At 37.5% G+C, this 68,321-nt stretch overlaps 1 protein-coding gene across 1 annotated transcript; it reads right to left on the bottom strand.

Moving 5' to 3' along the window:
* Nucleotides 1–5,958: 5,958 nt before the first annotated feature.
* On the bottom strand, nucleotides 5,959–60,184 carry LOC117407343 (forkhead box protein O1-A). Its single transcript, XM_034012269.3, has 3 exons — nucleotides 59,312–60,184; nucleotides 10,485–11,877; nucleotides 5,959–8,706 (listed from the first exon to the last, which is right to left on the bottom strand). Exons 1-2 carry the CDS (start codon nucleotides 59,879–59,881, stop codon nucleotides 10,495–10,497), a joined length of 1,953 nt encoding a protein of 650 aa, XP_033868160.3. The 5' UTR covers nucleotides 59,882–60,184; the 3' UTR covers nucleotides 5,959–8,706; nucleotides 10,485–10,494.
* Between the last annotated feature and the right edge of the window lie 8,137 nt (nucleotides 60,185–68,321).

Consider the following 68,321-nt stretch of genomic DNA (forward strand, 5'->3'; position numbering starts at 1 on the left):
CAAGGGTACAGCAGCAGTGTCCCCCACCTGGGATTGAACCCACGACCCTCCAGTCAAGAGTCCAGAGCCCTAACCACTACTCCACACTGCTGCCCTGATGCATTGCTTATTGGCCAGATTCTCCTTCCGGAAATACAACCAAGTTTGCAATTCCCAATCACTTCTTGTTTAAACTCCTTCGAGTGGTCCAGCTGCTATCAGATGCACAGAACAGGTACCAGGGTCATTCTATGTGAAATATTTGCATATCCTGAATAGCATTAAAAAACAAATGAAGAACTCAGCATTTGTATTAATAATACTGATAAAGCCAATGAGTGGTAAGAAAACTGATTTTAAAACCTCGGGTTAGATGTTTCAGCTAATCCTTTCATAAATAGATCGTCTGTGGAACATTGAGGAATGTCTGTTCATTCCAAAAATATTAACAAAACCCTTAAAATCAATTTCTAAAATAAATAATAAATACAGTAAAGCTTCAGTAAATTTCAGGATGAAGTTGGGTCAATCAAAAACGAAATCCATAACCACAACTGAAAAGTAGACTGACATGTTTCAAACCAATATTTGTAAAATCAATACAGCTCAGTAGTCCCATTGATAATCTACTCATAATGAATACATTCTCAAAAACACCCTGGGGCCATGAATAGGATTTTGGTTCAAATTAGGGAGGAATGAGGGTATTAGTGCCAATGTGATAAATACAACTGAAATGACTTCCAATCTAAAATGGTGGTTGGCTTTGATAGGAAGGGGGCGTTACAATGTGCTTACTATATATAAAGTATCACTTGCTTGAGGCAACAAACCATTTTAAAACAGGCATACAAAAGCAGACATGAGAAGGCATGAAGTTAAAAATCTGTTTGACTGACTGTATGCAAATCATAAACATTTACAGTTAAAAAGGAAATGGCAGTTTTAAGAGAGATATACTCCCAGTTCAGAGCTGGCTGGGGGAGGGAAGGACGTGGTGTATTTTTAACTATTCTTCTGATGTAATCTTAGTAAAGGTAATTACACTTTTGTCTAAATTATTATTCCACATTCTAGGCCCCTTTATATTTTTTTATTTACTGCATATGTCAGATCTTTAAAATCATTACAACCAAACAGCTCTGTTTCAACAGGGCCCTTGCCAACTATAGGGCTAGAAAATGAGCCTTGTTGCATTTCTGCTCAACAAAAGAGCTGTGATTCCAACAGTCATGTTCCGCATGTTCAAGTAAGAATTGCCCACAGTCATATGACTGGTTTGAAGTACTGAAAATGACGGCAATACTTTAGGGATATTGAGGTTTTTGTTTTTAGACACAAGCATCTTTCGAAGCCAAAGAGCTGGGGCCAGCATGCACATTAGGCCTGGTTATGTTTTGGTAGTTTTATATTCAGGTATTACCTGATATCACTGCAGACAGACTGGGCTTCAGCGTTACACCATCAGCGGGACTTTTTAACCACAAAGAGAACAGCAGGAACATGCCTCAGCTTTGTCTTCCAATTCCTTTGTGTTAGACAGACATGCTGTTGAATGGTCATTGTTGACAAAGTAGTTACTGTTGGAAATGCATGTCTTATATGGATGGTTTTGATTTAGTTTTCTCCTAGGCAGTGCACATAATTATGAAATTTGTAGGAGAATGTGTACAAACTTGTTTTTCATTTGGGCCTAACAATGCAGCCATGGTCCTATTTATCAATGGTTTGCAAATAAAGGGATTTTTTGGGGGGTTAGAAAATTGTCAACGCACAAGTACTAGAGCAGCACTGTTTAGTAGACCTTTCATCGACTTCATCTACTCATCTACTAGCGAGAGGTATTCAATGGGGGAATGCATGCAAGACAATTCTGGTGACCTTGAATGAAGCACAGCTAACCAAATGACGGAACGTAAAAGAGGTCCATGGGTGCAAAGTGCTACACACCCCAGTATGTGCCCAGCACTTTTTGGGTTGCCATGGTGATGGCATTTTAAAATGTCATAGATAAGTTAGGCCACTGGAGTATATGGCACCAAAATTACAAAACATTTGCCTGAAGTGTATTATCTAGGGAGGCTGTGTGGTCCAGTGGTTAAAGAAAAGGGTTTGTAACCAGGAGGTCCCCGGTTCAAATCCCACCTCAGCCACTGACTCATTGTGTGACCCTGAGCAAGTCACTTAACCTCCTTGTGCTCTGTCTTTCAGGTGAGACGTAATTGTAAGTGACTCTGCAGCTGATGCATCGTTCATGCACCCTTGTCTCTGTAAGTCACCTTGGATAAAGGCATCTGCTAAATAAACAAATAAAAATAATAATAATAATCTACCTCACAGGGGCCAGTCTCGTACCAACTTCTTCTGAACTGACCCACCCCAACAAATCAACTACAAATACACACAATACAAAGTACATTTTCCTCTTCATATTAGTGTATATAATCAAATATATCTATAAAGAAACATATACAGTGGCTCTCAAAAGTATTCACCCCCTTGGACTTTTCCACATTTTATTGTGTTACAACATGGAATCAAAATGGATTTAATTATGAGTTTTTGCCACTGATCAACACAAAAAAGTCCATAATGTCAAAGTGAAAAATAAAATCTACAAATTGTTCTAAATTAATTACAAATACAAAACAGAAAATAATTGATTGCATAAGTATTCGCCCCCTTGAGTCAATATTTGGTAGAGACACCTTTGGCAGCAATTACAGTGATCAGAGTTCCCTGGACGGCTGGCCTGACAGTTCTTTCCCAGGGTTCAGGGGAAGTCAGCCAGCTAGGAAGGGAAACGATGTGGCAGCCGCAGATTGGAGAGGCGGTTGCACTCGTTTACCAAGGGGTCATGTGTGATGGCATAAAAGGGGATGGAGAATCGCAATCTGTTCCTTCGCATTGGTTTGAAATACTAAGAACCGAGAAGGACTGTGAGACACCCTTGAACTAAAAAGTGTTGTGTTGTTGTGGGTGTTGTGTTTTGTTTGTTTGTAATTGTTTTGTCTTGTACATTACTAGACAGCTAACACAGTTCCGGAGCTGTCGCCAAGTGCCACCACTAACCCGGAACAGCACTCCAACATTGTCATAAATATAAACTTGTATCACCCACCACGAGTACTACTGCACGCACCCAGGACTGGTGACCGTGTCTGTATTATTGCGGGGCGGATTTTGTTTATTATTTGTGTTTCCTGTGTTATTTACCCTGTGCAGTACACATTGGTGTGTATTGCTGGGGTATTATTGTTTGGTCGCCAGACCTGGAATATAAATAAAAAGCACTTTCCAAACCGGATTACAAGGCTCTATCTGTTTCATTAACGCACTGCATCACTCCTGCACCTGTTTCCACTCAGCCACTTTGCCACAAGTTGTCAATACTTTTGTCATGAACAGATATTTGAAATTGCAGTGCTTTTGTTTGCTTATAAATGATTGTTTAACCTCCAGAAATTGTGTATTTGGGTCTTTGTCATATTAATTAGTGGCTAATGATCACTAAATGCTTGTATTTAACATGTTTTCTTGAATGATAGTATATTAAGTGTAGGGTGCCAATACTTTTGTCTGCGACTGTACCTGTCATGTCTTACATTATTCCTATAACACAGGCTTCTTTCAAAGCTGCGTATTGGAGATCTACATAGCAAATGAAAGTGCACAAAAGTAAAGATTTATGGAATAATTGTATTTGCTGCACAGCCACTTTGGCTAAAATTAAGTATTTCCAGTACCTGTTCCTTTTTCATTTCCAGATAACACATGGTTTCTATGTTTCCATCTCTATTGGATTACCATTTTTTATTTTCTGTTCATTCATTTTTGAGAATGTACACCTATGGCCAAAGGTTTTGCATCACCCTATAAAATTAACTCATTTTGCTTCAAAAAGGTATCTGCTGAATAATGTTACGTTAACATATTGAATTACATACTGCGTTTTAGTTTTACATTTACATAAGAAAAACTGACAAACATTGCAAATGTGACATTTTGAAATCTAACATGAAATACTGTACTAGTGTTATGTCTTCCGTTAGGCTTATGCAATATCATTGTGTAGTTTCTTTGATTACATCATGTTAAATAAAATATCTAAATTATGTTCATATAGTTGTTTTTTTTTTATTATTATTTTTCAATTCTAAAATTCTAGGAGATTCAAAACTTATGGCCATAGCTGTAGGTGCAGTGGAACCTGGGAAGCTTCATTTCATACCTGTTTTGAGTACATTCTACATTTTCTGAGGAAATGTATCATAATCTTGGTAATCTTTAATTCCTGTAGGCGTTTAAAAAGTGAACGTGCTTTCACCTAGAGTACGCTTATCAAGCAGTTACAAATGAATTACCAGTGAAACCAGAATCTGTTTGGGGTTTCGTTTTACCAGAGAACTTTCATTTTTTTAATTTAAAGTACTTAACAGACACAAAAATAGGTAATAGGAAGAAGTGAGTGTATAAAAAAAACTTAACAAGAAGAGCAATGTTATGTAAGGTTTTAACCAGCCCACATCCTGTTCTTTGAACTGCAAAGGAATTAGTACAAATATTCCCTTTGGTTTCCTTTTACTTGACCTTTTCTATAGAAGTTACTGTTTAAATAAATGACAGGAGGCAAAAAAGAATGTTTTCAACCTGTAAATTGTGTATGCTTGTGTCTGACACCTTTACTTAACTGTTGTTACGAGTACACAACCCACCCTGAAATGTGTTGCTCAGCTGCCTAAAAAACAACTATGCCAAGAAACTTCAAGAAACTAAATCAAGAGAATTGTTTTGGCTGATGCTTTCTGCATAGTTTTACCGTTACCATGACTGCTTAGCAAATGATGACTTGCTCCAGTTAGTTTGCAACATTAATTTCGGCAGACCATTTCATCTGGAAATTAACTGGTATTCATCCATTTAGGCCCACTCGAACCAAGTGGTAGAGAACCCATATAATGATAATTGGATATCCATATGCCTTAGTGAATTATGTGAAAAAAAAGAAAAATTATCACTTTTTCCCTGAACCCAATTTGTTTTGACATTCCATTTGTATTTCACATTACTTTTAGGATTTTACATTAGCTTGCTTTCTAAACCTTTTCTGTTTTCAACAGTCTTGCATACTTTAGCAAGCGAGATCTTAATCTGTGGCTGTGATCCATCACATTGAGTACTCTGTAACATCAAATAAGTTTAGTTTACAAAAACTAAAAATCTGACACAATAGTAGCACTGGACTGGAGAAAGAAAAATGTTTAATCAGCCTACACCAAGACTATCTACCCAGGGCCCTGCATCTGAAAAAGCTTCATGAACGTACTTGTAATTGCAGTTATGTCCGCCAACTCCAAGATTGGTATTCATTTTAAACAATATGACATTAAATTAAAAATATAGGCAAAGGGGAAACTTTTTTTGTTAAACTATCAGACCTATTAATATTCCCTTTCACCTCTAAATCAAAAAGAGCCATACTGTGTAGCTTATTGAGCCATATGTGGATCCCTCCGTTGGATTGTCCTGCTGTCTAGGTTTACATAGTGCTGATATGAAGGAAATAGCAGATGTAGTGTGGCATGCAGTGTGGGATGATTAAACTGGCCCAGGATCTCACCTTCTGGTCTAGCAGGAGCCACCTTCAACTGAGGTCCAATCTCCGACAGTCAGAGTTCATCCAAGGCTGGGCAATGGAGGACCATCGACCCCCCAAAAGAGAGATACAGTTGCAAAGGAGGAAAGACTTGCAGAACATTTAGTGAAAGGTGGGCTTGGTCTATATAGTATTAGTAGCTAATAGGTTTAGAGTAGCAGGCTGAGCCTCACACCTAGAATTATGGCAAGCCTCCAATTACTTTTTATCACCACTATTGTGTGTAATACAAGTGTATATGCAATGCCTAAAGAAAAACAGACTAAAGTTTGAAGAAGAACAGACTAAAGTTGTCAAATAAATAAAAAAACAGAAGCAAAATGTTTCTGTAACATCATTTATGTACACATATGGCTTCATACAGTGACTGCAAAGATTGTTCTTGTCAATTTATAGTACAATATCACCAGGCACTTGCTTGGAGAGAAGTATCCAAGTACTGCATTTTTCAGTCATCGTTAGTGAAGCAGTGAAGGTGTTGAGATGTCTGGTTTGTGCAAGACAGCCCAGAATATTACAGCAACTAATATTTACACGGCAATTGCAGCCATATTGCTGGTCTGCGGAGCATCCGGCAAAGGAAGGGCCTCTCATTTTTTCAGTTTTGTTTTTTGTTTTTTTTTTTTGTTTTTTTTATAAACCACATTGCAAAAGTTTTTTGGTTTTTTTTTTCACGGATTGCAAATCACATCATAGAAACTCTATTTAAATTATTTATATAAGTTAAGAAATGTAACAGTTTTATAACAACGGTCCATATAAGTAACGTTTCAATCCGTGAATAGTATTGATTAGAAAATGAAGTGTTTTTTTTATTTATTTATTCATTCATCTTTATAAAAATTGGTCCAATGATAAATCCCTCCCTCTTTCTAGGGATGCCCAGCTGACTTCTCAGCCTTTTTAAAATATTAAGCATATATATATATATTCTTATAAACGTCAGCTAAATGTAAGAATAACAGTGTCAGTTTACCAAAATGCAGAGCATTTAAATCATTATATCTATTAACTAAATATACTTCATTTCTCATATAGCTATCTGAAACAATACATCTGTTACTTAAAATATCTCAACAGCTCTATAATACAATATACTTCTTTAATAAGTACAAACCAAAAACAATAATAAAAGTACAAGACTGCATAGGTAAGATCATTTGCACATTCTCATACGAAAGCATCTTAAAACATTCAGTTTTATTAATGTTGGAAAAATGACCCATTTTTAAATGTTGGTGCTGAATCTTTTTTTGTTGCAGAAATAACTGTTAAGTGGATTTTATTTTTAATTGCACTAGCACAGTACAGTATATTCCACTTGCTTGGAGTAAACGTTTAACGGATTAGTTTAAAACAATTAAACTGTCACAAAAAGTCATCAGCCCGTGATAACTATTCAACCACAGAATTGTATTGCTATTTTAAGTTTCTTCGCCAGTAAATGCTTCAGATTTCCTTGTGGTGCCACATGAATGCACTAGATTGAGAACAAATTATTTTTGCTAACCAAAAAAAAAAAAACATGGCACCATTTGCGTTTATAACCTCATAGTTAATTAAAGAGTCAGGGATGGATATGTCCACTAAGATTACAGCTACACAAATTTGTAATCACAAAATGTCCTTTACTTTTGATAGTTATGAATAAATGTTACTGAGTTTTCTTAATTTGCTTATTCTCTTCATATACAGTATATTATACATATAAACATTATGCGTTCTTAAGTAATATAAAATGCACTATACAAGCTTCTATGAGGGGTTACTTAACACTTTTTGGTACTTAACCATGCTTGAATGAAGCTCTTTGAAAACACATGACGCAACTTTAGGTCAGTCTGCAAACTCGATATAAGAACACCTTGCAAAAACATAGGGCCTGAAATTTCAAGTTGCTAAATGAGCTGTAGAAGCAACTAGACATATCATTTTTGTAGATATAGTTGTTAACCCCTTTTTTCTTTAAAACTTTCTAAATAAAATCATTACAAAGACAAGCTTGTAGAGATTGCTGAGAATGCTAGAAGCTGGATTACTAAAGAGGTTATTTGAACATGAAATGCAAAATGCAATGCAGTTGTACAGATTTAAAACATACATTTATGCTATTGAGTATAATTTTAGATAACTTTAGTTTTTTTTTTTCTTTTGAATTTATTTACAAAAAAACACAAAAAGCTATTGAACGGACGACTAAGTAGCACCTAAAATGTGCAAACCAAGTCCTCCCCCCCCCAAAAAAAAAACATAATAAAGCCAGTAAAATCCAGTTAAAACAACCAAAATAATATTGCCATGCTGATTCTGTAAACTTGCTGTACATATATATATATATATATATATATATATATATATATATATATATATATATATATATATATAAACAACCTTCTGTTATAGTACACCTCAATGAATTTCAAGAAAGTGGATCTAGTTTCAAAACTGGACTGGGGAGTCAGCAAATCCCCATGTACTTAGGACTCGTTGGTGTTTTCCCAAGCCTAATTTATTGGCACCCCAAACCCAGATATAGATGTGATTTTTCAATGTTATTAGCAATATAAGGTAGGCAATATGTTTGTGTATGTTGGTGTTGTATAAATAGACTAAGACATTTCTAAATTGCAGTTAATGATATTTCCAATGTTGATTCAAAGGGGGAGGGGGACGACAGGACGGGACACATTACAGAAAAAAACTGTGGTTGCAGCTGTTCACTGGTAAAAAATAAGTTCATAAAAACATATTTTATGCTGTCATAGCTTAAATTGAGAATGCTAACTTTAATAGGCACATCAAGTGTACATATCGGCCATTTATAACGCTGAAAACAACATCATTTAAATAAACTCAGCTATAACATTGTGTAGTGAGTTTGGCACTTGGTTGCTATACAATTTCCAAAGGTAGAGGCCTTATCTGAAGCAGCACATAACCTGCACATACTGGGCAAACATCCTGTACAGGAAAAAGTTCACTGCTGCCAAGTCTGAACATTTTTTCTTTTTTTTTGCCAGAGAAGCAAGAGACTGTGGACTGCTTTTTCCTCTGAGGTGTTTTAGCAGGACCTATTGAAAAACAAAAAAAAACAATGAGAAAGCAAGTCAGAAACAAACAAAAGACTCCAATCACTGAGATGAGAGCCAAGCAAGGCTTTTACATAACAGAAAAATGTAAGGGCTCCCTTTGCAAGTAAGTGCGCTAAAAAGGTTTTACTATACAGAATCAGACATGACGGGGGGGGGGCCTTTTGTCTCGCTGGTAAACTTTATTTCAGTTCCAAGTTATACAAAATATCTGTAACATTATAGTTACTCTGTTTAAACAACGTGAATGTCGATTTTCCGGCTGTTCTGTACACATTTGGATTATTTTTTTTAACTTCAATGCATTTGGTTTTCTTTACCTTTTACAGTCCCTTCAGCTCTTTAGAATGGGTGTTGTCATTCTGTATGGCTCTTACTGCAATTACTCGAACATTGCGTTGTTCTTTTCTTTTGTTCTAGTTGCCTGCCATGAACATATAGAAGTGACAGCCATAACCATATAGTGAACAGGTGTCAAGGATAACATTTTTTTTTAATTGCTGGCAATACACAGCTGTGCACTAGGAGGCGCTGGCTCTCACTTCTATAAAGACACTTTGGCTGGGTAATCTATGACTGGCAGACAACTGGAACAGAAGAGCTTGCTCCTGAACTCAGATTAAATTGCAAACACCATAAAGACAATCTGTAATTTGAAGCTACCTTGTCAAAGAGCATTTTACTATAGCACTAAAAGACATCATTAAGAAAAAACGATTACTCATTGAAAGGATAGTAAAGCCTACCGTTCAACAAATTAAGTTTCGTCTTTGTAAATTTACAGCCAGGCTACATCACAATTATGTGTGTAAAACAAACATATTTCAAAAAAGTGAGAACAATTTATAGGCTACTGGTACATGTTTTCAGGATTTAAATATTCCCACTAGTTCTGGATAAAAACATACTGCAAAACAAAAATCTCTACAAGCTGGTAGTATTAACCCTAACCAATGACACCTATGTCCTGTTAGCAGCAGAAACATCAGCAGGAGATCATTACAATCTAGCCCAAAAAAACATATTTCATAAAAAATATTATGAAAACATACATTAGGTACTAATTAAAACAGTTCCATGACTTCATCCTTTATCCAACCATTCTCCAAGTCTACAATAACAAAAGTCACTAACTGAATCTTTATACAATGAAGGCAGAAGTTACAGATTTTGATCCAATAAAATATTTGTTAAAGATTATCCGTCAAATTAGATTGAAGAATGTGGTCATAAAATGTTAAGTAGCACTTTAAGAATCACTAACTCAAGTTAACCAACAGAATACAGTGTGTCCCCATACATACTCATTTAAAAAATATAAACTCTCAGTAACAAATATTCGTTTCAAAAGGCTTGCTCTGACTCCGCAGATGTGCACAAATACAACACTGTATTCATGACTAAGGAGGTACCATTTCGTAAAAAGCAGACTTTATTATTTCAAGCTAAAAGCGGGGATTATCTTGTTTATTTTACTGCTCAACAAATACTAAACTAAATATGAAATTATCTTCTACGATGAAATATGGAAATTAAAAATGCAGCTGCACTTTTTAGGTCATAGTGATCTTTTTGTGGAAGTATATACTGTACACATTTGCCATTTCCCCCACAGTGTTTTTGTGTTATTCAAGATTTTAAAATGCTTGGTACTTCTTTTATATTGTACAGTATTAACTTTTCTGCTAAATGTTGTCATGCGAGCTGCATACGGGTTTATATTCATAAAATAGCTTTCCTCTTCTACTATGACAGCTTACCTGGCATAATTTATCCTGATACCCAGCTGTGGGTTGTTGTCTTTACACTATGTGAAAAACCTTGGTTGGGCACCATGGGGTCAAAGTTAAAGTCTAAAGAGTCTCCGTCCATCAAGGTGTCATGGAGGACGGACTCCATGTCGCACTCAAGGCGCTCGATCGACATGCCATCCAAGTCACTAGGCAGCTTCTCCTGGTGTGCTGCGATCAGGCCCATCCTGCCGTAGCCATTGCTACTGTTGAGAACGTTGTAGGGGTGCATCATATTCATGTGCAGGGGCAGGTTGTGAGGCACTTGCATGGGAGTCTTTACCGTGGATAGGCGGCTCATCCCAACACTGTGAGCCATGGTCATGGGGTGTGATAAGGCACGGCCGTTCATGACAGACAACGGCTGGTTGTGCACCACATGTGGGTGAGTGCCGCCAGGGCTCATCATCTTGTTGTGGGGCTGCTGGGGAGCGTAGGAGGGCATTGCGGAGTTGGTAGGCATCATGACATTGGGGCCAGGCCCCCCTCTGCTGCTGGATTGGGACACCACAGTGTCTACTGAAGGCATAATGTCATTGTGAGGGTCCGAGTCAGACGTCAGTAGCTCTTTGAGGAGCCCAGTAGGGCAACCATACTGGCCCATGGCAGCTCCATAGACCGGCTTGTTTTCTTGCAGTGCTTGCATAGGCATGGGTGGCAGTGAATTCATGCCGCTCTGGCTATACAGGCATTTCCTGTAATCCTGGGGCTGTGCACCCAGGCTGGCAGTGTTGGGGGAGGAGTAAGAGGGATAGCCAGGGCTCGGCTGCATCATGGAGGAGGGAGAGGATTGGGTGGAACTGGCCGACACTTGGGAGGATTTGGGAGAAAGGAGGTTCAAATTGTCCAGGAGGTCCTCCATGATGTTCTCTGGGTTGTGGTGGCTCATGGAACCGGCCATCTCCGAGAGGCTTGGCAGCGTGGAGGTCATCTTGCTGGAGGCGGTGGAGTAGACCAACGAGTGGACATCAGGGTCCCCTAAGTCATCCTGCTCGGGCATGAAGGGGGAGAGGCGGCCGCTGAGCGTGCTGGCATTGGAGCTGGTGCGGGGTCTGAAAGTGGTCCAGGTGTCAAAGTCATCGTTGCTGTGGGAGTTGGGGCTCCCTGGCCACTTGGAGTACTGGGAGCCAGGGCTGTCGGCACCCCCATCCTGCCCAGCCTGGTGGGCCACCTTTTTCTTGGCTGCTCGCCCGCGGCTCTTGGCAAACTTGCTGTTGTTATCCATGGAGGCGGCCCTCCTCCGCGGAGACTTGCCACTCTTGCCCCCCTCTGGGTTTAGCATCCACCAGGAGCTCTTTCCAGTGCCCTCATTCTGGACCCGGATAAAGCGGCTGTGCAGAGACAGGTTGTGCCGGATGGAATTCTAGATAAAAGTAGAAGGAGAAGATTAAAAAACTGTGCTTGTTATTACATTTCTGTTTTTTTACAGTAAGTGTCTGGAATTCAAAGTAATATTTATTTTGAGGAATTCCATAATTATTCACATGAACAGATGAAAATGAACTGCTATTGTAAATGTTAACTGCATTATATTTCCTATACACTTTGTGTACTCTGTGGCAAGGACTCAACTTTTTTTTTATTTTACACAGAAGCAGTTGAGACACAGATCTACAAATGATGTTGATATTAATCTTGTATTCGTCAGCACTCCAATGCATGTGTATGAAAAAAAAATACAAACAAAGCTGAGCTGCATAACAGAGTAGTAATCTTCTTTAACCATACCTCACTGTATGCTATCAGTCCATGGGTTTACTGTAGGAGCCTGAAGCAGCCAAATGGGAATGTGGTAGGAGCCTTAAGCTGCTAAATGGGAATGTGGTTTAGGGAGGTGTAAATGAAGCCTAATGAGGACCTTCTCTGAAATTTGCTACATTTCATTTTAACTGTGCTTAACCGATCATTAAAAAATAATAAACAATACATCTTCTAAATCAAAAAGTACACTAAAAAATAAGTAAACACACAGTACCTTCCAAAAGTAAGTACTGCATTAATTTCCAGCACTTTTCCACTCCTCCCAAAAGCTATTACTGTACATAGAAATTTATTTTATTTTAACAGAAATGGGGAAATTAAGGTCCCTACACATACAGCTGAAGTACTGTCTACCAGCAATGCCAACAATAAAAGCCATTTCTCCCAAACAGGAAAAGGTCTGCAAGCTTGTTAAATGAATTCCTGTTTTTCACACACACACAAACGACAAAACATTAAATGAAACAGTGATTTAGAAACCTGCAAACAAAACTGTCAAAAGGTAAAGCTTGTTAATAATGTAAAGTACAAACATGTTCACAACACACTGACTGATGAAAGCATATAGGTGATTAAACTTGGCAACAGCAGAGGAGGTGGTGTAGGGTTGGGGCTGTAGTATTAGTAATGCGGTTATCAGTTGTTTTGGGAGATGCTTTTTAATTTTCATCTGTAAGGCATACAGGACTCATTCGACACAATGATGTTCCCGTAGTCATATTCATAAACACAGTTACTTTCCACTACAGTACTGCCGAGTAGTGCCAACAATAATAGTAGACTGTCTAGGCTTGCTGCGTGTACACAGAAATATGGGGTTGTATTGCTGGTTAGACTTCCCTAGTAAATACGTTTAAATGTTGCCTGCACTGTTTACTAACAACGCTGCATGATTTTTAATGCAACCCCTTTCCCTCCAGAGATGCTGAGGAATGATCTTGGCAAACAATACCAAGCTTACAGGACGTAACAAGGGAGACAATGAACTTCCTGATTATTCCATTCCATTAGATTGGGCAGATGAACTCAAAAGGCTGGTTTAAACAGTTGCCAGACCTGATAAGAGTCTTGGTCTTGTATTGCATGGCTAATGCTCCATCACTTAACACTGAAACTGCAAGCCAGACGAGCGATTACACAGTTACAGTAAAAGTATATGCTATGTGACACTGGCACCAATCCTACCACTGAAGCGTGCAATTAAGGATACACTCCTGTAATTTGTTACAATTGCAGAACCCGGTACTGTACAATATGTGTAGTGCTAATAAAAAAATAAAAACAAAAACGCCATACTGAAATGATGAACATAAACAGATTCTCTTTCTTTCGTTTAGGGAACTATATTGTCCTAAAGGTTTTAAAATACAGTTTCCTACAGTATGCCTTAAACTGGAAGCTACCCTCATCATCGTGAAGTTGAACTTTTCATGTCTACGGCATACAAAGTTAACTTTGAAAAGTACAGAATCATGGAGGACCTCTATATTGAGTCTCTTTATTCAGTTACTGTAAAACACCACATGCTGTGCCATCCTGCTTTATTGAAGCATTGGGACAGGTGATTAACACACGGGGTACTGCAGCTGGGGCAGGACAATGAATAAACAGTGTTTATATAAAATCAGGTCTATTCAATTGATCTAAACAGTAGCAGATCTAAATCCCACCTATGCTTACAGTATTTCATTGATATATGGTCTTGGCTATTCACTTCTAACTGTAAGTGTCTTGAGTGTATTTAGATTTTTCTCAGTCCTATTATAAATAATAGGTTTAACAACAGCAGTATTAGATATTGCACTGTTTAGCTCAATTGAATAAACCCAAATGTCTCCTAATACATTTGTTGGTTAAAGTAATGGCTCAGGAAACATTATTTTGCATATTGTGTAACAAATTACAGTAACAGTAACCTTTTTGAACACTATAGGCCATCTGTTACCAAGTCACACAGAACAAGGACCGAGAATTTGGGGGATTATTGGTGTGTCAATCGTTTGGCTTTTTGCCACGCCTGTAGTAAGCATATTTCATCACATGATTTTTTTGGCATACTGTACATTTTTCTTTAACTCTATTCTGGTTAATGAGAATCAAATCAATTATTTACAATAGATGGTAAAAAATAATACTCGCCAATACACTGTAAAATAAAAAAAAGAGACATGCTTTTCAATGGAATGGAAACATTTGAAGAGGTATTGTCAGTTACAAAAATACATTTGCTTAATTATACATTAAGAACGGAACCAATGTTATTGCTTCCAGGCATGTATCGTTTAAAAGCAGGCAATGTTTTGTTACTTTGTAAATTGTGGCAGGTGGATGGTAATTAAAGGTCTAGTGTCCGTAATACAGGCTATAAAATAATATAAAGACAGTAAAGGAGGTATTTTGGTCAAGTTAAAATTAATGTATTTTACTATTCCTTTAAAATATTGTCAGTAAAACAAAAAAACACTATGTAAAAAAAAAAAAAAAGTGAAAGTAGTAGCAAGAGCATGTCTGAGCAATATCGTTTCAATATGTTTCCATAGGAGTGTAAATCTGTGTCCCTACAGTCCATCTAAAACTGCCTTTGAGGAAATATAAACAAACTAGACTGTAAACAGGCTGAACTAGTGTAAGAATGTGGTATCACAGACTTTGATTAGCTTAATCTTGGACTACCCAATGTTACCTTTGGTAAGGTACTGTAGTCCAGATCACTGTAATAGGGGTCTGTGAAACCAGCCAATGCAATATTATATGTAAGTCTAAAAGTTGTCCATGATTGTACAGTGGGACCCAGCAGCTTTCAATAATATTGTTCATTTTAAGCAGGAATCTGAAGGTATTAGGACCTTCTCTTGCATATACTGTGCAAATCACTATAAAACCAAAGCCCTTCTGGTATCATTGCGTAATCTTTCATTTGTTTAATTACACAAGAGAAAAAAAACTGAACAGGAAAGATGCTCTTTTGGGGTTTCCAGAGACATCCCTAAGCTATAACACTGCTCCACCCTCTGATAATGTATGAGTAAAAAACTGAGGTGTGGTTGTTTTTGTTACAACTGGGTCAACCATCAGTTACTATAATCCCGCTCACAATAACATTTCAATGACACACTTCCTGTTTAACTTGCAGCCCCGCTCACCTTCTCTGCCCTTTCATACTCATGCAGTTACACCCTGCGCTGAGATATCAAAAGCTGTGCTGAAAGAAGGTTTAATCGTTTCATCAATTTATATTCAAAGACAAAAGACAAAACTTTGTTCCAAATTACACAACAAAAAAACTGCCAAACAAACTGAAGACTTAACTGTGCTTTTTTAAAAAGGTTATTTTTTAAACACAAATTATACACAAAGGGACCTAATCTCAAAAGTTTCACAGAAATTGATAGAAATGTAGAGTTGCTAAATGATGGAAGTACTGTAAGGAGACACAAACAGTTTCCCATTATATAGCCAGGTCTCTCAAGATAAAGACAGACAGACAGCCTTCTCTTTATATTCCCAAGCAATGATGCTCCAAATAATTTATGGTAAGGAATGTCCTACTGTAGTTTCATTGTTGTAGGTGGTCTCTATTTTATACAGACAGCTGGAATAAAAGGAATTGCCCTCTTACTAGGGTGACCAGATATCCTGGTTTGACCGGGACAGTCCCCTCTCACATTAACTGCCCCTGTGTCCCGAATTGTTTCTCTAAAACTTAAAAAGTTCCAGTTTCTAACGGATAGCAAACAATCAGCAATCATATTAAAATATAGCTCCAGAATATAAGTTACTATACTAAATTAAGTGTGCAAAATGATAGAAATGAAGGGTATAAAACTGCAATACGTGTGATTATAATAGGTAGTTAAACTTGGCCACAAACTGCAAAGGCAAAGCAAAGTGGTTGTTTAAAAACAGTAATAGTGATAAAAGCACTATATTCAAATAAGAAACAAAAAAATTGTAGTTTTAAAACTATTTCAAATATGTGTGTCCCTGTTCTGAGCTTTGGAAATCTGGTGACCCTGCAGTACTTCTCACGAGTGAGGGAACAGTTCAGTCTCCATGCTAATCTGATTCTCTGACCTCTGCCTTTTAAATTACCTGTAACATAGCCCAGTGCCAAATGTTCAGAATTGCATGTTCAACTATAGTACTCTTTTCACAGGTGACAGCAATAAGTGGATTCAAACACAGACGAGGCTTGTGCAATTATCCACTGCACCACCCAACCCCAAAAAAACAAACACCATAGAGTATAGTTAAAAGAGGACCAGTGTTGTCAGTTAAAAATCCCAAACCGCTCACTTTTGAACAATATTAGGCTTAGTAGTTCCTGAATAATCATAAGCCCAGTTAGACATGCTCAATTGGGCAGTGTGAGTAACAGCAACATTTTTGTATTTAATTATATTCTGATGTAACTATCACTGACTCTGTTATCTGCTCCGTTATTGAATGGTATTTTGCTATACTTGTACTTGCTAGAACCAAAGTCACTGTATTTTATCTTGCTCCTAATTGTATTGTACTGTGATTCTTGAAAAGTATTTTTGTTTACGACTGTAAGTCGCCCTGGATAAGGGCGTCTGCTAAGAAAAAAATAATAACATAAGTGAGTCACTTCCCACATGTGGTCCACTATACAGGAGTTTGATCCCTGTGTACACCACATTTCCCTTGTTCCAGCTGTGATGGTACAGTAATACCACTGTTTGGAAAGTAGTGTGACTACAGCACAAGCCGTGCCATCAGGGGAGATACTGATAAAGGCACTTGGTCTGCTTGACTTGTTGCTTAAATACCTATAATTTTGAAGTTACGGATGAAACCCAGATGTAACAACTAAAATAAATAATGAAATTAGAGCCAGGCCCGTACTGCAGTAGATACAAAAAGAGGTGTATCCAGTTGGTCTTAAATGTTTGCCGCTCTTTTGTTGATGCACTTGTATTTAAACATCTGTGAGGTAACACATTTTCTACTTAAACAATTTCATGAACGTTTCTACAGACCCATTGTGGCAATGTGCCCCGTCCCTGTGTGCATTTGTGTGTTGCGTGCGTGTGTTAATGTCGGTGTATAGATTGGTACACGGGATATAAACGGGTCTGTGTTTCACGTGTGAATTAAAAAGGTAGATTTGTATTTAGGCACGAGGAGGGCACAAATCACTTCACGTGCTGGTTAAATGTAATATGTGAGCACGGGGTTGCACAGAATTAATTCACGTGCTGGGATTCAAGTGAATAATTAATTAGTAATTGAATCCCAGCACAACAGTATATATAGATGCACATTTCATTCACTCAGGGTTGGGTGTTCGAGAGTGGAGAACGGAGAGAGAGAGAGAGAGAGAGAGAGAGAGAGAGAGAGAGAGAGAGAGAGAGAGAGAGAGAGAGAGAGAGAGAGAGAGAGAGAGAGAGGAGTTAAAATAAATAAGATCGTAAATATAAGTGTTTGTACTCACCGTGTTTGTTTGTCTCTCCGTGCACCGTTTGTTAAGTGTTTAGTACGTTTTGTTTGTCTATTTATACAAGTGCTGTGTCCTGTTTTGTTTTGTGTTCAAACCTTTTATTTTCTGTGCTGTTAATTATTAAATGCTGAGCGCGATCACGCGCTCAGCTTAACCAAAATCCAAGTCTCTGTGTGTTACTTCCTGGCTCTGGTCTGACACCACCCACTCCGGCCGTCTTTGTGACACCCATATATTATAATATTATCATAATGTTTTTCAAAGACCAATTACTTTATCTTGCTACGTATACCCATGTTTTTTTGTTTTTTTTTGCTTCCACCTTCACATTTAAAGCAGTCCTCAAATTGACACCAACCTTTACGTCATGAGACTAAACCGAGAATGGAAATGGAAAGACTTCCATTTCATAGCTGTTAGATCCAGGAACCTAATTAGCCCAGTTAACCTCTGAAATAAAATGTGGAATGGATCAAACTGCCATACTGGTCATAAAGGTATTTGAAAATAGAAACGGTATGGCACATGGCAACAGACAGATGAACTGAACTGCACACTACTGAGAACACCCAGTAAGAAGTGTCCACTCATTGGCCATTATGTAAGACAGTGGTGCAGCACAGGCTGGACCTTTTAGTGGATCCACCCACCTCACAATTGTACGACCTCTACAAAAACACACACATTCCTTTTGACTTTCCCAGCTGCTTCTGAAGGCCTTCTATGGTTGTGTAGTTTTTTACTAACAGACATAAATTCAGCTCACTTATATATAGGTGGGATAAAACCATTTTATAAGCAGTACATTTTTTGACTATTTCAAAAAAGATTTAACAAAAAACAAACAAACAGCTTCTACTGTAATTACAAAGCCTCAGGCTTCCTCTGGAGTGTGGGCTGAACTGCATTCCACAGGAACCCCCTACATCAGAGGGAAGCTGTCATCCTGTGAAAGGATGGGTAAAACACAGGATTTAGAGAATCTTTACAACAAATAAAGAGAAAACAGCCCATTGCACTGCACATTTAAAGTGGGTCTGGGTGCTCCTGTAATGGCAGATATTCAAAGATGTCACTTTTTGCAACCCTGCTTGCATTGCGAATATTTTGCATATATTCGCGAGTCTGTGAAATTCAAAAGTAAAATATTAATATTGCAAGGCTGCGGAAATTAATATTAAATGAATCTAAACAGGAAATGAATCGCAACTCAGACTACACACAACTGATGAAGTGTATTTGCGTACGAAGTAAGACAATGGCTCAAAGTGTTAAAAAGCATAGAAAGGGCAACTTTATTGAAAATGAGATTATAATAAAATTAATGCAAACTGTTTGGAAAGGGAAAAACTAAAAAACGTATTAAAAACTATACCACGCGATTACTCTGTCACTATAGTATACATACAGGTAGTGGACAAAAATTTGAATTAATGCATGATTATCACTATCCTGGAGTATGCGCTTCCGCCCACTGTTGCCCTTTGCTGATGATGTCTTTCCCTCGGAGTTCCATGCTGACATCACCTTAGACACCGTTGCTCGTGAAACATCAGCAAGTTGAGCTGTCTTGGTCACTGAAGCTCCTGCCAAACACACCCCAACAATCACCCCTCTTTCAAAGTCACTGAGGTCTCCTCTTGCAGTCATGCTAGCCATAATTATAGGCAACCAAGCCTGTCCAGCATTTTTTTTGAATGTGTTAAAATCCTTCCAAAAAAGGTAGGCAGTTTTCTCTTCGCCCAGCTTTCACCCACTCCCCAGATAACATAAATGCTGTTTCAGCTGTTCCATGGGATATAGATAATATTATAATTTGAAATTTGAGCAATAGAAAAAACTTCTCAGATTTGAAAACCTGCCAAATCCTCTTGTGGAGGACCTGCCTCAGAGCAGATCTCTTTAACAGAGAAAGGGCATCCTGAACAATTCCTGTAGAGGTTGTGGGAAGTATTAGAGGCTGTGGGAGCTACTGGGAGCGCTCCAGTACATCTACAGTAAACCATCAGTGCCACCGACATCTGTTTTTACTGTACTAATTTCTGAAACTGTGACGCTACCTGGGACATCAGCATCCTCCGTTGACACTGTTGGGGCTGCATACATCTTAGACGGAATGTGTCGAGACACATGTATTCATTTATTTATATATATTTAAATTGCGACAAAATATCTATCAGTGCGCGAACAACTACAGGTTTTATATATTTTTTTGTTTAAACATTGCATATTTCATAATTTCAGCACGGTGTTCAAAATACAAATCTTAAAATGGCATCTTGACTAATTACATACATTCACACACTCAAATCGTCCTTCAAATAGTATTTTAGCTTGTTTTGCGAATTAGTTAAGTTAAATATGCAACAAATTAGTCCCCAAAGTTGTGTTTTGCAGAAAACATATTTTTTTTCATTTCAATACAGTAGGTGGACTTGTGTAATTATTCACCGCTACTCCTCCAGAGTTTTCCCTGCAACTCCCATTTTAAATTTCACTTGCAGACATCTCTTTTTTCTCAGGGCAGAGCTGAGAGGGAAACAAAATCCCTGCAACTGCCCTTGTGAAATTTGCATCTATTTTGAGTATCAGGCCCTAAGTACTTAGTAGAAGAATGCAGATAAAAAAAAAACTAAAACCTTTTCGAGAATTCTAACCTACTGAGCCAACATTTAACCTACTCCAAAATCCTGTGGGAAATGGGTTTTCACTATGTACGTACAGCACCATGGTTACCACTGTGACATGCTTCCTCCTGAGTGACCCTGTGGTGCATACTGTTGAACTGTATGACAGCAACTACACACACTATCAACAGATAATAGGACATACTGAATAGAGAACTTAGTGCCACTGTACACACTAATGACAACTGCAGTACTTACAATATGGAAACATTTTGATCAATACAGTAACAGTGGAGTGTAAAGTATGTCAAGCATAATTGAAACTTGGGAAATGCTTCTCCAGTAAAATGTCAGTTCAGAAAAAAGGGGAACATATTATGTCTATATGTACAGATAGGCCTTTAATTTTACGCTTATATGCAACACTTAGCAGCCAGGTTTGGAAGGCAAGTTAGGGTGGTAAACCTGAAACTCAGCAGGTATTTTCTCAGTCTTTGGAGTCTGGCTTGTATTTGCAAATGCAGAAATCAAAACTATTCCTTTGGCATACTTAATGAAACACCCCAAAGGCAAGCAAGGACGTGTGCTGGCAGGTAGACAGGCAGACAGAGCCACATGTATCAACCTTACAACTGTCCTGTCATGAAATACAGCTCTCGATATAGACCATCATACAGTAGTATTACTATAGCAACTACTAAAGTGGCGCTACCAAACTTGTTGATCTGAACTGGGTTTAATGAAAACTTTGCGTGTGGGCTCTTTTTCAGCCCAAAGTTAAATGATTTCATTGAACGCATGTCATGTTCTCATAAATGTAATCAATATTAAGATCAACTGTGACCTTTAAAATAAGACAGCAAATATTCTTCTTAATGTATGACACTATTTTCTTGGTAAATTAATTTAAATATAAATTTTAGTCACAGAACAGAACAGTGGCATGGGCCAAATAAAGTGGCGTTTATGACTGCTAATAGGATTGAAGCTAATACAGATACTACCAGGAACTGAAACTAGGACTTTTCAACTCAATCAAAAATGATTATGAGTCAACACTTCCCTTTGGGAAAATCTACAGTTAACCTGTTATCTGCAGTTGGTCAATTAGATCACAACAGTATCAACCGTTTAGCACATCAAACTGCTGAAACGCATCCTTAACTATATTTACACGCCCTGAAACTACATTGTGAATGAAAAAAACAAAGAGTATGTTCAACCACAAATGAAGATACAAGATAAAAAAGAAGATATGTACAGTGACAGTTGTTGTTATGGTGTTCTTTTGTGATAAGAACTAGGCTACTGTCCACTAAACTAGGCTTAGACCACCAGATAAGAAGTCAATACACTTCAGCTCTCCTTTACATTTTAGATCAAGTGCAGAGGAGAACGTGCATATCAGTTAATGAGATTTGTACTGATAATATCATGTTATATCATTCAATATAAGTGTGGTTGTGAAGCAAAAGTACAGTATGATACAATTCAATACAATACACATTGATAGCATGGAAACTGATGCAAGACACTTAAATTAAAAGCAGACTATTATAAAACAGGAATGTCTTAGATTGCGATTTAATAATAGTCTTCAGCAAAAAAATTCCATCAGTAAGGAGCTCTAAAGCTAAAGCTGCCACCTACAGAATTCAAACAGACTTTAATGTCAAAAGACCTGCACATATACAGTAGATCTAATCAGACATTTTGAGAATCTAATCTGTTAATGATTTTGTAAATAAAGATACCTGTTTTAAGTACTGGGGTGATATGCTCAGTAGATTTGGTCCAAGCAAACACTAGGACAACAAAGTTAAAAAAACAACTGTAGTTTAGCTGACTTTGGTTAACCAGTAAGGGAATTGCAATAATCAAGGCAATACCGCTAGCAGATTACAGTATTTCAAATCTGTTGAGTGAATCATTATCATCCATCAATCATAATCTGATAGGATATGTTTAAATACAGTCTGCTGACATTCTCAAAATCTAATTATACGGCTACATTGTGAGTGGCACTGCTAAAGCAATGTTGCCCGAGTGTTTGAATTATCCAGTGGAGTACACAGCATTTTACAGCATTAGGAAACACTACTGTATAATACTTTTATATGAAATAAAAGCATTTGATTTGAAAACCAATCTTTTAAAATCTGAAGCTCTTTCAAAACAGAAGCGCTGACCACAGAACACAGCTATTCATTATAGGTTGCTTGTTTGTGAAGACATTGAGCTGCCCTTAGTATATTTATATTTGTTTCTAATGGTCCCCTCCCTTTACTGAGGGAGGAGAAATAAAAACTCTTTGACCACTTTTCACTACTAATATTGTTATTTAACATTAACAACCACCTGTTATAAAACATGGCATTGATGTACAGCGAGTTGCTAAACGACAAGCCTCTGTGATTTGTATATAAAGCTAGTCAGATTTAGTGTGTAACCTGGAAGTGGTAAAATACAGTAGTGTAGTGAAAAATATGTGGTTTATTGCTATATTGAAGAGTTATGGTTCCATCTTATTTAATGTATTCTTTTAAAAAAGAATGAAAAGGATCCCCAATAAAGGTACTGCCAGGCAGAATGAGTCAGATAAGAAACATAAGAACATAAGAACATTTACAAACGAGAGGAGGCCATTCGGCCCATCTTGCTCGTTTGGTTGTTAGTAGCTTATTGACTGATTATTAAGGGTGATTCAAGTTCTTGTCTGGGACTCACAGCGAGTGCTGCACTGGCATTTTGAGCTACTGCAGGGTTAGGGTTAAAAATTGTATAGGTCTAGTTTTCCTTTTCATACTCCAGCGACCACTGCTGTTCAGGTGCCCACGGAGTTTAGGCAGAAACTTACCAAACTGGGCCTCCAGGGTTTAGTAGCTTGGTAATGTCTGTTGCTTGGACTCTTGTTTGAAAATACAGGGATGGAAATAAGACTCCTGTTGCATAGTGGTTTGATCCATTCCTGGATTTACTGTGAGTTTAATAAGACACACATGAGCTTGTTACCTACAGTGGCTAATCTAGCTCTATTAAAACCTGGAATGGTTGAAACTACTATGCAAGTCTTATTTCCATCCCTGAAATAGGATTGGCTTGACACCAGTAATGGACATTAAAATGTAAAAAACAGAACAAAAAGATTGTTGAATAGTTTGAGTTTCCTATGGTACAAAGTACTGTATAGTTGTGAATAGAGGCAGGGTGCATACTCTTAGTGGCCATTTTTTTTTCTTTTTCTTTTTGCAAGTTTCCAATGGTTAAAATTAGGAGAGCAGCTGCTTGACGTCTAGTCACCTTGTCATCATCAGCATGGCTTTAATTAGTACCCATCTGCATCCTGTTTCATGCTACACATCTTTTCAGCTTTCACCTGTCACAGCAAAACACGACAGCCACAAGACAAGCGCAGGTACAAATGCACAATAAATACTGTACACACCAAAATAGCCCCCCAGATGTCGTAAGCTATTCTAGTAAGGCATCACCCCCGCACGCCACACCACAGAATGTGCCTCACCCAAATCAAGCCTGGACAAAATCCCACTCAGTTACATGCCAACCAACAACAACTCACATTTAGGAACACAGCTGCCCAAGTAAACAGCTAAAAATAGTCTGGTTTGTGTCTTTATGGACTAATGCAGGGTTATGTATACCCTATCCTAGAAATCCCCCCTCCCCTCCATATTATAGAGACCATGGTAAGAAATAAGGTTGTTGTACAAAAATGATATTAGCATGCAACACCTAAAATTTTGAAGATAACTAGTTTCGGTGAACTCTATTTCGACTGGATACATCGTTATCAACACACTATTTTTTTTTTCACACTGTCCATTTGTATCTCCACACATCCCCATGCAGGTAATAACTTGCTGTTGTTGAAACATCGGCAGGCAGAGGACACACTTAAAAAGAAGCTCAGTGTGTAACATCTCTAAAACTTTTTTTTTTTTTTTATTTACTCACTGCTCAAAGTTGGGGCACTTTCCTCAGACCCCCAGGAGGGCTAAGAGACTAACATAACCCAGATCAGTCAACACCAAACACAGAAGAAGGATTAAGAACTTGAGCTAGTACAGACAGGCACAATTTGCACAGAAGTTTGTCATGGCAACAGTACTCCTGCTTTGCCACTTCCTTACCAGACAAGAATATCCCTTTACTTTACATCAGGATTGACAATCCCTCACACTTCCTTTTCTTGTTAATGTGCTGTATTGCCCCAGAATCCAAATACGATCAGGGAATTCCCAACCATGTAGATGAATTTTCAACAAGGAAATCCCTTCTGTACTGAAGGGGTTCCGCACATTCATGTTGCTGATGGTGTAAATAAACAAGCTACTGACAAATATTTGTAGCAGTTTTCTGCTTTTTCTTACACTGATGTGTGCTTACATGAACAGGTATCATAAAACCAGTGCTCTGTGTTTGACTACAACCTTAGGGAGGTTTACGTTGGCTCAGCCGGCTTTCATTTTCTTAAGGCCAGAACACAGCTCCCTGTATCTTGTGATCATATGTGGGATTGCTATAGTATCTTAATTTATTATTATTTGCTTATTTAGCAAACGTCTTTATCCAAGGTGACTTACAGAGACTAGGGTGTGTGAACTATGGCATCAGCTGAAGAGTAACTTACAACATCTCACCCAAAAGACGGAGCACAAGGAGGTTAAGTGACTTGCTCACGGTCACAGTGGCTGAGCCGGGATTTGAACTGGGGAACCTCTTGGTTACAAAATCATTTCTCTAACCACTAGACCACACAGACTCATTGACTGTTGTTTCAAATACATAGTACTGTATATCATTCATATCATTCATTCCTTAAGAGTTGTTAGAATTTGTTAAAGAATGCTAGACCAAAAATTGGTCTATAACTTCTGTCCCCTGTGGCAGAAATTGGCCAATGCCTACATCAATGGCTTGTTGTTGTAACACAGCACCATAGTATCAGGCCACAGATAGCCAAGGAAGCACAGTTTCAACACAATGAGTATGTTTAATTGATGTTAAGAGAAACATCCATGGTGATTACCACTTCTAAACCTCTGCTAGCCTTACTGAATATTAGCGGCAGCCCACTACTGACAGGATCTAACTTCTGGACAATCACGCTACTTACTGTAAGTTTAGAAAAGCAGGTCTGGTTGTTTTTTTTTTATATCTTACAGTACAAAAGGGATAATTTATGTGTAGTGGAAGTTTACTTTATGCCCAATCCACATCTGTGCAATATAAAAGATAAATTAATAAATGATGAATATATGATGCATATAGGCTTGTCCATCAAAGGTGATCAATCACTTGAGATTCATAAATGAATCGATACACTGTCTAACTCTAACTTCCAATAACTATAGAACTGTAATATTGTTATTGTTGATTATGACATTCTAATCCAAGGATCCCCAAGGTAACAATGATCGTTACTTCCCCCGCCTACCAATGGGCTGTCCTACAAGAGATGAAAACAAAAAAAGGGCAAAACACTCTCTCTCTGGGTGATCAAGTGCATCAATGTGTTGAACAGCCGCCATTCCGGGGCAGATGAAAATATTTATCACTTAACGTGCCTCCACAGCTGTTGTGGCACAACATGTTAAGTGAAGCATGTAGCTATACAACTGCCAAGACTGGAGGCCCTAACAAGAGGGAACAAGACTTCAAGCAGGTGTTTCTGTTACTGTGTCAAGTGATGCAAGCGAGAGCACAGTACAACATGCACAGTGGACATTGCCGAGGGAGTTAAATACAGTCAGCTTCCTCTGACCTTTCTGTGCTGTTCAGCTGCATAGAGTATACATTCATTCTCTTAATAACAAACAAACAAGTTTTTAATGTAAAAATTAAATGATATTCTAGGGACTAGAACACCATTGGCTTTTAACTTTCAAACTTCTCACTTTTGGCAATAGCACTCTTCCCCAAAAGTATCAATTTATTAGCCAAGTTTCTTCTAATCTGTGTCACATATTCTGAATGAAATTCTTGGATCGCCAAAGCATATTAAAATCTTCAAACTATGCACAACCACAGAGTTATGGCGCAACAACAGCTCCCCTGTGGATATGAAAGTTGCAGGAGCAGTACAATAAACCCCAAATATTCAGAATCAGTTTTCTTTGTGGATATATTGCTGAAAGGTCAGGAATATATTAGGGACTGAATTCAGGTATCCTAAGCAGAAAAAATACTTCTGTGACAATTTGATGTGGAACACTAGGGTCTATTCAATTGATCTAAACTGTGGTCGGTCAAAATTCTGCCTTTGTCCAAACCAGCATAGCTAACAGTGTGTGTGTATCATTTACTGCAAGTGTATTTTTGTCTTTAAAAGTAAGTAAAATACCTGTTTTGGTCCTACTTTAAAATACATTGGCAGTATTTCGATCAGCCACTCAATTGCTAAACCCCACTGTATGCATACCAGGAAAGGATTGCTCTTATGAATGTGGTCTAAGATTTTGATCCTGGAAATTAATGCTGCATGACACTCTTGATCAGTGGTTCCCAAACTGTGGGTCGCGACAAACTGGTGGGTCGCAAGAGGTATCGGGGTGGGTCGCGGAACCAAACAAAGTAAAACATAGACATATCTTTTGTTTGAAATTAATCAGAAAATAATTACCCTAAATATTTTTAATCTGAGAAAACAAAACAGACAAAAGATAAGATCACTACTAGACAAATAAATTATAAATAAATTACAACAATGTAGCCCCCCCACCCGCATGTAAAATGGTCTGGACCAGAAAGCTATCACATGCTCCTACTGAACATCACCTCACCGGTGTGCGGTAGTTAGGCTGGTAGTGTGTATTTATGCAAACAATTTGTTAGCATTGATACGTTTTTAAAACAAGGGAGTACTAGCGATCTAAGTACAAGTCCAATGCCTCCACCTGAAAAGAAAAGCAAACTGTATCAAGGAAATATGACCACAGTTACACTGAGTTTAGCTTCTTTGTGTGTGGGACTGAAAACGATCCAGCTCCAAAGTGTCTGTTGTGGATAGAAATGCTTGCAAAGGAAAGAATGAAGGCTTACAAATTTAAAAGGCATTTAATTAAGTGGTTTATTTCTTAGAAAAAAAGAAAACTATTCGCCAAGACGCGTGTTTTAAAAAAAAAGCCCTGAAAGCATTTGTATCTTGCATCTCTGCACATTGCGAAAATCAAAAAAGCCTGAATCAGGGAGGAGCTGGACATCATTGAGCAAATGCTAGGTAAGGAAGCCGCACTAAGTCAAAAGATCAAATGTGTGCCACTGTCAAATAAAACTGTACAAAGTAAAGTACTACTGTACAAAGTAAGTACTACTGTACAAAGTAAATACAACTGTACACAGGCGTATTGAAGACAGGGGTGGGAGTGTTCCGTCTAAAAAATATTTTGGGAACTGTGAAAAATGAGTGTGTGTTTGGAATGTGTACTGTAGCAATGGCGGGCATTGGCGAGCCGAGAGCTGATTTCGTAAGCAAAAACGAAAGGTTTTCAATAACTACTGTGCAGAATAAATGATTTTTTTTTCTATGGATAAATATCAGGACTTTCTAGGAAATCGGGACTGTCCTGACCCATATACGGACTGTTGGCATGTATGCAACAGGCATGAGGAAGTAACAAGACTGAAACAGGTGCACGCTGGATATGTTTTTCAAGAAAAAGGGCACGTAATTACTGTATTCAGCATGTAAGTGTACTTTTTATTTTTTTCATTTCCTTATTGTTTTCTTTTAAATGTTGATCAATGTAAAGTTGTTTTGAAAGAACTACTGTATATTGTATGAAGATGTTCAATTCAATTTGGGCGTTTCTTCATTATTCTGAAACAGCAAATTGCCAAACCCTATTAATATTATTACCTTAGTACCTTGCTCAAGGGTACAGCAGCAGTGTCCCCACGTGGGATTGAACCCACAACCCTCCGGTCAAGAGTCCAGAGCCCTAACCACTACTCCACACTGCTGTCCTATTATAGTGAACAACCTGATATAACAAACATTTCTCTAGGTCCCAGGGGGGTTTGTTATAATGAAGTTAGACTATTTTAAAACCAAAAATAAGGCTGCTGCCAGCAAATAACATATTGTAAGTTTTATCCTAACAACTGAGGTACAAAATAAATGTTTCTGCTAAAATACAAAATGGCAAAAGAGACAGTGTGCGAACATTTCAATTACTGATTGGCCTGAGAAAAACAAAATGTAAATTTTATACTTTTTTTCATCTAATTATTTTTAAAAGCCAGTCCATTTATAGTAGATCTGATAAAACTATGTTTAATTTTTGCAGCAAAATTAAACATTGTTCCTCAGATTTACTTGGTACTGTACCACAGGAGGAAAAACCTGACCTTTAAGAAGTAAATTACAAATAAGATGCTGCTGAAAATGTGCATTAACTTACAATGGCAGATTCAATGGGCTAACCACATCCTGCCACAGATTTCCTGTGTCATTTTTCTTTAAAGAGATGATGAATGAAAGAAAAACAAATGCATTTAACTGAAGATAACATGTGCAATCTGAAAAAATAAACATTGTATCTGTCTCGTACACATCTGAATACAGTGATTAAAAAAAATACAGACTGTATGCCAAACAATTACAATGTTCTCCCATTCTTTTGATTTGACATATAAACAGCTTAGCGCCAATATGCCATTATAAATTAAGTAATTGATCGGATTCATTTTACATATTGTAAACCGGCTGATTTATTGCTGGTAAACAAAACACATAAGAAAAAGCTTGCCATACACACTGAAGGCCTAAATCACAAGCCAGTGTTCATTTTCGAAATGTCACAATCCACACAAAACTTAAATTTGGTATAGTTTACTGATGTATACAGTTTTAAAACCAACATAGAGCATTTGTGTCAAATTATACAGTACCATGCATGGATGTGAAATTCTGCAGTTAAGCAAAACTCCTGTTCTACAGGCATGGGATGTAGTCCTTGATTTGATGCAGGACAACATTATGCATATTAATGTATGTCTTTTGACAGAGAGTATGTGGTATTGCTTTCTAGCTGAGATTTTTCAGCATAGACATTAAGTAGCCTATGTTCTTTCTGAGACTCTGGGGCTGCCTGTTAGAGAGAAAAAGAACCTGCAATCGCCATGGGGACAGAAGTTAGCAGCACACGCAGTAAAAGCTCTCATGCTGGTAGGATAACAGGTGTCTACAGACGTACAACCCAGCATGCAGATGCTGTTGCTGGCCTGCGCTGCGTCAAGCAGAGCTACCCTTTCCGAGACAAAAAAAAAAGTTTCTTTGCTACTGTAGATACAGTAGTTCACAACACAACAAAGGATGGGAAGGAAGGGTGGACACAATACCTGTGTGCTCCTGCAGGTAATTAGGTCACCTCTGTGCTCGGCTCGGTTGATCTTCAATTGATTTGTATTTAATTCTTTGGTGTGGCACCCGCTTATGAAGTCAATACAAAACACACTATATCAGTGAAGATATAGCGGCTGGTACTGTGATATATGCAAATCTTTGTTTTTATTATTTCAGATAAGAGAGAAAGCCATAAGGAAATGAAACTGACTAATGACAATACCTGACCAGCTGTTACCTGAATCCCAGATACTTCCTCTATTTACTCTTTACGATGGGTAATCACACTCAGTGGTAGACCGATCTCACAGCCCTTTTATAATGCCAATATGAAAAGCTGATAAAAGCCAAAGGGAAATGGGGGTAGTGTATGAGGACAGTAACCTACCATGTCAAAGGTGTATATAGTTTTGAATTCTTCTTCTTTCCAGTTCTTACTTGTTCTTGGGTAGGTTTGGTACTCTAGACCGCTACTGATAATGGTTATGACAGGGTCATAAACCTATTCAAACCATTATCAAAGTTCTTCGTAAAGGTTTTATATTATAACTGCAAGATACAATGTGGTATTATAGTTTATTTCTTTCGGAAAACCTTGAATTTCAAGACACTTTACAAAGTGTAAGAGATGGATATATGGATTTAATTATTTTTTAATGATAAAGATTTAGTCTATAAAACAATGTTAAAGAAAATGTAGAGTAAATGGGAACCTACAGTATGATCTATTTTTTCACATTTTTTTTTTCTCACAAAAAGGAAATAAGGTTCACTTACTGTATGTTAACCTATCATGGAGGGAAAAAAATGGAAAAAAAATATGTGGGCATATGGTAAATCTGTAGAGTAGTAAAAAGGTCATTAGTCTTAAAAGGTTACTATGGTGACACAGCTTCTAGAAGGGAAAAAAACAAGATAACAAAACTTCCACCCATTATCAAAGGAATCACAGCGCTGTTGGTCAAAGCTGCAGGAACTGAAATTCTAGTAGAGAACATTATTCATTCTCTCTACATTTGCACATGCTAACTACTGCAAAAGTATTGAGCTATTTTAGAGATTGTAGATTTAAATCACATACAGTAGTCCATCGCTAAACCGGACATCTCGCCCTTTTTCCAGCTAGTCTAATCTCTGTAGCATATGAATTCATACGGCCTCTTTTACTCAGGTTCTCATGTTTAGTGAGTTAGTGGCTACTTGCACCGTATCTGTTCTTCCATTTATTTTCGTTCTGTCTTTGGTGTCAGTATAACAACCCTTTTTTTAAAGTGTGTCTCTATGGATCATGCCATTCATAGTGACCTAGCGTCACACTTAATTGGTTATTATTGGGGGACATAAGTTGTGTCCTTCATGTCCAAATGTATGCCATAACGATGTCTGTATTAGCAAGGGACTACAGTAATTGAAGTATTATTATTATTATTATTATTATTATTATTATTATTTATTTCTTAGCAGACGCCCTTATCCAGGGCGACTTACAGTCGTAAACAAAAATACATTTCAAGAAAGTAGCAGATTATATCTTAAAAAATGCTGTTCCAAGGTTTTTTAAAAAAAAAAAAACACTGATCCCCCTTATCAGTAATATTTCGAGTACTTTTTTCTGAAAAGTCTTGGATGAGAGGGCTGCTCTACAATGTTATTCATTCCAAAATTTAAAAAAAAAAAATAGTTATGGTTTAAGCTTGAAGCCATAAAAGTCAGGAAATGCTGTACCACTCATAACTCAGCTGCATCCAGGCTAAGCTTTTAGCCCAGATACAGAGATGTGATGGTCAGGGTAGCATGCAATGATGTGAAATGGCACAGGTAAGAATTTTAAAACCTTAGCAACAACACCTGTAACAAGGAAAAGTTCCACTAAACAATGATAAGGGGAGCAGTAAAAATCTTAAGGAAGCAATAATGACCAGGTATACTTATAAAGGATGTAAATATCACATTGCAGGTATTGGTGTAATTAGCATGTAGATTATATCATAACACATGCCTATACTAAGTTTAATCACATTCTGGGAAGCAATATACTGTAGCCTTCAACAGCTCAGCCTCAGGTCAAAACTTAGTATATAAGTATATAATTGTGAGCTATATTCAAAGTATGATGTCTTTTATGTTAAATAACCCATAATGGTTTGCATTGACTGGAAATGTGATAATTAATTAAAATAACTTATTTTGAAGTATTACTAAGTTGTAAAAAAAAAAAAAGGCTGGGAAGTACATGGCCAAAATCAGTTCTATGAGGCCGGCCACAGAGAGCGTATATCCCCCGCCAAGCGGCGTGTGTTACGGGCCTCTCAAACATTTGAATGTACCTACAAAAAAAACGACATTAAAAATAAAAATAACTTAAATAGAAATCCAATCAAATTCTAGCCACAGTAGGAAATTCAGCAGAGTCAGCAGAGACCACTACTGTATCTCAGTCTCCAGGTCTGCTGATTATTATTATTATTGTTATTATTGTAAGAGGGTTCGAAAGAAATACAGACCAGGCGGGGGTGAAATGCAAGCAAGCCACCTTACACGAACATGGCAAGTTTATTTTAAACAAAACAAATGGAAGGATCAAAGCGCAGCTAACTCGTAACAAGACTGAACCTGTCTCCCCCAAACTCCGTTTCTCCCCTCACTCACTTGGACGTCACCGGTCAAAGATCACTTTTCATTCTACACCGCAGATTCCCCACACTCAAGCAAATAACACTAACAATGTAAATTTAGACTAACCACATAAATTAGTTTCAGTGGCACTTTCTATTCACATCAAATAAACTTTCCACTAACCAAACTAAATAATGAAAAATAAATCTCACATTATTATTATTATTTACATTTTAACCTTTTGACCCCTCTTTCATCTTTTAAAATACTAATCCTATTGAAAGCACATTTAATGATTTAACGAGACAAAGTCGCAAAGTGTTTATGCTCCAACGGACAATAGCTTTAATGTACATGGTCCAGCAGGGTGAAGCAGTATCCAAAATGACGGAGGAAACAATAATACGTGCCATTGAAAAAATACCCAGAGCTTTATGACAAAGGTCATCACAGTTATAAAGATACAGATTTGAAAGATAATATATTGGATTCCATTTCAAAGGACTTCAATGTATTTAATTCATTTTATGTATACAGGCCGTCTTCAAACAATGTCAGAGGAGCAAGCAGCAGTAGCGCTATAATGCTGTGTTGCCTTGCGTGATTTACAACAGGAATATTTTTTTTTATGTTTTATAGAACGCATTAAGTGTATGCTACATATTGCAGGTGTTCACATTCTTTGACCAACTACACTTAATTATTCAAATAACTTATTCAAAAAGAGATACTTCTTGAATAATGACTTTTTTTTTTTTTTTTTTTGCCAAGCAGCATTATGTTTTTGAAAGTTTACACTTACATCTATGCTGCCTGCAATACAAATACTGTTTAGGCTCTGGCTTACACTGCAATCACTCAGGGGGAGCCTTTCTTTTCTGTAGTGGTGACAGAGTTCAAGCTTTAGTTATCCAGGGTGGGTTTAAGAATGGACCACGTAGTGCTTTCCAGCTTTTTCTTCAGGACTATGCAGTATGTCCTTCCCCTAGATTCCCACACCAGGCTCATATTACACACAGCGTTCTATGCAGAATCCCAAAAGGGCAGAGAGGCAAGGTGAGCCTATGGGGGCAAAGCTTTACACGCAGGAGGGAAAATGTGCCCCAAGCAAGTTAGCAATTTCTCGTGCACTGTGAAGAAACACACACAAGCAAGCCCCTATGGTATCAAGCTCAGCAGCGACCTTTTCAGCGCTGAATTGACACTGAGGCTGGAAGGCTAATCATTTCTCTAGCCTTCTCGGAATTCTGTGTATTAGCTCGTAGTGCAAATCTGTGGTGAGCAGGGTTTTATTTTTAACTCCCAAGGTATTTATTGTTTATCGGCCTAGTGAAATTAACTGAATATTCTTCTAACATGAAAAATCCAGGTCCCAGTACTGACACATTTAAATTAACAAATATTGTTAATATTCTAAACAGGTTAGGGATCAGGAGTTTGCCAATCCCCAGTTGCTTTTCCCTGCAACCAAACACAACAGATAGCATGTCCCAGATAGAGCGTCATGAAAATAAACAAAGACAAAGCGCCTGAATGAAAATAAACAAAATGAAAACATTTCTTTTGCATGTGCACGGCCTCAGCTCTGCCACACATTGTAGCACTCATTGAAATACAGTATCCAGTAGAAGTGAAAGTATTAGAAATGGAAAAGAAATCTTTAAAACACAATCTCAGTTTGAAGAATGTGAGTTTTAGAGTAAATGGGTTAGACAAATTTATACTGAGAATTTATGGGGGGATTGGTTGGTTCTTGTGTATTGTAACTTTTAAAACAATGTATTCCTCCAATTCAAGCCTACTCATTTTAAAATCTAAAAATAAAGAAAGTGGGTTGTTTCTATTTCTATAACCGTATTATAGAAAAGTACCTTGAAGGAAGCAAGTGTCCATCACATGCTTTAGGAGAGGGTGAGGGGAGGGTTTGTTTATTCACAGATGAAAAAGAGAACTTTGTCCCTCTGATTATATAGATAATACACAGCAAACAAGCTGGGATTTTAAACACACCATGATGTTGGAGACAGCACTCTAAACTCTAGGTCAAATACTTGCATCATTTAAAGTAATTTAATTTGGCTTGGTTGCTGGCTTCTTTAAAGACATAGTAGCTAACGGAAAATAAATGTATCCCCAAAACTAAAAAATAATTGAATTATCAGATATTTATAGAATTAAGGCGATGCGATTTTTCATTGGGCAGCAGCGACATGACCATAACACCACAAGTGACACTGAGGCGATGTGACAGATTTGAAAACTGACAGAGCTATAAAACTATTAAAAATTGCTAATGACAAAACTATGATCAACATGATGTAGCAATCTCTGACAGTATTTCAACATATGGCAATAAATCATACATACAAGGCTTATCCAGTATCTTCAAAATGGACTCCCATATATTACCTTTCAAATCTGCATCTTTATAATTGCAACGATCTTTGTTATAAAGCTCAGGGTATTTTTCCACGGAAATTATTTATTTTTTTCTCTGTCATATTGGATACTGCTTCTTTTCATTTTGTCGCATCGCTGCACATTTTCGCTTGTTGCATCGCATCTTGTGTGTAGTGGCCTTTAGGATAGCCCTCAGAGCAGCCATGCTTTCATGCAAACAGACCCTGTGTAAAAGCTGGCATTGTGCTTCAGTACATTTATTAAAGCTACAGTTACCTGTAGCTGGACTTGTTTAATGGCCCAGGTGAAAATGTACTTATAATTATGTTATTCAAAAGTGTAGTAAAGCATAGTGAAAACACAATAAAACACGGGTAAGTATGGTCAAACTATATATATATATATATATTAAATACCCTATGGTAAAACAGTGAAATCATATGATCTTATACAATCTTATATGATCTTACACTATACAATATAATATTATAGAAGCAAAGAAAAGCATGGTAAACTAAACTTCAGAATTACCATGCAAAATTATTTTGGCCAACTTTTTTTTAACAAAAATAATGCCTTTTTTGTTTACTACCAAGACTTCATACATAAGCATAGTTTCATCAGGTATATTCAGTGCTTGTGTTTCTGCCCATTGACTGTATTATGATCTGGACTGATAATTGAAAGTTTGGTTCACATTTGAGATTCCTCTAGTATTAGTACCTGTTTGTTTGCTGTCAGTTTATGATTTCTCCAAAGTCAGTAGGATCACAGTTATTTCTTTGTGAAATTTAAATAATGTTATACCATTTTAAAGAATGCACACTGAATTAAACTGTGGTGTGAACAAAGCTGTACGCCTTTAACCAAGCAGTTAATTATGTGCCAAATCTGACAATTTAGAAACATGCACTTTACTCTAAATGCAGTCGTAACCAAGACTAATGAAGGCAGCATTGATTTGGCTGGAACTTGGCTCATCAACAAGTGCAAATGTATACAAGCCTGAATCAAGTGTTTGGCTGCTACTTTTCTTTGAATTCATAGTACCTTTTAGCAGAGAGTCTGTTTTACACATATTAGACTACTGTAAATATTTCTGTGGTTAAAGAATTAGAAAAAAACCCATAAACTTATAAGATTTTCAAAATGTCTATATGTGCCTAACCCATTCTTCTAAGCATTCTTCTTTTTCATTTAAGGTGCACATTTACATTTCCTATCTGGACATTTGCACAGCATGTCTGATGGGTGGGGGAGCTAATCACACAGAATTAGATTAGTTTCCCAACTGTGGTGAACCACACATTACATGTGACAGAGCACATATGTTTACCAAGATGGGGTGGGCAAGAGAAAGAAGCGACCTGTGTAATTGCTTGAGGAGTGGGAGGAAAAGCAGACTTGTAAAATATTCTAGCACAAAAGAAAAAAAGATATTGAGATATAAGATATTTTGGTAAATTTGAGGTAGTTTGCATACTGTAGTTCTATGACATTCAACAATAAAATCAGACCCACACATGTGGCAAGCAAACATCCTCATGTACAGCATATTTGAAGGCCTAACATCTGGCACGTCAGGACACACATAATCCCAGTATCTGCAGCAGATTGCAACCGGAAAATGGAAATCTGACTTTTTTTCTAATCCTCTGGATGTGTCAAGAGGAAGTGCTGGTATTTTCATCCCTGTACGCCTGGAGGCAAGCTTTCCTCATCGCGTTTTAAGGATTATTTTAGGGGCTGCATGAATGAACCTGAACAGTCCATTCAAACTCCAGGGAGCTCCTCAGATTCCTGTGACAGCAGCTTTATTTTGGCAAATGTTCGCTTTTGCTCACCTCAGTAAATAAATGAAAATGCGAACAAGTAAATGTACAGTAGCACAGCTAGCAATCTTGCTTGGTAACTTGAAGAAGAAGAAGACGAAGAAGAAGAGGGCTGGCAGTTTCGTGAAGGGTAATGAACCCTGTTCCTTTTAATTATCAGCTTATGTTAATTGCTCAATTAGATCGATATCCTTTTCAATGCTTCTTCTTGAGTTAAGAACTGACAAACTGTGCAGCCATCACTGCGCCATACGGTTGCGTTTTAAGTTTAACACAAGCTTGCATTACAACTACAGTAACAGGAAATGAAAAGCCATTCCCAAAATGATTTTAATAGAGGGAGCCAGCTCAAACAATATGCAGCCTCAACACATTTCAGCCTCCTGCACAGCACTGCTGTTTTAGAGGCCTTTGGATTTACTCATATTTACCTGCGAGTATCTGCCTCAAGGTCAAGTTCAAAAGTTTGTTTATTAGTAGCTTTCTTATTAAGCTTCAGGCCTATAAGAAATACGGTATTAAATAAAATACTTTTTTTTTTTAATTCACCCAAAATATCAAATGGCATTTTACTTCCAGGGTGAACCTAACACCACTGCGTCGGTTTCAAAGCTTTACATAACTGAAGCACAATGAGATGACGATCCCTCAGGATCACACAGATGGCTCGACTGGGTCTGGAAACATGCCTCTGAGTACCAGTCCTATTCAGCAGTCACTGGTACACACATGGCTGATGTTGCCCAGCCTTAGACACTATTTTCTTTGTTTATTTCTTATCTTGTTCTACCATCTGACATAGTATTTTATATCAGAAAATAGGTCCATTTTTTAATATTATGTTCAGTGTGACAGGAAAGAAGCATTTCAGCAAATGACTTCATTTTTCACAGTAATATTAAATACAGTATTTAGCAACTTTATCATGTGTATTAGTAGGTTCCAAAGTCTTCATAGCATCAAGGATTTTGTTTATCAAGTAGCTGATTTTGCATAGCTACTGTAGGCAATGCAGTAGTTACTTTTTCTCACTGACATGCAGTTGTGGAAAGTGTATTCAGAGAAACACTTTAAAGAAAAAGCTTTGCAACTACTGTAAACTACAAACAACCCCTGAATCTGCACATCCTAGCTGGAAAATTTTCATTAATAAACTAATTAAAATATCCAGATTTCTGTGTGGAGTTATTAAGGTATTTATTTAAAAGTTTGTTTGATTAATTACCCTAAATAAAGTTTTGTATGCTTGGAGTTTTATTACAGAACAGCAGTCGAGAACAGTTTCATGAATACCAAACTTTATTTTATTCATAAAAACTCAAGGAGTGCTTAAGCTTTGTGAACACTAACTTTAAGAAAGACCAACATTATAAATGTGTGACCGACCAATGGGCAACCAATCAATCCTATTCACCCCACAAACCTAAGATACGGATGTTACAAAGCTACTGTAGCCTTAAGTCAGGGTCAAAGAGTAACTCGGTACAGGGCTAATGGCAGACTTCCTCTTCCATTGTATCTGAAAAGGAAGTCCTGTCTTCTGCTGATACTAACCTGCTGAAACTGTAACAGATTACAGCAAAAGGGGGAGCACTGGGCCCCTGTGGAGCAGATTCATTCAGGATATTAAAAACATGTAGACCATATTCAGATATATTATTAAAACAGCACTGCACTTACAGTTTACTGAACGAAAACAAGTTATCTGAGAAAACAATGCAATTGAATGACATTGAGTAGTTCGGAAGTTTGGTCAGTAACTCTATTGCTTCCTACTTATAGATGTCACAGTTGGAGGAAGATCCTTCAAGAAAATGGAAAAATGGTGCTTGGTTTTTTAAATCTCTGTTGACAAAAATAAAGCCAAGCCACATTTGCTGTAGAGTTCAGTTGGCACAGGAAACATTACATAAAGTCTTGGTCCCTCCAGCTAGTAATGCAGGCCAATCCCTTAAACATCTACCATACATTTATTTTTCCAAAAATAAATGAACCAGCCTCCCTGATTAAATTAGATGGGGATTGTCGATTCTTCAGTTTTTACAGTAGTGGTGTTAATAGTTTATTGTTTAAACGTTTGAATGTTAGCCAAGTGTTAAATGTTTAGAATATTGACTAAAGGTTTAACCACTGTCACAGAAGCAAGTGTACAGTGTAAGGCAATGTATTTAATCATTTCATATTCAATATGTCTTCACTGTTATTTCCATATACATATGGATACACATATAGTCTTATATAAAAAATCATGTTGCATTAGTTTACTAAACGCAATGTAGGGTTAATGATGGTTTTTCAGATTAGTAATAACATTATGTTAAAGGTTACATTTGTAAAAAAGTTTAATTATAACATTTAAACTTTTAGAAATTAAACAAAAACTAACAACCCTAATTTACCATACTAAAAAACATAATTTAACTCTAAAAGCACCCCATGTCACTTAACACAGCTTGGGTTATCTGTAGTATGATATTCTCACCTTTCTTAAAATAAACATTTTAAATACAGTATGTGAACAGATTTGTATTTTTTGGAACACTGACTATTTTGAAGCAAATGAAAAGGCTTTTTTTCCCCAGAGGAATACAAAAAATAATAATATAAAACCATCGAGAATAGACAATTATGTTCTAGTTTTACACCATTCAAATGGCCTGGAGCTTTAAAGGGGAAAATAGTTGAAATTCTACTGTATCACAGCATTTCAACAGCAAGAAAAAATTACTACAAAAACAGGTTTACATGATTAATGTAATACACTTTTGCACTGTGCAATTGAGCATGAATTGGGAGTTATAGAAGTTCATCCAAACACCACTATTCATCCTAATGCCCCAAATACAGTAGTTTTCAATTTGATTATACTCAATGGTTTTGAGTGATGAAAGAGAAACAGGAAAGAGAAGTTACAGTATGCCTTGAAAGCAGCATAACTAGAAATAGCAGCCGTATCAGTTTGAAAAGTCGCAAGTTATTAAGAGGTAAGCAGATGCCTTCATTAAAGTAATATATTGACACATTTTACTTTAGAGAGGTAAGATGGCCTTTAACTTAAAGCAGTCACACACTGTATGAAGTACATAAACACAGTTGGATCATTCCACACCAAATGGACTACATTTTGGGATCTTCCCCACGTCTCAGATTCTTTCGATATCGCATTTGAATGCACCTGGAAGTGTTTTAGGAAGAATCACAATTTATTAGCTCTCAATTCATTATTTTTGAAGTTATAGGCCTATAACGTGGGGGTGCCGGTGGCTGATGAAAACAAGCACTGAAAAGGGGCCACGTTTGAGAGATCTTTCAAAGAGATCTTCTTGATACTCTCTGCATGCACGGAAGTGCTGTGTCAGTTTAGTAATGTGTCAACATATTATCAGTTGGTGACCATAGATGTTAATGCAATGGAGCCAAACGTTGAGAACTAATATTATGGGATTGTTCTTAAAACACTTCCAGGTATATTCATATGTTATATCAAAAGAATCTGAGATGGTGAGCTGGGGACCATTGGTCCATTTGATGTGGAATGACCTAGTTGCTCTCAGAAATGTGAGGCTGTCCATTTTCCCTATGAAACTGCTCTTGGCTCAAAATATTATTTTAATTGAACTGCAACGTCATGAAACTACTGCAACTGGAATTGTGTGGGTTACATTCTTCCAGAGATAATTTATTGATGGAAGCATCCAAATCAACTATTAAAAAATCTATTTTGTTTTTATTCTTTGAGTGGACTGAGACCATTTGTGGGGTTTTACTGTACCGCACTGGTGATTCTCATAAAGGGTTGTGGTTGTGCCTCGAATATCAGCCTGGTATTTGACTTCCCTTCAGCCATTCAGTTAAGCAGGTCATGATTTTCCAGGGTAGGTCATAGTAGGTGTTGTTATAAGCTCTACTCAAAACAACAATAGGTGGGCCGGGAAAGGTAGATTAATTGCTTTTTGATAGCTTTATGCAATATATCACTATTAGACAGCTGTTTCTTTTTATTATGATGGATGGGTTTGGTGTACAGTAGTGGAATAATGTTATGTGCTGGTTTTTCCACCTCTGAAATCCAGCACCCAGTTCATGCAGCTGATAAAGATGTGAGCCGCGAAGATGTGATCAGCAATTGTGCCTCTATAACAACCAGCTTTGTAAAACCAGATTAGCTGCAGTGTTCATGCACATTTATTCAAAAGTTTCAATCTGCAACAACAGCAGGGTACAAGCAAAACCATTTCCTGTCTGAAAGATTCAAATAAACACTGTCTACTAAATGTGCTTTTGATTTTAAACACAGCACCAACAAAAAAAAGGTCTCAATAGTACCCTGGATACAAAGAAAAGAAAGTATAACAAGAAATAAGCATAACAAAAATACATTTTGAAATAACTGACGATACACCCATTCATAAACTTCGCTACCACAGCTGCAGGTTTCTGATTTCCAGTCCCAAGTCTATATTTTATCACTGCACACTTGAAGTGTTTTCTCTTAGGTTATATCAATAATTGGATGTTATGGTGTTAAAATGCTTAAACAAAGATCTGAATTGAAGAAAGTAAAATTGCCATTTTTTACAGAGGCACAGCAGGAGAGGTAGCTTTTTTATTTCAATTGGCAGAGAAGCGGTTAAAACTTGAAATGGTAGGTTTCAAATTAAACCTTTGTACATGTTAAACCTTTAGTAAATGTTTGCTGGTGCTGTAATGAAGATAACGTACTCTGTTATGTTTCGGGTTTATTTATTAAAAACTGTAATAGCAGAAACTGGCTGTTCTTTCATGGCAAAAACAGCAAACCAAATTTCAAGGTTTATCACTGCTGTATATGGCTCTTTAAAAGTCAACCAGATGTAATGGGATCAAAAAAAATTACACAATTAGTCATTTCCTGCAGTGAGTATTTGATATCAAAGCTGGCTAACAAAAGCTTTTTTATGTGTGTGAGTCAGAAGGTAAGGACATAACTTTTGAATCCTTTCAGTTATTTTACAATACCCTCTCTGTTTTAAATATTATCCTTTACTAAAAAAGTCTTTAAATAAATAAACTTTCAGAGTACTTAATGAAGAGTTATTAATGAATAGCGTGTGAAATGGCGGGAAGTGTTTCTCCATTTTAAGATTATAAAACTAGCAAACAACTTGGGTTTAGATTACAGTGGTTAAATTAACTTTCCAAGTAGTTTTTTTCAAAAGAGGCAAACTATGCACTGGTGCAAACAGAACAAAAATTGGGCCCAATGTGTGCAAAAAATATCGCACCTGCCAAGAAACCAGTCTGGTTTAGCTGGTACTATAAACCTCCAATTACTGAACGTCTTTGAAGACAGCAACAATAGTAATCTGAAGTTATGGCAAAAATGTTTGCAGTTGAGAGAACCTGAGAAGTGCCATACAGCACTACAGTAATTTGTTCCATGAGCCATTGCAAATTAAAGGTCATACAAGCCACTTTGTTTCCACTTTATTAGACAATATGAAACAATATGAAATTTGCAAGTCAATATGAAATTTGCAAGTCCCTGCCATGCGAGGGGATTCCTGCTGTAGGAAAAAACCCTAATCTTTCAAGCATCAGCTCCGACTTTCAGTTTCATCTCCAACTGCAGCATCATTTGCACTGCGTTTGTGTTTTATTGGGGAATTAACAGCAATCTGTCTTCACTGCACAGTATGGCTCAGGCAATGACAGCCAATGCTGTTAAATCAAATACATTATGCAGTTTACAGTATTTACTTGTTCCTCCTTGCCATTAATTATTATATTATACCCGACCGTGACCGGGAGTTCCTAGGGGGCGTCGCACAATTGGCTGAGCGCTGCCCGGGTAGGGAGGGCTTAGGTCGGCAGGGGAATCCACAGCTCACCGCGCATCAGCGACCCCTGTGGCCGATAGGGCGCCTGCGGGTCTGCAGTGGAGCCATTCAGATCTGTGTTGTCCTCTGGCACTATAGGTCTGGTGGCATTGCTGTGGATCTGTAGTGCGAAAAATGACGGCTTGGCAGAAGCACGTTTCGGAGGACACGTGTTCCAGCCACCGTTTCCCGAGTCGGCGGGGGGGTTGCGAGCGGTGAGCCGAGGATACAGATAATAATTGGGCATACTAAACTGGGGAGAAAACAGGGGTAAAAAAATTGGCGACGACTAAATTTTAAAATGAAAAAAAAAAAAAAAAAATGTTATTATATTATACAACCAAAACGGATTGTAGCTGTAGACTATGTATTGCCTGTCAATGTAAGGCAACAAATATTAAAGTGTTGTATGTTTTTCCGTAGGTACTGTATAACCCCAGGCAATGTTCTGTACCGGGCTATAAAATGAATAATATACGGACCTACAGTACATTATTTTCTTCTAAATATAGTGAGTTTTCTGTGTATTTACTGTAGCAATCACACAGAAACCAGAGGCACTGTATACCATAGCTTACAAGATTACTTTTAACACCGCAACATCAGGGTCAGGAAATTATGTCATCGCCCAATTCAGGTACTACACATAGTGTTGCTCAATTCCTAGTAGGTCACAAAACCAAGCAGGAGTTGGTATGGTAGCCCAACAGAGGTCCTAAAAAGGGCATTTTCTAATCAGAGGTTTTAGGTGACCACAATGCTCCTAACTAGAGGTTAGTGAGTTATATTTTTTAAATTTCAAAAGTTTTCATTAATTAAGCACATTTCAAATGGTATCACAGAGCCTTGTTTCTCATGTGTGGCTCATTTAATGCAGTCCAGGACCCAGTTCCAACTATGTCCTTAATTACTGAATTGAGCCTAAGTGAAGGTTTGGTTGGAACAAAGTCCCAGGTTGAAATGGACTGAAGAGACACAGGTGAGTATCACTAGTTAATAGGCTGAGATGTCCCATTTGCACATGTTGTATAAGTGCACAACAGAAGAACCCTGCAGAGATCAAGTGACAAAAAAATATATATACATATATATATATATATATATATATATATATATATATATATATATATATATATATATATTTTTTTTTTTTTTTTTTTGCATGGTGCTTTTGGTATACTGACAACATTTTATAGCCAAATACCTAAAGTGCAGATCTGATATCACCATCATGAACCTGTACAGTAAAAACCCTTCTGATTAACGTAAAAACAGTACGGGACACTGCACTTTCAAGCCCGCCCTCTGAGTAAGAGTTGCAAAGATCTGTTTCACGCACAAACATGCACACATAAGGTACTAGACGCACACAGATCTACAGTAACACTCCAAGGGCATTCCCCATTAACCCATCAACATGCAAAGGGAAAACCAGCTGTCTTCAATCGTGATCTGGAAAACTAGCCACATATTATACTGTACACAGTAGTTCAGTGCATGGCTCCAGCGAGGCACTGTTTTCTGTGGTGGTGGTACAGCGTGACGTGATACAAACAGTAAATTGTAGCTATACATGTTTAACTTGCTCGTCTTTGTGTTTTTTATTTCTTTGCCATTTAATTCTTTGCTCCTCCTTTTCATTTATCATAGCCATTTTATTCTCGCGTGTCTAAACCCACCCCCAGTGCTTGCAATCAAGAGTTCCCCGCTGTGCTAGTTTGTTACAGCTAAATGCTCAACACAGAGGGACGTCATAAATCAACGTGCAACGTGTTAAGAATAGCAAGAAATGCATCACTTTATATAGGGTTGATGGATGAACAAAAAATGATGCATGCAAATATGAATTCTGGGCCACTTTAAGATGGCAGCAGAAGCTTTGTTTAAAAAGGGTACAATTTTTAATCAAACTGTGTAACCGTACTGAGTGGGCTGTGGAAGCAACATTATCCCAGCAAAAATGTATTACACCAAAAGAGAAACAAAAAAACTGATGGTGTTCAGGAAACCATTATAAACAGAAATGGGTTGATACAGTGCAGTATTTTAAAGTGTTGCAAAATCGAGGATTATAGCTCTCTGTGCCTAATGGAGATCAAAAGATGGACCTTCTTTGAACCACTGACCTAGAGAACCATAGAATACAGTTGTGTACAGAATGTGAAGCATGGCCTTATGAAAAGCAAAAAGTCCCATGACCACAATTTGGTGGCATATAAGGTCACGAGTCACACTGACAATATCTGTTTCTCTATGACGCCTGTAATTGACAGATTAATCACTGATGTAAATGCTCAAAGGTATGGTTTCAACTCAATGCAAAAGAGCTAGACAAACATTTGGATATGATCTCATACTGTAAACTGCTTACCATGAATGACCTTATTTTAAACCAGCAAATTAGCAAGCTGGATGAATATTACTTGTGAAAAAAGAGTAATAAAACTGTGTTTTAAAGTGCAATAAATGAGCACCCCATTGTAGTGTATAAATGTACACCAAGTAAATCTTTAAAACATTTAATCTATTGACATGCCATACACATGTTTTTCATCTTAGACTTGAAATTGCTGATTGCATTCCTGTCAAAGTGTTTTGTACTTTGTAAATCTGTGTTGCATGAATGATTTGCTGCCCTGTCTTTATGATCTACCCTCTTGGAAATTAGATGTTTCATCTCAATGAACTTTCACCTGGTTAAAGAAAATGTAAAGAAAATTAAAAGACCTGCATGCACATACCCTTTCCACATTTCTGGGTCCCTATGCAGCTCATCAGTGCTGGTGCTCATCAGTAATGCATGCAGAGTGAGAGAGAAAGTCTCTGCGGGTTTACTGTATACTGCTGCCAGTGACAGCCTGCTCCCTTGCAGGGGCTATGGGACTGAGCATCTGTTGCTGCTGGTCCCCATGACAACTTTTTCCTCACCTAATAGCAGGATTTTTGTACTTGCCCTCGAGCATTGTCACAGTTGACTTGTAACCTCAGGTAAGTCACACAAAGCTCTTCCGCAGGCACCCGCACTACCATCAGTTGTACCATGCAACCAAACCAGCTACTCTTTATCACTGCATTCCATCTACTTGCAACAGCACCTCAGACAAGCATGCTAATTATCAGTTTACTGGAAATGTGATCTGCACTATAAAGATGAAGATCTGTTTGCAGATTTTATTTATTTTTACGTGCAGAAAACCACAGACCAAACACCTACACTGCGAAAGGAGCATGATATGCAGAAGATTAAAAAAAAAAAAAAAAAAAAAAAATTGAGTTATGTATACATGTACTGTAACCTTCCACTGGTCCTTTGTTTTGAAGTTTAAATTTATATAATCAAAATTTATAGTCTCATTTCCAACCATTTTTGTCGCAGTCTGGAGCCCGGTTTAACAGCCTTGTATTACTCTAAAACATTTTTTTTTATTTACATAAAATTTATCAGATGGAAAGCCATAGATTTTCTTGGTATAAACCTGTTTTTTCACATGCTTGTGACACAAAAATATTAGTGAAAGTCAGTAAAAAAAAAAGTCAGTAAAAAAAAAAAAAAAAAACTACAGCTATTGTAAAACCTGGGAATTATTCAGTAATAAAATTCAGAAAATGAAGGGCCTTGAGAGTATACAGCATTTCAGAGTAACATTATCAAAACACCTGGATATCTCAGTACAGTACAGTAGACTTTGGTACAGTAGACTTCTCTGTCCAAACAAGTCTTTGAGAGCAACAAAGCTTATTAAGTGTGTGTTGATTTATATCTAAATCCCTTTAATTGTCTTAAGTCTGAGCTTTAGCCAAAAAGTTAAATGCCTAATAATATACTCTCCAAATCCCTTGACTGTTACAGTAGGAGATGGGTTTAATTAATTCCAGAGGAGGCATTAAAAGCATGTCTTCCTTTAAACACAAATGTTATAATATAGTCTACAAGTAGTGCAGTTTGGTAAATCGCCTAAAAAGAAAAAAACTGTAAACACTAGTGTGAATTGTACAGGTGTTCAGTAGTACTCTGTACAGCACACGGCCTGTAGCCAGCTTCACGCCTGAGCCCTCAAGGACTTCCTTGAGTTCTATCTAGGTACAGAATGACAGGTGGCTACAGTAGACTTACAGGAATTCAGTACAGTACAGTTAGAGACTTGAACCCATGACTTTCTACAGTGTAGTTCAGTATTTCAACCATTCAACTATTGTACAGTGCAACTTTGATATTTCACTACACTGTGTCTGTTAATTAGTTAATTAGGGAAGTATGCAGTACAATTTACAGTCAACCATGAATTAACCGAATCATTAACAAGGGAGAACTGTACTTACAAACTTAAATTAAATTAAATAAACTTCCAATATATTGTTTAGAACTAGCTCCATATCTACTTTTGTTAGTCTAACCAATTTAGAATGCTAATAAGTATAGTTGTTTTAGCTATTTAGCTAAACATCTTCTTACAATTATAGGCCTATATTCGGTGGTTGAATTTATGTGTATATGCTGTACTCAATTTGCAAAACAAAAATATTATTTTAACATTACGAATCACATGCACTCGCCACAAAGAGATGCTACATAGGAGCAGGTTATTCTGTTTTTTTGTTCTTTTTTAAAGGATATTTGTCTATTTAACAATGTTATGCATCACCAGCCTGCTAGGCACCACCTAGAAACCCTTCGGGCCTGGAGTTGCACAATGATAATAAGGTAGTGCTAACGTGTTTGGGACACTGCCAAAATCCCATAAAGAAAGCAAATAGTAAAAAAGAAGGATTCCAATAAGCTGGTAATCCTTCACCTGGCATCCAAATTTCTGCCTTAACCTGTTCATTTTGATCGGAGTGTCTGAAAAAGCCTGTGCCTGGAGTCAACAGGTTAACACTGTGACTCAGGGCTGCAATAATAAATGGTTTATTTTCCAACCTCACGGAGGAAATGCATCACAGCTCATTGTGGCTGCTGTTTTTACAGGAAAACGTAAAAATAACCAAAGCTGTTCCGCTAGGCTGCTGCTTTTGATTTTGATTAACAAAAGCCCACTCTGCACAATCTGATGCAAGGAGTCTTTTTTTTTTCAGAATGAACACAAAGTTAAGAGTGCACTCTTACACAAACAGCACAGAGGAAAAAAACACTCAGGGGAAAGATAACAAAGAGTTTCTAAAGTAATTCACTAGAGTACAGTATCTTGCTCATTTGCCAAACACTTGTGTAACAGAATCCCAGACTTTCTAGATCTTCGCATGCTATTGTTCTTAGAGATTTCAGTCAACAGCACCAAAATGTAGTATTTTTGAACAACATATTTTCAGAAAAAGTACTATTGCTTTAAAATAATTTTTTTAAGCTTGCAGATGCAGGAAGGACTGTAAGGGGGTGAACATATCACCTTTCTGCACTATGACCAAAAGCTTAATCAGTTGCAATACCAACATATAGTGATTTTGGAAGAAAAAAAGATAAGGGTCACGTTTTTTTCTAAGTGTGTGTGGAAATAGTGACACATTAACGAAAGTGACAAACAAGTCTGGTATAAGAACATAAGAAAATAAGCAGTAACCAACTGTACAGTACACCCCCGCCAGCACTGTGAATACAAAATTACACAATCAGCACCAAGAAAAGGTTAATCACCATGCGCTACATCCACTGAGTAAACATGAAAATGTTAGCTGAAATATGGATAGACCCCTACAGCATACAGTATGTATATTACAAAATGCCTAAAAAAACAATTACCAGGTTTTATCAGATCACAAACTTTTAACTATTGAAGTGTAATACACCAAGCACATGTGCACCGCCACTAAAATATCCCTGTCGCCATGGATACAGTGCAGTATTCCCAGCTGTTGGGAAGAAATAAGAAATGTTGGGAACAAGAACAAGTCAATCAGCCTATCGAAGCTCAAATCTCACTAAACCTAAGCAAAGTGAAGGTTACAGAATATTTACAAAATGCACCCCAAACAAAAGAGCAAGACGTGTTTTATTTGTACATTTTACAATTAGCTTTGCCATTTAGTCTGTGTTCAGTACTGACAAGTGCAGTGCATTCTTCATCCTGGTGCTCTTCCACGGTACATACAGCAGCATTCCAGTGCTGTGTAAACACTTCAGTGCTCAAGCACAATTCTCTTGCATGTTTGTCATAGAGACTGACTGAAGGGGTTCTCTTTAACTCCATAGCTACAGTACTGTACTTTCAGTAGGACCAGAACAAATCCATTACACTGATTCCCACTGGGGAACTTAGGGAATTAATAATGCAATGTAAAGGTTCTACAGAGAGATGCTCAAGCCATCAAATATACCCCTGTAAGTCATGATTTGTTTTTTGACCTGCCTGCTGACAAAATCCATGAGCTATAAATCCTTAGCTAAAGACTCCCACCCCAGTCCCCTCAGTGGTGATTTAATGATCCCCTTTACATCACTAAACTGAATTAGAACACGTGAAAGAAGGTCTACTTAAGATTTAGGGCACTGTTTAGTCTGCTGCTACTGGTATCATTAACTGAATACAAATTATTCTAATTAAATGCCCAATTACTGTAGCTAGTGAGCTCATTTTCAAAATCAATTCAGCAGAAATACAGGCATTACTAAGAAAAAGTAATACAGTCCAGTTCTCTAATGGATACTGTGCTGCCTGGCATATATCCAGCAACTGGCACTGCAGTTAAGCTACCAGAAATCTTAGCCACCTGTTGATTCAAACCTATAGAGACTGAGCTGTGTGATTACAAACACACACGCAAACCCTGCTTGTCTGATAACTGGTATGTTGCCGATGTATGTAACTGTATGTGACTAGATACTGTAGCTTTACCTTTAAGCATTTTGGTCCCAATAAATGTTGTCCGTTTCAAATAATCTTTTACTATTTGTAAACTTGTAAAAGTTACACAGACCCACAGACATTATACATTAAATGTCAAGTACAAATATACACTGTATATTCGTCTAAGGTATTTTTCTGTAAGTCAATTATTATATATTTTTTTTATTTAAACTGTATTTCTGTATATTGCAATTGTATATGATTACCAATAGTTTTTTTTTTTTTTTTTTTTTTTTGGTTTTTTTTAAAGGCAGTACATATTACAGCATGCATGCTGTTAAATATTTGAATAATCAAACTATAAATGCTGATGTGCCAGGGAGGCAAAAGAAGCTGATCCCTGGAGCCAGCATTACACTTCAGCCATCAACACCAGACAGAAGGATATCTACATCATCATATGGAAGGAAACGTAAATGGATGGAGACACATATGGATCACATTAGTTTACTGTAAAGCTACGTCTTAGTTGGTGCTTATCTTGGCGACAGCCGAGTTCAAATCAGCATGAAATTTTAACATCTACTCTCGTGTAATGGAAATCATCAGTGTGGAGTAGTGGTTAAGGCTCTGGACTCCTGACCGGAGGGTTGTGGGTTCAATCCCAGGGGGGGCACTGCTGTTGTACCCTTGAGCAAGGTACTTTACCTAGATTGCTCCAGTAAAAACCCAACTGTATAAATGGGTAATTGTATGTAAAAATTATGTGATATTCTGTAATAATTGTAAGTCGCCCTGGATAAGGGCGTCTGCTAAGAAATGTAATAATAATAATAATAATCACTGGGCAAAAATGACCTTGTTCGTGTTCTCAAGAAGTAACAATCAAAGCTCATTTGTATACATTAATAACTGACCTTTGGAATACAAATAAAACACATTCTGTTGAACAGCAGTGCTTTCTTTTTTCATTGCATGTTGGTGAGGTACCAGGTACACTATTTTATAAAGGGTTTCATTACAATTTTCCGGTTATAAACTAAACTAGAGATTATGAATATTCGAAAATACTAGCAACAAGCACTCCTGGAGATTGTTTAATCTGCAGGAGCTGGTCCTCATCAAACAGAGAATCTCAACTTGTGTCCTGCATCACTACACCAGCGACACACTAATTCACTCTGTCTTTGCTTTAGCTTTTTCCAGTTGAAGAGTTCAAACTCCAGTCGCAACTGGAATGCACAAAGGGTTTTCTTTGTTTCTTTAACAAATATTAATCTCCTGAAGAGCTTTAATAACCTTGCTGAGAATAGATCACACAGCTTTCCTCATTACAACCCCCACTGTCTTATCAGAGGCATGAATTTGGGCCAGGGGGTCAAATCAATTTCAAAGAGAACTGTAATAGAATTCTACAGACCAGCATGAATAAGTGTGTTAATATATGAAAAAGTCTGTTTTTTATGTGAAGACCACTGTTCTGTTGCATAACTACGCCCTGCCCCTGGTGTGAATGGAACATTAAAACATGTTATATAGAAATTGCTCCTTATATAGAAAGTCTCCTATGTGAATAGACTCTCATAAGACAATAGTAATTCCTCAACCGCATGTACAGTAGATTCCTAAATCTGTTCTGCTCTACACAGGGACGTGTAGAGGATTCACCAGCACTACTGTGCTGTGGCACTTTGCATTTCAAACCTATCATACAGAACAAGAAACGCTTTAAGAGAACACAGGGAGGGCTCCTGAGTGGTGCATCCAGTAAAGGCGCTCCGCGTGGAGTGCAGGATGCGCCCTATAACCTGGAGATCGCAGGTTCGAATCCAGGATATGTCACCGCCGACCGTGACCGGGGGTTCCTAGGGGGCGGTGCACAATTGGCCGAGCACCACCCGAGTAGGAAGGGATTAGGTCGGCAGGGGAATCCACGGTTCACCGCGCACCAGTGACCCCTGTGGTCGATAGGGCGCCTGCAGTTCTGCAGTGGAGCCGTCAGATCTGTGTTGTCCTCCGGCACTATAGGTCTGGTGCCCTCGTTGTGGATCCGCAATGCAAAAAATGACAGATTGGAGAGGTAGGGTTCGGAGGACATGTGTTCCAGCCTCCTTTTCCCGAGTTGCCAGGGGGTTGCAGCAGTGAACCGGGATACAAATAATAATTGGGCATTCCAAATTGGGGAGAAAACCGTGGTAAAAAATCATTGGCGACGACTAAATTTTAAAAATGAAAAGAAAAAAAGAAAAAAAATAAGAGAACACAGATAATAAGTAAGTATTTTCAGGTCACTGCATGTTTTTCTTTACGTTATAAAACTAAATGGTTACACAATGTACACTAGGGATTTCAAACTGAACAGGTAGTGTGGATTGAGAATGAACACTACATTAAGCCAGTAGGTCATGAGATGATTTTTCTTTTTTTTTTTTTAATAGTAATCACAGGCAAGTCACTTTTCAAACTCCCTGTATATTGTACGTTTCCCAGCAGCTCAGAGTTGGATAGAGATGTGATGACTGGAATTTGGACTGGAACAGTTCCATTAGTCACAAAAGAAACATTCAAGAGAGACCTCTGATGGTAAGCAACCATTTCACCATACCTCCCAACAGATTTCTACACCGTGGTATATAATTAACATTTTCATAATATCTAATTTCTAACCAGTTTAATTTCTTAGTAAAGGTATGTGTGTTTTATGCTGCACATCCAATTTGAAAAATGATCTCTGTCATTTTCTATAAATGTGTACAGATTTCATATACAACTCAATGGGGGCAGTCCTGGAGGTCATTTCTAAAACCACCTCACTTCAGGAACTGAACTTTTTGGAATCTTTGGGGTTGAGAAAGTGCATGTTAGTATGCCTAGTAATAAATGATCTGAGTAATTCCACTGGGTGGGCACTAGCTTTAGTTTTTAACACCATTAATAAGAGTGCTTTTGCCAAAACAAACAAGATACCAATAGATTACGTTACAGTTCGGCACAAAACTCAGGGCCCCTGTTAGGACAGGTTCCATTGTTTTATAGTATCCACAATGGGAATATTGTTCTTAAAATCATACAGTACACTACCCAGTCTATATCAAATGGCTACTACAATGGATGTATAGAACCCTTTTGTTTGAAATAGATTAAGAATAACCCCATTCGGAAATGTGCGAAGTACTATACTTTCCCACTGTTGCTTTGAGCCAATACCAGTTCCATCAAATTCAACACCGTGGGTCGACGTAATCAACGTATAACCCACCAGGATAAATTACAGATGGATTGTATTACCCTTACAGTAACAATACTGGAGGTGGTTTATGAAATCCAGTGGGATTCCCCACTGCTGTAAACTGCTCTATTAAAAGTCAGCAGTGGCTTTTCCCAGCTGGTAGTCTGCATCTGATCTTCATGCAGATAAGTAACTGTCATACAGGACCTACTGTATTCAAGAGATCAGACAACAAGTGAATTGAAAAGTTCTCAGCCCTTGGACATGAACACAAAATAGTGGGGGTGGTGTGTGCAGTTGCCAAATGCCTGTCTTGTTCAGTGGTGGCTCAATGTGCTTTAAAGTGCTTTGCGATCCTATGTGGATGACATAGGATCTATAAATGCACGTTCCACTCCGTTTTATCTGTGGTAGCAGCATGCAGTATACACTAGGTAAACAGCTTACAATGTATCAGTCAGTTAGTATTCATGACTGGTGACATAATCAAGTAACTTCATTACCAAAAGTATTGATTAATCAATCCTTGGAATAGTATGCTAGGGATTGATTAAATGTTGATTATTTGGCCCACTACAGACCCTTAATACTTATGTCTAATTAATAAATAATAAAACGTCTAGACTTGACACCATAGTATTTTATTTGATACTTATTGACCTCAGAAAGTAGAATACACAATAACACACAAAAAAATACTGGAACCTGGAAAAAACAACATGCTGTACCAAAACACCTTGGCCTAAAAAGGTTAATGACGCAATGCGGGAAAACATTGCCTAATGTTTGTCGGGTCTTCCAGGTCATCAGTGCATTAACCTGAGCACGTGGAAGTACTTCTGAGAAAACAAACTCCGCCTAGCAGATAGTATAAACAATACTATCAATTGTATTGTGTGGGTTTTGCTATGAAGGAGAAGACTCATCAGACACCACTTACATAAAACATAACATTTAAAAAAGCTTATGTATTATGCCCCACATGGGGCAGCATGGTAAAAGCATAGTAAAATCCTTGCAAATGCATGGTAAAGCACAGGCAAGCAAGGTACATTTACAGAGAAGTACTGTATGATAAAAAGAAATGTGGGTAACCATGCTAAACACAGTACTGAAAGCCTAATAGCATGGGGAAAGTGTGGTAAACTGAAATATTACCACAGTAAACTTTTATAAGGGCCCCACCCACAGTACAGTAGAAAAAAAAATGACATAACCCCAAAAAACAAGTGCAGCCAGTCCTCTTCATTGCATTACAAAGGAAGATGTGTCATCCTGTGTGACTAAAATACAGAATCTCCCCACATTCTCGTAATGAGTTCATTAGACCCATGAAGACAGTGTGCCTTCCTGTACTTCAGTCTTTTCTTATCTGGTTTTCCTCTAGGTCTCTTGCATGTGATGATGTGATGGTTATTTTGTAATGAATGCCCAATTGAGATACCCACACAGCAAACTAAGGGAGAATTAGCACAGGTCAAGTGAACAAGGTGACAGACCCTTGCTTTGCAAGATGAAATGGGAAAACTACAGTAGTACTTATACTTCTCTAAGACTCTCACCGACTGTACACACTTGTACAGTAACCTTCTCTTCTCAGGTTTTAATCCAGTTTTGTACACAACAGAATGTGTCCCAACATTCTGTTGCAATGCTAAAATGCTAAAAACCCAGTAATACTAAAAGAAATGTATAAAATTCAAATGACAAATGCTGAAATAATGGTGCATACTGACTCCCTAGGATTAGGTGATACATGTATATTTACTGCTCCACACACAGCCAAACAAAAAATAGTAAGAGTAAACTAGCAATGACATTCTAGTTGGGGTTCTGTTAAAAAAACAAATACAAAATAAAAAATACAAATAAAAAAGGCAGTATAGGGTTGTCCTTAATACTGTTTTAAAAACTATAACACAATAAAATCAGCTACATACAAATCTACTAATAAAAGCATAAGTTTAATGTACATAAAAAGAAAGCTTAGTCACCACAACTTGACTATACTATTGTACAGGGCCTTTAGGGATTTACTGCACTATACAAGTCAAAACAACCACGAGCTTTCATAGTTGGCTTTTGCTGTTACTATAAATAACAATGGGTCACGTCTGAAACGCTAATGATGCTTTCTCTAAGGCGCACCATGTCCGCATGCATTAGCTCAGTATAATTGTAATATGCTTAACTGTAGTGCCAATTTAATAGAAATATCTTGCACTGACTGACATAGGGCCAGGTCTAGTTTACCGAAATACAAAATGTGACTGAAAGTACTGTCTGAATTACTTAGGCAACAATTGAAACTGCTAGTCTAGGAGTAAAATAATACATTGCAATTTAAAAAAATGCCTGTATTCCATAAAGCTTTTGACACTCTTGTAAACAGTCAATTACAAACTCTAAGGTAAAATCTGTAAGGAATAGACAAGTACTGTACTGTACTGTAGACAAACATTGGCCTAGCTTCTTGTAAGTTTTACTTTGCATACAGTAATATCTGTAAGAGGTTTGAGGGTAATAGTTTTTACAAAGTGAACTGCTTTTAAATAAAATGTAACTTTAGTTCATCTTTTAGAAGTTGAATTATTGTCTTTTATATGCAACCTGATATCATGCAGTCTTTAACTTGGGACCCCACTGACAGCAAGCCTTTGTTCACAGTGGGTTGCATTCAAATATTTAAAAGTGATTTATTCCAATACATTTATACAAAGCTGCTGGCACCACAACCATCCCACAGAATGCAAACGCTGCATACTAAAAATGTTTGCTTTTAACACCTATTAAAATTGCAAAACACCTGCAAAAATGCTGAGTAAAAATGTGCAATTGCTTGCCACACAGAGGCATCTGTAGGAGTGGCCATCTTTATCTGCAATTCATTCTCAAGTGTTACTGAAGCTGAAATTACATAAATTAATAGACCTGGCGCCCACAATTGACACAGTTTAACCACTCATTAATTAGTGTTTAACAGGATACAGTGCAATTCTTCAATGGTTTTAATTCAAGCATTGTCTTATTTAAGATCCATAAGTTTAGGATCATTTTGAGTTCTGTAAAAAAAATACATGACAAGCTGGTTTGGCATTTTTTGTATGTGACCACAAAACTGTTATTAATAGTGGATCTTTAGACCACACAGTACATGTCATTCCAATAAGACATAAACTGGTCTAGACCTTCTTACTTATGTTGTAGTCAATACACTTGCATTGCATTAATCCACTGTGCGTATAATGTAGGCTATATTCTTCTCCACGACACTGCAATTGCAAAGCAGTGTCTGTGCAAGCTGCTCATGGAAAGATCACTCTGCGGATGCTGCAGTTTCACTCTCGGGTTTACTGCTGCAGTGGGGTTTTCACTAAAGATAGGTGTTAGCGAATAAAAGAATTTGGTTATTTTACCTGTTTTTTGTTCTCAAAAATCCCCTTTTACTCAAGATGAAAAACATTGAGGTTTTAAAAAGTCAGATCTGCAAATTGCTAGAACCTAACATTTTTAATGATCAACCTCAAAAAATGTAACAGGTTTTCACTGCTTCAAGTTTTTTCAAATAAAGAATCAAGACGCCAGCAAAAATGAAATATGTTGTATACAAGAACCATCTAATGTAAAGCACATTAATATTGTGGAATCCTTACATTGTGCCTAAGAATTCGACTTATATTGTGCTTTGACCCCCCAGGTTCAGTCAGAACATCCTAATACTGATCAGTGAAGCAGAACAACTTGTACTGGTGAACCCATTGAAAACACAGCAGACATTTTCAGAGAACTGCAGACAATGCAGCCGAATTACAAAACGATGTGCATCAATCACACAAACAACAACACACTTAGAAAAAATACTTCTAAAAAACATCTATAACTAACATTCATCTTTGGATTTAACAACAGGTACACATAATCTGATAATGCCAATCTCATGAATGTCTGAGCTGCATCCGACTTTCCAGCCAATCTGATTCGTTACTGGAGTTGAATGTGGCAGAAAATGTGTGCCGGATCTAGCAACCCAGCTGACATTCTGACTTTTCAGATACAAGTTAAGGCAGTCAGTATTCAACATGAATGATTACAGGTATTCCCTTTATATGTGTCGATCATATACACTGATATTTTGACTCCTCAAATGTATATTATGCCTCAAGAGGGTTATCATTCTAGCCTGCTTGTGCTTAGACAGCAAGAAGCTTGCCAACTAGTTATTTACCTACCAAATGACAAACTAAGCTCTAGTTTTCTTACCTGTCAAAATGCATCTCTATCAGTATCAAATGACCTGCCAAGTGCAAATTCCCTTACAGCTATCAAAACCTGCATTTCAGCAATTTACTAGCTACTTACTGTACTATTCAGTCACCAGTGCCAACTACTCTCCATCTCAAAGGCATTACAAGTGCTACAGTTCATTCCAAATGACCTGCTTTGTACCAATTTGCATAGCCACCAAAAGATCTGCCAAGCCTGCAGTAAACTAATTTACATATTCTGAGGCATGGCAAGATAGAAAATCAAGAAGACTGTAAAATATCAGTTGAAGAATTACCCATTCTGCCAATCAACTGTTAAATATAAATGTAGCCATTTCCCCTGTGAAACCACTCAGACTGACATTAAATCTTACAGTACAGTACCAGGTGCTTCATCTAACAAGCTAATATTGTATACTATTAGGATACCGCTGCATTATGTTGTAGTATATAGTACTTGCATGGAAATCACATAAAGTCTGAATAATAGAGAGTTAGATCAAATATCTCTTTATTGCCAGGTTTGTTTTTTTGTTTTGCTTTCTACCAGAAAATGCTTTTTGCAAGGCTACAGTATGTGGTGCTTCTTTTTTTTCAAATGACTGTGTTGTTGACCATGTACAGGCAACTCTATCAGGTACAAACAACTCCAAAAACAACAGTGTCTCCCTTTCAATCCGGGAATGCATTAATAAGTGATTGGTCTTTCCCCACTAATGAGTATAGTGAATGTCCATGTTATGCACTATGTACTTTGCACTATGCACTATGTACTTTGAATCCCTTTACTATAATTGTGGTACAGCATGTATTACTGAGACTATTTATCTGGCTTACATTCTAGGATGGACTGTTTAGTGATACTAAATAATTAATATAAAACGGCAATATAGTTGTTTGTAAAAAAAAAACAAAAAAAACACGCTACCTTAAACAGACCTGTCATCTCTTTCTTATTTGCCGGGACTCTCCCGTATTTTGCTCAAAACTCTACTAACCTCCTTTATGTCAGAAAGCCTTACATTTCTGCAAAAAGCATGTACGGTCTGTGGTTACTGCAATCCCTGTCTGTACTCAGCAGTGTTTAGGACCCAGGTGAGCCCTGTGGCGGGCATGCATTGAGTGCACCACGCAAGCTCATATCTACGATGGCAGCGATAAGTGCTCCTCGTCCGGTAATATATATATATATATATATATATATATATATATATATATATATATATATATATATATATATATATATATATAACGGTGGGTGCAAGAATGGTGATGTTAAGCACGAGGGATCACAACACCACCAAAAGCCAATGACGCTCAGGAAAACAGCGCTTCAATAAAATATTTCGTTGCCAAAAGAAAACCAGAGATCGAGAAAGTTAAATATGCAGAGACCTTTACATGTTGCGACTGCTTCAGCAAATCTATACTATAGTAGACATGTTCCCAGACACATTGCAAAGTATTCTGCAGGAAAGTCAAAAAGTCACACAAACAGTGACAGATAAGCGTTTCTATTACAATCTCAGCATCAACACTGCTTTAGAAATTCAGACTGATTGATAATGTGTTTACATACAGCAATAGTATTCATTTAAAATAGAAGATAGTTGACAATGAAATGTTACTGGCAGTGGTATTGATCCGGCACAAACTGCGTGCAGTGTAATGAATAACGTTGCAATACCACGCTGTTGGTGGTAGGTACATAGCTAGACCTTTGATGACGAGGTCACCACCAAACTCAGCCTTTTTAGGTTTGTTATGTGACAAAAGTAACAATGCCAACTGTGTATATTTTGCTGTCGTGCAAAATTAACTACAGCGGACCTGTTTACAAAGAATTAGTTGCTGCCAAATGAGCCGCCTACAACTACAGTACAATAAGAACTACAGGGGCCAAGAGAGAATCTGATTGTGAAGCATGTCATGGTTGTTTTTCTGTTTGATATGTTTCATTTTTAAGCAATTAGAAGGAGCAACGTATCACAGTCTATCATTCTACCAAATAATAAAGTGAAATAGTTGTACGCCTGATTTCAGTTTACAAAAGCTCCCTTATTTAAAAAATCTTGACAGGTATGCATTTCAATAAAGAAATCAAGCATTTTCTGCAGCGCGTTATTCAAAGGCCAGTCTACTTCGCGTCTAAACTTTTCTTGATTCCAGTGCTCACATGATTTGACAATCATTTTGATTCCCAGTTGTTAAACGCGCCTCTACCCTCACACGCACTCAGATTCGCTTTCTTTTTCTGTAAAAAGTCGATTTTAGAAGAGAAAACGAAATATAAAGATGCCAACATATTTGGAGAGAGAGAGTATACCGTAGTATATGTACACCTGAAATCTGGCAGAGTTTACGCATGAAGAAAATGTTTAGCATCTTCTAAATATTGATGTATAATATTTTAATAGCATAAGTGTATTATAACCTACTGTAACTTATTTTCCCATCTAGACATTTAAAATACTGTACCTCTATCCCTTCCAAACGCCAGCAGATTTCATAAGTAGTAGGATCAAGAACTTTAAGTTTCTAAGGAGGTCGGACCAAAACATAGCAAGTGCTTCTACAAATACTCTGAAATGGTACTTACTTTCCATCCAGCAGAGCTGTTGCTGTCCCCTTTGTCCTTGAAGTAAGGTACGCTCTTGACCATCCAATCATACACCTGTGATAAGGTGAGCCTCTTCTCCGGAGAGCTTTCGATGGCCTTGGTGATCAAGTCCGCGTAGGAGAGATTTCCCCAGGCATTCCTGCGGGAGGAACTGCTCTTCCTCTGGGCTGCAATCGAAGAGGATGAGCCGGCCGGGGACGACAAGGCAGAAGAGCAAGGGACTACCTGTTGTTGATGCGGGAGCTGCTGGCTGGGGTGCTGATGTTGCTGTTGGTGGATGCAGTTTTCCTGGCACTGAAAATCATTGCACAAGACTAGCGGCTTCTGCTCGGGGAAGTCTTCGTTTTCTTCCAGCAAGCTGAGGTTGCTGATAAAATCGACATTGGTGCCCGGCTCTTGTTTGACAGAAGGAGCCGGAGAAGAAGTATTGGAGTTGGCAGGGTTAATAAATTCAGGTCTGGGAAGGGGCCAGGTGCAAGACCTGGGTCGGGAGAGCGGCTCGAAATCCGGGTCGATCTCAACGACTTGTTGCTGCAGAGCTTCTGCCATAATACAAGCAAGTAAATCAACTCTGAGTCTCACATAGACATAGGAAAGGACACAGCGCAGGCAAAGAAAACTTCGTCACTTCATAAGCTTCTACTCAGTCTGGTCACAAAACCGGAGTTGAAGCAAGTCATATAAACCTGACAGCGCTGGAAAGTGTGTCTTGGAGCGGCGTCCCTCTGATTTAGTTTTTTTGTTTTGCTGTTTCAAAAATAAAGATTTAACATGAATATATTCGTACCATGTCTGTCACCCTTAGCTGTTGCTTGTTGAATGTTGATCTGAGTGAGAGACTGGCGCAGTGGAGTTACTGGAACTACCCAGGGAGTCAGCTGATGCCGCCCACCTCACGAGTGACATCACGCGCTAGCGAATGGAGGCAGCGCATTAAGAGCAAAGCATTTGGTGCTGCCAAAATTTCCTATTTTTTTCCAACAACTTTGTTTTGCAAAAACACCAAGTCATAAAACACGGAAAATGCGGGGTTAGTTAGTAAGTCTAATGTTATTGTGTGCGGTTTCCCTACGTTTCCAGCACTTTGCAAAATATGCAGGAAGTATTAATTGGGGGTGGGGGCTTTTTCTTGACAGCTGTCAAAAGTTGTATTTGTTTTTGTATACAAAAGTATAGGATAGGCTGGGGTTTTCTTTTTAAAATGCGAGGTATACGGTGTGTATAAGAAACATCGGACATAGGGAAATAAATGCAGACCCAGATTCGCTGGACCTTATTTTTCATTTTAATTAATACAAATAGAAAAATGTATTGTCTTTAGAGAAAGTCAAATGATCTGAGCTGCTGTCCGGAATGAAGTAAATCTGGTACGGTCTGGGTTTCATACCCACCCAGTTAGTATGAGGACTGCACTGGTGACTTAACCTTTACTGTACCAAGTACGTTAAGTTCCATAGTCAGTCTTCCAATGTACGTTTTCCATCACAGAAACGACATTGTCGTCATTCAAGTTTGTTTTCGTTTTACAGGATATTTCAGAACTTCCTCTCCTTCCTCCTCACCTTTCAAGCTTCCTCGTCACCGTATATCACTGTTACTCGGTGAAATAAATCTACGCTCATTTATCCTGCACTGTATTGCAGTAGGAGGAGGTTGACCCCATATGCAAGCTCCACTAGAAATTTAGCGAAAGGAAAATGCATACGGTATACTCAATTTTACAGGAAACGTTAAAGATTACATTTTCAGAATGGGTTTATATGTACAGTAGCAACCTACAAATAGGTATGTAAACCTAAACCGCATTAGGCAGTACATCTAGAAAATTCAACTCAAGCAACAACATGGTTCCATTGAAGTACAGTTGAGAAAGGTTAAAATAATATGTTAGTGCTTTACAAATAGTTTTTGGTCACATTTCTTAATCTTATTTCTAAAACCTAAAGGTACTTCAGACAACCCCAGGTATTAATACTATGATATAACGGATGTAATGTTTATATAGCTGACATGAAGTAGGTCCATTAGCTTTGTTTTAGATTCCCAGCCCAGAAACCTAAGTCAACTGTATGTCGTGCCAAGCATTGGGGTTGAGTATTTATTACAAGTTAAACAGGGGTGGTTAAGAAGGGGTTTCATACATGTATTATTGGTAACAATTTCCATGTTCAGTATAGTGTCAGTGATTACTTTGTGGTATTGTCATATTGGTTGACTTTAGCTAGGAAAATAATTTATGTTAGTATTTTAACTGAGCCAACAGTATAAATACATTTAGACTCCTGCTTTTGTGTAGTGATCATCCATTTGTAGGTTTATATTCATCAGTCCAAAATAAGTTATTTATTTTTTACTGCACAACAAAAGAAAGGCTCCACTACATTACACAATCTTCATGTTTAAAATATAAACTGATGACCTGCCGTCCACAAAGGTGATTGTGAATATATCTGTACTGTTATTGTTAGCCTTGCAAAAAACTCCATCAAAACATGCTTTCGCTGCCTCACATGACTGGTTGTTGTACTGTGTGGCAATGGAATTCTTAACATGCATTCTATATGAAGTTGCATGTAGGCATGCTAGGCAACAGCAGATCTGACAAGCTGGCACTTCTGTATCGATGACTGAACAAATTACTAGTGTTTCTCAAAAGTGACGACTCCATGGCCCATAGATCAGGTTTATCTGCAGAGCTCCTACCTTCCCTCAGCTTCTAGATTTTAATCATTGAGAAATGCTCCTGTAGCCCCCGCAGAACACTGTAACACCTTGCCGTCTTATCAAGTGAGCTCAGTTGATACTGTTGATATAGCTGTGAAAAGGTAGGGTTATTAACCTATTTACAGTGTTATGGCAGGTACTTCAAATTTTTCATCCAGCCGCTGGGTATAAAGCTTCAAACATATGCAATAAAATACATTGCATTACATGTTAAATATACATTTCAATTACAATGAAATATAAACTGTGTGTGTTCATGTACAATGTGATATAATTTCAGTGGGACTATAAATTTTAAAAAAAAGATTAAAAAAAATGAAATGTTCATTAAATCTTCTGATAGCTTTCATTAGCCTGCAGAGACACTCAACAGTATAATTCAAAAATCACAAGAAAACCTGAGCTGTCATATTCGGCCATTTAATTGCAGGCTTTAACTGAATAAACCATACATACAAACATCACATCACAGTCTGAATCAAAAGTTTGCTTTACAGGGTTGACAAACTTGCAAAACGTATTAATGAAACAACATGTTTTGTTTTTTTTTCATTCTTGAATCACTGCCTAAAAATGTGTCCGAGTAAAGCACTGTACGAGTTCTATAATCTCTGCTGTAATGTAACAACTTGAAGGCAAAGGTTACATCTGGTCCCACGTGACCCTGTGTCATAATGCATAATACACTAGGAATGCACCTGCTTTTGCCCACTAGGCATTGGGCCAAGAATTAAAGTCTATGTTATTCAGCATGCAATTAAAACACAAAACCAGCAGATCTTTTATTAGACCCACCTCTGCCACCTAATGTCATAGACTGTGTATTTTTTATATCTTATTAAACCAGGCCCCTGGAAGACACGCAGTTTACATGCTGTATCACGATTCACCAGTGATAAAGAAGCCTATTATCATTCAGAGTATTTCTGAGGGTCACCTTTGTAGAGCCCCCTCACGATTGAAGAACTCCAGTGTTATGCTATAATTAGCCTCATATTATATTGTAAATGCGTACTTTTTCCCTGTCTAGACGTAATGTCCTCCTGCTTCCCATGTCAAGTAAACATGTTATTTATTAGGACAGTAAAAACATGTTTGGTATACTGCCCTGACCAATAAGATGTTAGGATGTCTGACAATTTTGTGGACATTGCTGTCCTGAGTTTCAGTGTGGTAAAACAGTAACTTGTGCCAGTCTTGTTAAGTTTGCTTTATCTGAAAAAGTTACAGTAATTAGCTATTGCCATAAATAAACATGTCTATTCACATGGAAAGAGATTATTAAGTAACAGACAAATTACTGTATATAATTATAGATGGCAATGTCTGGTAAGGTGGACCAATATAACCCATTGTAGTCCATAAATATAATATGAACTAGAGGCTCATGGTTTGATTTACACGAGATGGACAGAAAATTGTACAGTAAATCCCTTCATACCCTAGACTGTTCAACTTGAAGGATGCTTCACAAGGAGCAGTAATAGAATTGGTGGCTAATACACCTTATTCACACCAGACTCAAAACAAGGCTTGGAGTGCAGCTGCTAGCTTCCGGTCGCTGATGTCTCCAACTGCAGTGGAGAGAAGTTATGGCATTGCACTGGTGTGTTCCGTTTTGTGGTTCGGATTTAAGAAATAATCCGTCGAAAAATATATAATTTAAAAAAAATTAGGAAGGAATGGGTACATAAAATAAGAAGACTGACTGTATACAGAGGGCATGATTATTATTATTTTGAAAAGGAGGTGGGTAGGGGCAAAGACTTGTGAATCATTATATTAACCTTTAAAGGTTCACATTGCCATTTTGACTAAGGAAAATTATTCTAATGGTATATATTGTACATATGAATCACAAACATATTTCACTTTTTTTATAATATATGTTAATTTTTAGAAAGTTATTAATTGTATCCTCCAGTGCACATTACCCTTTTTAGATGTTAAAACTCCAAATTCTGTATATGTATTATTTAATTATCTCAACTTTCATTTCTGTGTGAATGTACATATTCTTCATCATAGTCACAAATTTGATTACATTTCAGTTATACTGTCTGGGAGCCAATTGAGCATTTCCAATCAGTCCTAATCAATAGATAAAACGCAGAAGTTTGAGATTATGCATGGATACTAAAGGAAATGTGTCTTGTGGGATGCAATGCCCAGTTAGTATTAAAAAAAAACATATATGACACACTGAGTGTACTAAAAGAGTCTTTATTAAGCACAACTGAACAAAATTACAAAAACGTTTAGTAACACGAGTTAACAAAAAATATGCTTGAGTTACACAATACTTGGTCAGAAAGGAGATCTTTAACGTTACATTAACTCCAAATAAACTGTACAGGAATAACAGAAAGAGGGACGTTTGATTCTTGTTTTTAAAATGTCTTTACTTACCTTCTTATTATTATACTTACACTTGTTCTACACACAAAACATTGACTGTGCTAATGAAACAGCAGATTAGTATACAACTGAACAGAATCTTAATAATGGGATTAATAACTGAACAGAACTAAGCTTGGAGAAACAAACCAAGCCTAGGTTTTCGGATATGGTGTTACCTGAACCCTGTAAGGTGACTCATTCTTTTTCACAGACTGGAACACCTTAGGCCTAACGCTACATCCATTCTCCTGTCTCTTAACTGTATTTAGAAAACAATTAACACATGTTTATACCAAACCAATAAACGTGAAACAATACAGAGGCTTAATATCAACATCAATATTAATTAAAGTAAACGTTCTCTAACTAAAACTGTGAGATCTAAACATATTTTACGAATCTAGTATAGGTTAGTAGCTTATTCACTTTCCGATCACAAATACGCTTGCTAATTTACCTTCTACTTCGTGAATATAACCCTCGATCCAATTGCTGTACCCTTTCTGCTGTATGTTTTTTGGAATCCTCACATTTTTATCTGCCCAATTATCAATTTCTTCAACTTTTATTTGAGGAACACATATTAAAGATTTCATCCACATACTGATATTAACAGTAGCTGCGGCGGCCATGACAGTTGCTTGCACACCAAGCCTCGTTTTCAACAAAACATGGCCGCTGTGTGAATAAGGCGTATAGGCCATGCTGATTTCCACACCACACTTCCCTGAAGGAAATAGAGGCAGTAATGTCACTGAGGAATGATCATGGATCTCTCCAGAGCTATTCAATCTATGCTGTCTTGGCTTCCCATGGTGGTCTTAGGCCTACTGTACACCCTATTGACATTGTTATGACCAATGTGTCTCTTTTCTTGTCCAGCACTTGTAGTTTTGTTTGACAGGTAAAATGAAGATAAATAGACAGCCATTTATGATCAGTAAACTTTATTGTTAAAATGACGCTGTTGCCTGGCTGTGACAAGTTGCTTATTTTCACTGGGACCACGTTACAAGGGCTCAGGAGGAAACCTGCTGGGCTGGCCCAACATCCGCTGTGCAGATTCTGGGTGTAAAGAGGCAATTGGCTTGGTCATGAGATCGAAGGCTGCCCTCTGCCCTTCAGCTCTCCTGAGCTGTTGTTTGGGAATCACTGCAGTGAGAGAACATAATTAGACATTCTAAAATTTGTGAGGAAAAACAGGGCTTAAATAATTGGGCATTGGACTTTTCTTATGATGCTATCTAGTTCAGTGTCCCATCTAATATAATTTGGTGTCAATTATGACTGTATCTGCTCTGTTGGTGATTCCTGTAAAATGTTATCAGTATATACAAAATACACATGTTATTTCATATCACTTGTAACTGTACAACTTGTTGTAGAAGGAGCGGGGCTCCTGAGTGGTGCATCCAGTAAAGGCGCTCCGCGTGGAGTGCAGGATGCGCCCCATAGCCTGTAGATCGCAGGTTCGAATCTAGGCTATGTCATTGTTGACCGTGACCGGGGGTTCCTAGGGGGCGGCGCACAATTGGCCAAGCGCCGCCCAGGTAGGGAGGGATTAGATCAGCAGGGGAATCCACGGTTCACCGCGCACCAGCGACCCCTGTGGCTGATAGGGCGCCTGCGGGTCTGCAGTGGAGCCAATCAGATCTGTGTTGTCCTCTGGCACTATAGGTCTGGTGGCTTTGCTGTGGATCCGCAGTGCAAAAAATGATAGATTTGCAGGAATGCTTTTTGGAGGACGCGTGTTTCAGCCTCCGTTTCCCGAGTCGCCGGGGGGTTGCAGCGGTGAACTGGGATAAAAACAATAATTGGGCATTCCAAACTGGGGAGGAAACCAGGGTAAAAATCATTGGCAATGACTAAATTAAAAAAAAAAAAAAAAAAAAAAAAAAGGAGCAAGTTTTATTAGAGAGAGGAAGCTTGTGTCCAAGCAGCTTAACTTACCTTGGAAAGTAAGCAAACTGTGTTGTCCACATAGTGTGCTTTCTAATAAAAAATGAAGTGCTAAACATATGCTATAAAAATAAAACATGACCTAGTATGTATTTAAAAACATATTTTATTTTCAGGCACACTCCTAATATTTACTTTCCAAAGTATCCAGGTGAAGGTTTGTGGAGTTTAGCTAGAATGGAAACACTTGCTCTAGTCAGATATGGATCTCTCAGGGAAAGTTTTTGTATATGGGTATTTGCAGGTTCTGTTGTTTGCTGACCCATTTTTGCTGTCATTGGAGCCTGAGCATGACTGATAGCAACACTGATTGCTGTGCATTGGAAAACAAATGCAATATTTAAGCATGGGTGTACAAAAATGCCAGACAGGGTTTATGGTGGGAATGTATAAGATTTGTTTATGGGAACCTGGATAGCAAAGTGCAACAGTGATTTTGTGTATATATACCAGTAATATTTCTTATCAGATTATTTTAGCAGTCAAGCCACTATTGTGCAGAAAGGATTTGTTTATCATTTATGTCTATAATAATAATAATAATAATAATAATAATAATAATAATAATAATAATAATAATAGCCTTTATTTATTAATCTAAATCTAAGGGGACCAAAATACCATAGTCCTTCTCAAGCATTTTACATGTTTTTAAAGATACAGGCACTGTAAGATGTATGACATTCTAATTATCCCAGTGACAGTATTTAGATTTGGCACTGTTTAATATATATATATATATATATATATATATATATATATATATATATATTACAATCTTGTGGGATAACTTGCCAAATGGTGAAAAACACAATAATACACACACAGTAATACACAGCAAATACGTTTTTTCCAGTCCCAGTGTGCAGGGACTGAAGATGCTCAATTACCCTCTGACAATTGCTTATACTGGGCAGTAGGGGTCGCTGTTGCATGATGTAACCCTGGCTGTTTCTCCTCCCTAACCCAGGATAATATGACTCACTTTATGCCCCATGCGACAGCGCCTTCTCTGGGATTGCTGTTTTCATTTGGTTTGACCTTCTACCAGTAGCTCTATCTGCTAAAAATTTAACATTATTAAACATTATTATAAAAAAAAATGGAAACACATAATGTTCAGGATCAAGTACACTTCAGCCTTCAGGTTATCAAAAGTTATGACTCTTATTAGCAGTTAAATGTAATTTTAACAAGAAACTAAAATATTTTTCAGGATCAAGTACACTTCAGACTTCAGGCTACTAAAGTTTGTACGAGTGGACCATTAAACAGGGATCAACAGTAGTACATTGTACAAGAGGTGGCATGAGGGTTTATATACAGTAGCTAGAACTGCACTTTTAGATATTGCTCAGTTGAGGAGTTGAGAACCATGACTGTTTTTATAGTGTGGTATTATTTCAGGGAGAATAGAAAATAATAGAAAATAAATCACAATCTAGTGGATGGATGGCACAAACACCATTCCACTTCACGAGACAATTGGGATACTAAATTGATGAACTGGCAAGATAGCTGGGATCATCAGTTTGACATTTTTTCAAGGTGTAAGATAAATGAACCATACAAGCAAATGTGCCCTGCTTTTAACCACAAAACTCGAGTAGGTTTGGGATCTTTGTCTGTAATGATGTTGGGACCATGTGACACAATGAATTAATTGGTAGCTAGGTTACACTGTAAAGCTTTGTAAAGAGAATACACATTCTTCTCATTTATTCATGTTTCTTATTCAGACAAAACCACCTACAGAAGTGAATTAACACATGATTTGAAATGATAATCATTTTACTGATACTGAAGCTGCTTATCTACTTTTTTCAAACTTTTATCTTTATAGAAGCAGCATTCAGAATAGAATGGTGGCTATAAATATTGCATCACCTTACATTTTTGAGGTGTT

This window comes from Acipenser ruthenus, chromosome 9, assembly GCF_902713425.1.
Source record: "Acipenser ruthenus chromosome 9, fAciRut3.2 maternal haplotype, whole genome shotgun sequence".
In the NCBI taxonomy this organism is placed as follows: Eukaryota; Metazoa; Chordata; class Actinopteri; order Acipenseriformes; family Acipenseridae; genus Acipenser; species Acipenser ruthenus.

Bases quoted from the DNA above. Each gene is read 5' to 3' on its own strand.
- LOC117407343 (XM_034012269.3), bottom strand. From the start codon at position 59,881: ATGGCAGAAGCTCTGCAGCAACAAGTCGTTGAGATCGACCCGGATTTC. The intron at 11,878-59,311 runs GTAAGTACCATT...ACTTTTATCTAG, and splicing joins ACAGCTCTGCTGGATGGAAA to AATTCCATCCGGCACAACCT.